General features: G+C 44.8%; 2 protein-coding genes, 1 long non-coding RNA gene and 2 pseudogenes across 3 annotated transcripts; 1 reads left to right on the plus strand and 4 right to left on the minus strand.

The window, feature by feature from the left end:
• Positions 1-3,276: 3,276 nt before the first annotated feature.
• On the minus strand, positions 3,277-4,222 carry LOC121845694 (annotated as a pseudogene).
• A 2,316-nt stretch (positions 4,223-6,538) lies between these two features.
• LOC121845684 lies at positions 6,539-17,658 on the minus strand (annotated as a pseudogene).
• A 10,016-nt stretch (positions 17,659-27,674) lies between these two features.
• Positions 27,675-28,994, plus strand: LOC121845693. The gene is made up of 2 exons (XR_006082691.1): positions 27,675-27,735; positions 28,858-28,994. It is a non-coding gene; the product is annotated as an uncharacterized LOC121845693 (long non-coding RNA).
• Positions 28,937-38,192, minus strand: LOC121845692 (GTPase IMAP family member 7-like). Its single transcript, XM_042317466.1, has 3 exons — positions 38,023-38,192; positions 30,898-30,981; positions 28,937-30,109 (listed from the first exon to the last, which is right to left on the minus strand). Exons 2-3 carry the CDS (start codon positions 30,977-30,979, stop codon positions 29,037-29,039), a joined length of 1,155 nt encoding a protein of 384 aa, XP_042173400.1. The 5' UTR covers positions 30,980-30,981; positions 38,023-38,192; the 3' UTR covers positions 28,937-29,036.
• A 31,819-nt stretch (positions 38,193-70,011) lies between these two features.
• On the minus strand, positions 70,012-71,938 carry si:dkey-27j5.5 (GTP-binding protein Rhes). The gene is made up of 2 exons (XM_024409238.2): positions 71,148-71,938; positions 70,012-70,784 (listed from the first exon to the last, which is right to left on the minus strand). The coding sequence occupies exons 1-2, from the start codon at positions 71,791-71,793 to the stop codon at positions 70,246-70,248; spliced, it is 1,185 nt and encodes a 394-aa protein (XP_024265006.1). The 5' UTR covers positions 71,794-71,938; the 3' UTR covers positions 70,012-70,245.
• Between the last annotated feature and the right edge of the window lie 151 nt (positions 71,939-72,089).

The following is a 72,089-nucleotide window of genomic DNA, read 5'->3' on the forward strand; positions in this document are numbered from 1 at the left end:
AAAGGGAATTTCTTTACTGGCTGCCTGAATGTAGCATTGACATTGTCCGTATGTTGCCTTTCTAGCTCCATGGACCTTATCCGTATATCAGTAAGCTCCGCTGCACGGCATGTCTCCACTGCCAAGACCAGCGTCAGGTCACGTTCTCTCAGCAAACGTCTGCGGGTGCCCTCATCATTTATGCCAAGCACAATCGTATCTCTGATCAATTCATCTCTTAAAGCACCATAGTCACATGTAGCTGCCTTTTCCCTTAACCCTAGTGACAAAGCTGTCAATGGACTCCCCGTCCTCCTGTTTGCAACGACTGAAAACATAACGCTCGTAGATGACGTTCTTTGCTGTAAAGTAATGTTCAAGAGCATCAAGAATAGCTATAGCGTTGCCTTGCTGAGCTGTTATTAGGTTCAGGTTGTGTTTGTATACGTGTCGGCATTCAATTCCCATTATAGTCCTCAAAGTGGCAGCCACTACCTCATCTTCCTTTTCCAGACGTCCCGTTGCTAGCGCATAGTCCTCCCATTCACCTCTAAACGTATCCCAGTTCGTGCTCCAATCCCCGCTGAGCTTCATAACGGCATAACGGCTTCATAACGGCTTCATAACGGCTCATAATGTTTGCTGCCATGTCGAACCGGTGCTAACAACACTGAAGCTAACTACCAAACTCACTCTAGCTAAGGCCAATTCCAGGCGAAATTTTTTCACAAATCAGCATTTGTTTGTAAACCAGAGCAGGTGACTCTAATTTGCGGAAAGCATGGTTAGTTATCCGACTCTGACACCATGTTTGAATGTTAAATGACGAGACAGAGGCATTGATGTGAGTAACCAGTCTTGTTCAGTATATGACAACACATCCGGGTATCTCAAGCACCCCGGTAAAACACAAGAGTTGCAGTAATGAACATTTACCAACAGATGGCATCACTGTGCCATCTTACACCCATAATAATAGAGATCACATTTATTTTGGGAGATTGCAAAATATGACTTTTTTATTCAAGAAATGATAAATATATTGTTTCAGATGATAATAAAACATGTTTTGTACAGTTACTTTTGATTTAACTTGTTTCTCTAACTTTATAGCAAGTCAAGCTATCTTGCAGGGTCAAAGTATGCGAAGTCCGACTCGCAACAAAGCCTTCAACCACAAGGGGGCTTTCCATTCCACTCCTCTGTGGACGTCCCCATTGAAATGCATGACATCCGGCGCAAGATAACGGAGTGGTTACTGGGAATGTGAACAATGCTTGAGTGTATTTAGTGCTGGTGAACGGATTACGCATTCACTGCTTTCCCTGGCGTGGATCAGATTGTGAAGGAAATTAATTATTGAATTTGACCAGATGTGATCCCATCTGTTTATGCAAATGATCCATATCCACATCACCCTGGTCATGTGATCCATATCCACATCACCCTGGTCATGTGATCCATATCCACATCACCCTGGTCATGTGATCCAAATCCACAACACCTTCGTCAGTCAGAGTTGAGAATAGGGGGAAATATTTCAAATGTCTCCATCCACTTGGTATCTCCAGACACCCGTTTTTCTTCAAATCTGCAAATATTGTATATAAAAGAAGTTAGGCTACATTTGAAATGTCTCATCTAATTGAATTGCTAACTAATTTGAAGCACAGGCTCTGTCTAAAACCTAAGATTCAGTATCATCTGCCATATCCTGGATCTGATACAAGACAGTGTCATTGGACAGTGGGATTTCCCCTTTTCCCTTTGCCTGTGGACTTCAATGCACAACACATCAGCTGTATGTGACCAGGAGAAAAAACCTTTCCAAGCCAAACTGCTACACACAGACTACATCGTTGTCACCATATCAGCTAAAGTAACATCATAGTTAACATAGCTAATAGAACTAACGTTTTAGTAAACCTGCTACAATCATGCAGTAATGTTACAGTGTACAGTCAGTAAGCAGTTTAGCACTTACACCATTGGGTCCCGGTGGCAATAGATTAGTAAAAAACAAAAGCTTACCTTAGAAGAGTTGCAGTGTTGAGTTGGTTAAGCATAGCCAGCTAGCTAATATAGCATCCCTCTGTTATAGCCAGCTAGCTAACATAGCACCCCTCTGTTATAGCCAGCTAGCTAACATAGCACCCCTCTGTTATAGCCAGCTAGCTAACATAGCACCCCTCTGTTTGAGCAGGGTGTTTCAGTAGGCTAAACTAGATAGCTGCATTTACAAACTAAGTAAGTGGATTTTTTTGTCTCTCTCTCTTGCTTCTCCTTAATTTTGGAAGAAATTAATTTGTTCAAAACTGTTCAGCTATTAACTTCCTCTCTCTTTGAGTCAACTACTCACCACATGTTATACACATTTTACCTGTAGCTTATGCTTTCAGTACTGGATTCATTCTCTGATCCTTTGATTGGGTGGACCACATGTTAGTTCAGGCTGCAAGAGCTCTGATAGGTTGGAGGATGTTCCCCGGAAGTTGTCATAATTACTGTGTAAGTCTATGGAAGGAGGTGAGAAGCATGAACCTCCTAGGTTTTATATTGAAGTCAATGTAACCAGAGGACGGAAGCTAGCTGTCCTCTGGCTACACCATGGTGCTACCCTGAATCCCACTATAGCACGGATCTTCAGCCGCCCGGATTGAATACAGCCCTTAAGCACATAGACTGAACACACACATTCCACAGAATTTTTTTCTAGACAGAAAGACAGGTGCTGCAATTGTTGTGATTTAAGTTGCGAGTTAACACAAAAGTAAATCCTGCTGTAAAAACGTTTTTTTAAGCTACTATGCAATCTGGAAAATATATTTCAAGGACTGTATCAGGATGTGTAAAAACAACTGGAAACAGGAGTATTCATAACAACAGTTGTGTTTTATATCCCTATACAGCCAGTACCCACTCACCCATAATACATACACCCCACAAAAACATACACTACTATTTAATACATGCTATATATCCCCACTAGATACATACACTACCATTTAATATATGCTATATATCCCCACTAGATACATACATCTCCACTAAAATAAACGGTCTTGATTTGAGTTGAGAAACGTTGTAACTATGGGTCATGAGAGGGGAATTGTGTACAGTGCAGCAGGAGTGTTTTGTTAACATTTTCCACGTTCACACCCTGCTAGGGCCACCCTGCCACACGGCTAGCATATCTATAACATTGCAAATGGTTTTGAAAGAACTGTTATATCATTCAGTAAGTACCGTTGCCATACGTAGCGAAACGTTAAGACCAACTGAACGTACCCCGGTGTTTTAAAAGCCTAGCATCTCCTTAGTGCATTCAAACCCTTGGCTGAAGCCTGCAGCTACACCTGCTGCCACCAATACTGGTGAAGCAAACATCATCCCTAGTCCTGCTGCGGCTAGACTGCCGTACGCTGCCAGTTTACAGTAAAACATATTCTCCTCTCTGATCTTTCTCTGAGCCTCTTCATAGTCAGCACTGGTGTAGTGTTCTCCTCCATTGTCCTCCTCCACCATCTCCTCGATCTTCTCCAGCAGCTCTCTAACCTGAGTGTTGTCTTTTCTCTTGTCATTGATTAGGGAGTGATATCTGCCCCCACACATATTGATGAGTCTCCGTAGTGCTTTGCTCTGAGCAAGAAACCCTTTGACTGTTTTGCCCTCCAGTTGATCTCCATGAGTGAACAGCAAGATGGTGTACATTGAGGCATCTTCTCCAAAGTTCTCCTGGATCCACTTCACAGTGTTCTGCTCCTCCTCTGTGAACCTCCCCAGTCTGATCGCCAGCAGGAACACATGGGGTCCTGGTACTGACATGTAGATGGCCTTTTCTATTTCACTTTTCATCTCTTCTTGAGACATTGTTGTGTCATAGAGCCCCGGGTGTCGATGACATCAATCTTCCTCCCACCCACCTCCCCACTCTGTTTCCCACATGTTGCAGTCACAGACACTGGAGAAGCCCCCACTTTAAACCCCTCCCTCCCCAGGATGGTGTTTCCTGTTGTACTCTTCCCTGATCCAGTCTTCCCCACCAGAACTATCCTCAGGTTAGAAGGCTGCCCTAAAACGGGAAACAGACAAGAAGTTGATCGTTTTCAGTAGCCATTTATCAAGACACTATGTGTGTATTCATGCACAGTATGTGTGTGTGTGTACCTTGGCATTGACCAGTGAAGTCTTGCAGACAGAGTGTCAACAGGAAAAGAATCTTCAGAGTCCTTGCTCGTTCCATTTCTACAACTGCAGCCAATCAAAAACATGGAAACAGACAATGACTTCATTATAAAAAACAAAGTCCACATTTCTTCAGTGACTCATCCAAAGCCAAGTTCCAACGTTCACAGATGAGGAAAGACTAAACAATTTATTTTTTCAGCTATTTAACTTTTAAACAATAAAAACTATAAAACTATAAACAATAAAAACAGTAATGATATGCGGTACAACTGTTGTAAAACACAGTACATTCCCTAAGATAGGGCGTTGTCACGCCCTGGTCTTAGTATTTTGTGTTTTATTTATTTATTTGGTCAGGCCAGGGTGTGACATGGGTTTATTTTTGTGGTGTGTTTTTGTATTGGGGTTTTAGTAGGTATTGGGATTGTGGCTGAGTAGGGTTGTCTAGGAAAGTCTATGGTTGCCTGAGGCGGTTCTCAATCAGAGGCAGGTGATTATCGTTGTCTCTGATTGGGAACCATATTTAGGCAGCCATATTCTTTGGAATCAATCGAAAGAACTGCAATCCGCCCCCGAGTGGCACAGCGGTCTAAAGCCCTTTATCACAGTGCTAGGGGTGTCGCTACAGACCCGGGTTCAATCCCAGGCTGTATCACAACTGGCTGTGATCGGGAGTCCCCATAGGATGGCACACAATAGGCTGGCATCGTCCGGGTGAGGGGAGGGTTTGGCCAGGGGGGCTTTACTTGGCTCATCGCGCTCTAGTGACTCATTGTGGCGTGTCAAGCGCCTGCAGGTTAACCCGGTGGTCAGTTAAATAGTTTTTCCTCCGACACGTTGGTGCGGCTGGCTTCCGGGTGTTAAGAAGCGTGGTTTGGTGGGTCATGTTTCAGAGGATGCATGACTCAACCTTCGCCTCCCGAGCCCATTGGGGAGTTGCAGCGATGAGACGAGATCGAAATTGTGGAGAAAAAAATTGGTAAAATACAACCTTCATTGAAATAATTCAACACCAGAGTCCTAACCTGCACTAGAGGCTCCAGGGAAACAAAATGCAAGGAATGTTGTGCTCAGTGCTCTGTCAAGGTCTAAAAACCTGATTGGTTCACATTAAGAATAGATGGGATTCTAAAACCTGATTGGATCACATTAAGAATAGATGGGATTCTAAAACCTGATTGGTTCACATTAAGAATAGATGGGATTCTAAAACCTGATTTGATCACATTAAGAATAGAGTGGGAAGTTAAAAATGTTCTTAGTTGACAGTTGGCCAGGGATTATAGTACTTTGTGAAGGCAAGATCATTTTCTAATTGTTCGGTAGTTATGTAAGTCAGAAGGATGTCCTCCTTTATGTAGGGGAGGACATGTCCTGCTTTACAGATCATAAGGACACCACCAGAAACAACTGTCAAGTTAAAATGGTTCTGTGATAAGTGGTGCAGAGAGTAAAAAGGGATTATGTGAATCAGCTACGGATATTTTTGTTTTTCTTCAACTCTTTAACTTAGCACTTAGTACATCATAGACATTAAAAGGGGAAATGAAGATAAAGTCTGTGAGTCTGTTAGTATATCGTTCTCTACAAGGTCATGTGACCAGGAGACTCTCTATAGTAGAATGATATGCATTTTCAGAGATGATCCTTTCTAATAATTGTCCAGCTGAATCTAAATGGTAATTAAAAGTACCACACATATAAATGTATTCTAGTATGGGACCAGAGGCTGTGAAACCCTGCTGGGACAACAAGGGAGGGGGGTTGTTTAAAATGTTTTAGCACTTTACAGAAGTCAGCATAGCATGTATGTTATAGAGATCAGTCCTTTCAGAAGTTAGCATATGTAGCACGTATGTTATAGAGATCAGTCCTTTCAGAAGTTAGCATATATAACACGTATGTTATAGAGATCAGTCCTTTCAGAAGTTAGCATATATAACATGTATATTATAGAGATCAGTCCTTTCAGAAGTTAGCATATATAACATGTATATTATAGAGATCAGTCCTTTCAGAAGTTAGCATAGCATGTATGTTATAGAGATCAGTCCTTTCAGAAGTTACCATATGTAGCACGTATGTTATAGAGATCAGTCCTTTCAGAAGTTAGCATATATAGCATGTATATTTTAGAGATCAGTCCTTTCAGAAGTTAACATATATAACACGTATATTATAAAGATCAGTCCTTTCAGAAGTTAACATATATAACACGTATGTTATAGAGATCAGTCCTTTCAGAAGTTAGCATATTGTTCGAGGAATTCTAAATTCCTATATGTTTTGTAGCCAAAACCAAATTCACACTCTATCTATTCCATAATAATTTGTAGGATTATCATTTGCATGAAATAGCGAGAGACCAGTCTTAAAAACAAGTTCAGCATTTATTCTTAATGAGTACTGGCCCAAAATACAAAGAACATTACATTTTAAAGAGAAGATAAAAATGACGTCATCAGTTCTCACACTTTCTCCGATCCATACAATAGCGCAGAGTCTTCAGGTCTGGAGATTGTCTCCAACTCTCCTCATAAAGCAAACATTCCAATCTGTCTAAAAGATATACTCTCCTCTACTAATGGAACATCAAACAAACATTCCAATCTGTCTAAAAGATATACTCTCCTCTACTAATGGAACATCAAACAAACATTCCAATCTGTCTAAAAGATATACTCTTCTCCACTAATGGAACATCAAAGAACATTCTTATCTGTCTAAAGATATATACCCTCCTTCTCCCTTAAACCCGCAAGGTACAGACAATTCATTCGTTTTACCTACATTTTCAGTCCTAGTTTAACCAAAAACCCATACATTTCATACCACAACATAATAGTATTAAAATTAATGGTTCTAATTTAAATGTATACATAATTAATCATTTCAACTATAATTTCCTCCAACACGTATATAACACTTATGTTATAGAGATCAGTCCTTTCAGGAGCCCAGATCATTTATTTATAAATCCCATCATTGGATGGTTTGGTAGTTGGGTTTCCCAAGGGACTCTACAGGCCACCATACCTGACCTGAGTTGTAAATATAAACAAAAAGAGTTGCCTGGTAATGTGAATGTTCTCAAACCATTACAGTCCATGATATCGGCATGGTTACGGATTCCACATTAGGACCATTGGAGAGATGCAAATGGCCGCCCTCCAGATAACAAGTCATTAGTGTGAAATAATACCCAACATCTGATCTGAGGCTTTTGACCATTCTTTGTTCTTAGTCATTGTTGGGGAAAATTGGATCCAGATCAGATGTTGGGTACTATATTTATTGAATAGTATATGAATCCTATCAATTAAAATTTCTCAGAGATCACATTCTATTTATATTATAAAACACCATAATTAATCTTAATTTCAAAACAATCTGAGATGGTGGATGTGGAAATCTTACTTCTTCTGGTCTTCTGAGTTGGAACTACCTGATTTGAAATAGGTGCCCCAGCATTCATAACCTTTAACAGTGGCTAATGCAGCCCCAGCTGTTAACGACCATGGAGAGCTGAACATGGCTCCCAACCCCAATGCAGCCGTACTGGCAAACGCTGACCACTTGCACTCATTCAATTTCTCTTCTCTTCTTCTTCTTTCTTCCTCCTCCTGCATCCTATGGTAGATAAATTACAAGATTATGTTTTAATAATGTTTATGCATCGAATAAGGTTCCTTAGTACTGTCTCATCTGTGTCTGTGGAACTGAGTTGTGCCTCTGAAGCTTGGGCTGGCAATTGATTTGGTGATAAAAACCTAAAGACTGCATTCCATTCCATGATTAGTGTCTGTGTGCCTGTCTACTGGTGCCAGGCAGACCCTCCCTCCAGTTTATTTCTCCAAAATGGCAGATTAATTCTGGACCTCATCATTTGAGGGAAGGACCTGGTGTCTATGTTACATTAGTATTTATGTAAAAACAAGCAGTAAATGACCTAGAGACCTGGTGCAATGTAAATCCTGCTGTCTGTTGCTTGATATCACAATGTACCTTTTTATAATTCTACACATCTGTTGACTGTCATGCACATCCAGGAGGATGAACTACAACATATTGTAGCTCTGTTCTGCTCATGGACTTCAGAGTCTGCGGTCGGCCAGCTTCATTATTGCAATAATGAAACAATATTAAAAAAGATAACTGTTTGAAGAAATTAAAGTCTCTCTCACTTGATTAGAATTTCCTCCACAATCCTCTCTCTCTCTCTCTCTCTCTTGTTCTCTTCCTGCCTCCTCCTCTCCAGGGCTTCTGCTTCGATCTTCCTCTGGGCCTCCTGGTACATTTCAGTGATGTAGTGTTCTCCTCCATTGTTCTTCACCATCTCTTCTATCTTCCTCAACTCCTCCTCTCTCTTTATTTCCTCCTCTCTCCTCACCTCCTCTCTCCTCACCTCCTCTCTCCTCACCTCCTCTTCCCGCTTCCTGCTCTCCTCCTCTTGTTTCTCCATTTCTTCCTCTTTTTCTTCCTCTCCTCCTCCTCTTCGATCTTCCTCTGGACCTCCTGGTACATCTCGTTGGTGTAGTGTTGTCCTCCGTTGCTCTTCACCATCTCCTCGATCTTCTCCAGCAGCTCTCTAACCTGAGTGTTGTCTTCTCTCTTGCCATTGATTAGGGAGTGATATCTGCCCCCACAGATATTGATGAGTTTCCGTAACTCTGGGCTCTTGGCCAGAAACTCTTTGACTGATTTCCCCTCCAGTTGATCTCCATGAGTGAACAGCAAGATGGTGTACATTGAGGCTTCTTCTCCAAAGTTCTCCTGGATCCACTTCACAGTGTTCCTCTCCTCCTTTGTAAACCTCCCCAGTCTGATCACCAGCAGGAAGGCGTGAGGTCCTGGGACTGACATTTCTATACACCTGACTATTTCACTTTTCATCTCTTCTTTAGACATTGTTGTGTCATAGAGTCCCGGGGTGTCGATGACATCAATGTTCCTCCCATCCACCACTCCACTCCGTTTCTCACTCTGTGCAGTCACAGACACTGGAGAAGCCTCCACTTTAAACACCTCTCTCCCCAGGATGGTGTTTCCTGTTGTACTCTTCCCTGATCCAGTCTTCCCCAGCAGAACTATCTTCAGGTTAGAGGGCTGCCCTGAAACTGTGGAAACAGACAAGAAATGATTGATTTTGCAATAAATGCACAACACAGAGGACTAAAGGTCAAGAGGACTAGACGTCAATAGAGTTCCAACGATCAATGGAAATAATGTTTTTCTGTTACCCTTTGGTATTATTTATCAATGGGTCAGAGACATGGGAGGAATTTGTCTCGACATTGAGCCTGAAATAGGCCATTGGCCCAGTTTTATAGCAAGGAATTATAATTGGTCAACTGTAGGCTAGGGTAGGTTTATACAACTACATCCTGTCCCTTTGTTCTGTGGAAAGAATCACGGAGGAGAGAATCACTGAGGAAGGGGAGAGTGAACATCTACCTCTCAGCAAAACATATATGATTTGTCCTCTTTGAATAAACTTATTTTTCTCCCCTCATTTGCTTTGGGGTCTGTGTTATTGAAGAGTAACATCAATTGCTAACACTTGGTGCCGTGACCCAGATGAATTGGTCCAACAACAAGGAAAGACTGAACTGTGTATTGATCCAGGGAAGAGAGAGAGAGAGTTTTGAGCCCATTGGATTCAACTGTTAATTTCCTGATTGACTGCTAACATATTGCTGGGTGAGTCCAGACCGATTTCTTTTTATTCCTTTTATTTTATTTGACCAGGTTGTCAAGTTAACCAAGTTGTCTGAAAACACGTTCTCATTTACAGCAACGACCTGGGGAATCAATGCAGGGGAGAGGAGGGGATGAATGAGCCCACTGTTAGCTGGTAATGATTAGGTGATCATGATGGTATGAGGGACAGCTTGAGAATTTAGCCAGGACACCGGGGTTAACACCCCTACTCCTACGATAAGTGCCAAGGTATCTTTAATGACCTCAGAGAGTCAGGACACCCGTTTAACGTCCCATCCGAAAGACGGCACCCTACACAGGGCAGCGTCCCCAATCACTGCCCTGGGACATTGGGATATTATTTTAGACCAGAGGAAAGAGTGGGACCTATTGGTCCTCCAACACCACTTCAGCAGCGTCTGGTCTCCCATCCAGGGACTGACCAGGACCAACCCTGCTTAGCTTCAGAAGCAAGCCAGCAGTGGGATATCATTTAAAAGAACCAAATCAGGATAAAATAAGTGCATGCAATGAGTGATACGTATCTGTGATGTATAAGGTATAGTCCTTTGTTTGCACTGTTGCAGGTTTGTTAAATCTCTAGTCCTCTATTAAAAGGGTTTGTTAAATCTCTAGTCCTCTATTAAAAAGGTTTGTTAAATCTCTAGTCCTCTATTAAAAAGGTTTGTTAAATCTCTAGTCCTCTATTAAAAAGGTTTGTTAAATCTCTAGTCCTCTATTAAAAAGGTTTGTTAAATCTCTAGTCCTCTATTAAAAAGGTTTGTTAAATCTCTAGTCCTCTATTAAAAAGGTTTGTTAAATCTCTAGTCCTCTATTAAAAAGGTTTGTTAAATCTCTAGTCCTCTATTAAAAAGGTTTGTTAAATCTCTAGTCCTCTATTAAAAAGGTTTGTTAAATCTCTAGTCCTCTATTAAAAGGGTTTGAGTCCTTTTTGTGAAACCTTCTTTTTGCAAAGAAGTGAGTTGCTAGTTGAGTAGCAATTTTTGACACGTGGGTAATGTAAGACTTCAACAAGCTTTTGAAGTGAACACAAGTTTTATGGGTAACCAGGCCCTACAGTTTTGAAAAATAAGAGGTTATAATCCTCAACGGAGGTTCTATATATATATACACTGCTCAAAAAAATAAAGGTAACACTAACATAACACATCCTAGATCTGAATGAATGAAATATTCTTATTAAATACTTTTTTCTTTACATAGTTGAATGTGCTGACAACAAAATCACACAAAAATTATCAATGGAAATCAAATTTATCAACCCATGGAGGTCTGGATTTGGAGTCACACTCAAAACTAAAGTGGAAAACCACACTGCAGGCTGATCCAACTTTGATGTAATGTCCTTAAAACAAGTCAAAATGAGGCTCAGTAGTGTGTGTGGCCTCCACGTGCCTGTATGACCTCCCTACAACGCCTGGGCTCCTGATGAGGTGGCAGATGGTCTCCTGAGGGACCTCCTCCCAGACCTGGACTAAAGCATCTGCCAACTCCTGGACAGTCTGTGGTGCAACGTGGCGTTGGTGGATGGAGCGAGACATGATGTCCCAGATGTGCTCAATTGGATTCAGGTCTGGGGAACGGGCGGGCCAGTCCATAGCATCAATGCCTTCCTCTTGCAGGAACTGATGACACACTCCAGCCACATGAGGTCTAGCATTGTCTTGCATTAGGAGGAACCCAGGGCCAACCGCACCAGCATATGGTCTCACAAGGGGTCTGAGGATCTCCTCCTGGTACCTAATGGCAGTCAGGCTACCTCTGGCGAGCACATGGAGGGCTGTGCGGCCCCCCAAAGAAATGCCACCCCACACCATGACTGACCCACCGCCTAACCGGTCATGCTGGAGGATGTTGCAGGCAGCAGAACGTTCTCCACGGCAACTCCAGACTCTGTCACGTCTGTCACATGTGCTCAGTGTGAACCTGCTTTCATCTGTGAAGAGTAAGGGCAGTCTGCCCTGTAAGGAGTTTGCCCTGTAAGGAGTCTGCCCTGTAAGGAGTCTGCCCTGTAAGGGCAGTCTGCCCTGTAAGGAGTTTGCCCTGTAAGGGCAGTCTGCCCTGTAAGGAGTTTGCCCTGTAAGGGCAGTCTGCCCGTAAGGAGTTTTATCCAAACGTGAATGGCTTGAGAGATGCGGTCACCGATGGAGTGTGTGTAGCTCGCTACCCAGTTTAAATATCAACAGTACCACCACAGCAGCATAACATTTATTTAAACACTTGATAACACTTGATTTAGCCGACATCATCATCCGTATTTAGTCTGATCTGATTGGCTGATAGGAGCAGAGAGGGTGTTATGGTTTTCTAGGTGTGAAGGATAGTCGGACCAAAATGCAGCGTGTAGATTGCGATCCATGTTAAATGGACAACGTGAAACACGAATAAACACAAAACACTACAAAACAAAGAACGTAACGAAAAACCGAAACAGCCTATACTTGTGTAAACTAACAAAAACAGGAACAAGGACACTAAGGACAATCACCCACGACAAACTCAAAGAATATGGCTGCCTAAATATGGTTCCCAATCAGAGACAACGATAAACACCTGCCTCTGATTGAGAACCACTCCATAGACTTTGCTAGATAACCCCACTAGCTACAATCCCAATACATACACACCAAAACCCCAAGACAAAACACACCACAATACAAAAACCCCATGCCACACCCTGGCCTGACCCAATACATGAAGAAAAACACAAAATACTTAGACCAGGGCGTGACAGAACCCCCCTAAGGTGCGGACTCCCGAACGCACCTCAAAACAATAGGGAGGGTCCGGGTGGGCGTCTGTCCATGGTGGCGGCTCCGGCGCGGGGACGTGGACCCCACTCAGTCAATGTCTTAGTCCCCTCTCCTCGCGTCCCTGGATAGTCCACCCTCGCCGCCGACCATGGCCTAGTAGTCCTCACCCAGAACCCCACTGGACTGAGGAGCAGATCGGGACTGAAGGACAGCTCGGGACTGAGGCAGCTCGGGACTGAGGGGAAGCTCGGGAGTGAGAGAAAGCTCGGGAGTGAGAGAAAGCTCGGGAGTGAGAGAAAGCTCGGGAGTGAGAGAAAGCTCGGGAGTGAGAGGAAGCTCGGGAGTGAGAGGAAGCTCGGGAGTGAGAGGAAGCTCGGGAGTGAGAGGAAGCTCAGGCAGGTAGGTAGATCTACCAGATCCTGGCTGGCTGGTGGTTTCAGCAGATCCTGTCTGACTGGCAGATCCTGGCTGACTGGCGGATCTGGCGGATCCTGGCCGACTGGCGGATCCTGATCCTGGCCGACTGGCGGATCCTGGCCGACCGGCAGATCCTGGCCGACCGGCAGATCCTGGCCGACTGGCAGTTCTGGCAGATCCCGGCTGACTGGCGGATCTGGAAGAGTCTGGTTGACTGGCAGATCTGGAAGGGTCTGGTTGACTGGCAGATCTGGAAGAGTCTGGTTGACTGGCAGATCTGGAAGAGTCTGGTTGACTGGCAGATCTGGAAGAGTCTGGTTGACTGGCAGATCTGGAAGAGTCTGGTTGACTGGCAGATCTGGAAGAGTCTGGTTGACTGGCGGATCTGGAAGAGTCTGGCTGACTGGCGGATCTGGAAGAGTCTGGCTGACTGGCGGATCTGGAAGAGTCTGGCTGACTGGCGGATCTGGAAGAGTCTGGCTGACTGGCAGATCTGGAAGAGTCTGGCTGACTGGCAGATCTGGAAGAGTCTGGCTGACTGGCGGATCCTGGCAGACTGACGGATCTGGCTGCTCCATGCTGACTGGCGGCTCTGGCTGCTCCACGCTGACTGGCGGCTCTGGCTGCTCCATATAGGCTGACAGCTCTGGCGGCTCCGTGCAGACTGGCAGCTCCTTGCAGACTGGCAGCTCCTTGCAGACTGGCAGCTCCTTACAGACTGGCAGCTCCTTGCAGACTGACAGCTCCTTGCAGACTGGCAGCTCCGTGCAGACTGGCAGCTCCTTGCAGACTGGCAGCTCCTTGCAGACTGGCTGCTTCATGCAGACTGACAGCTCTGGCTGCTCCATGCAGACTGGCAGCTCTGGCTGCTCCATGCAGACTGACAGCTCTGGCTGCTCCATGCAGACTGACAGCTCTGGCTGCTCCATGCAGACTGACAGCTCTGGCTGCTCCATGCAGACTGACAGCTCTGGCTGCTCCATGCAGACTGACAGCTCTGGCTGCTCCATGCAGGCTGGCAGCTCTGGCTGCTCCATGCAGGCTGGCAGCTCTGGCTGCGCTGAACAGGCGGGAGACTCCGGCAGCGCAGGAGAGGAGAAAGGCTCTGGCTGCGCTGAACAGGCGGGAGACTCCGGCAGCGCAGGAGAGGAGAGAGGCTCTGGCTGCGCTGAACAGGCGGGAGACTCCGGCAGCGCAGGAGAGGAGAGAGGCTCCGGCAGCGCTGAACAGGCGGGAGACTCCAGCAGCGCAGGAGAGGAGAAAGGCTCTGGCAGCGCTGGAGAGGCGAGGCGCACTGTAGGCTTGATGCGTGGTGCTGGTACTGGTGGCACTGAATCGAGAACACGCACAGGAAGCCTGGTGCGGGGAGCTGCTACCGGAGGGCTGGAGTGTGGAGGTGGCACAGGATGGTCTAGACCGTGAAGGCATACTGGAGATCTTGAGAGCAGTGCTGGCACAGGACGTGCAAGGCTAGGGATGTGCACAGGAGGCCTGGTGCGTGAGGCTGGCACCAACTTCACCAGCCGACTAACACGCACCTCAGGACGAGTATGGAGCGCTAACCCAGGTGCCATCAAATCCCCGACACGTTCCGTCGGGCGAATTCCATGCAAAAAGCACCAACACAGCAACTCCCTCATTTCTCTCTCCTCCAATTTCCCCATTAACTCCTTCACAGTCTCTGCTTCGCTCACCTCCAACACCGGCTCTGGTCTCCTCCTTGGCTCCTCACGATAAACAGGGAGAGTTGGCTCAGGTCTGACTCCTGATTCTGCCACACTCTCCCTGAGCCCCCCCAAGAAATTTTTGGGGCTGACTCTCAGCCTTCCATCCGAGTCGCCGTGCTGCCTCCTCATACCGGCGCCTCTCCGCTTTCACCGCCTCCAGTTCTTCTTTGGGGCGGCGATATTCTCCAGGCTGAGCCCAGGGTCCTTCTCCGTTTAGGATTTCCTCCCATGTCCAGAAATCCTTATTGCGCATCTCCTCTTTGGGCTGCTCCTGCCTGTTGACACGCTGCTTGGTCCGTTGGTGGTGGGTGATTCTGTTACGGTTTTCTAGGTGTGAAGGATAGTCGGAGCAAAATGCAGCTTGTAGATTGCGATCCATGTCAAATGAACAACGTGAAACACGAATAAACACAAAACACTACAAAACAAAGAACGTAAAGAAAACCGAAACAGCCTATACTTGTGTAAACTAACACAGAGCGAGGAACAACGACACATAGGACAATCAGCCACGACAAACTCAAAGAATATGGCTGCCTAAATATGGTTCCCAATCAGAGACAACGATAAACACCTGCCTCTGATTGAGAACCACTCCAGACAGCCATAGATTTTGCTAGATAACCCCACTAGCTACAATCCCAATACATACACACCAAAACCCCAAGACAAAACACACCACAATACAAAAACCCCATGCCACACCCTGGCCTGACCCAATACATGAAGAAAAACACAAAATACTTAGACCAGGGCGTGACAGAGGGTAAGAAAATACTTCAGTCTGATTGGCTGATAGGAGCAGAGAGGGTAAGAAAAGACAAAGGTAAATCACAATCAGTAAAATAAATACACTAACTAGCAGATGAACATCTGCCATTAACATCAATGATCAGCTGATAACCCCCTTCTTTTCCCCATGTCTATCATGTCTTTAGGAGGCACTGAACTGAGTGTGTTGTTGCAGAAATACATAGGTCTATGTTCAAAGATGTTAACATGTACAGACTTTTGGTCTTTTCAGAATGTCACCCTTTTTCCATTTTGAGCACCTGCCCACTGAAAGGTCTGTCCACGGCCCTGGTGTGTGTATGTCCACGGCCCTGGTGTGTGTATGTGCATGTGTGTGTGCGCACTGGTGTGTGTACCTTGGCATTGACCAGTGAAGGCTTGTAGACAGAGTGTCAACAGGAACAGAATACTCAGAGTCCTTCCTCTTCCTCGTTCCATCTCTGCTACAGCGGCCATCAAAAACAAAACAGACAATGACCTCATTACAAAAACAAAGTCCACATGAACTAAATTCGATTTTTTCTCATCTATTTGACTTTAAAACAATATGAACTATTAGAAGAGTAATGCTATGTGTTGTAACTATTGTAAAACAAAGTACATTCCCTAACAACGTAGCCTATATAAGGAAAACATAATGTACTCATATAGGGGATGTCAAATTACATCCTAAACATGCTTATCATTCTACAGTGGACATTCTGCTACGTGTTAGGACCAGATACACCAGGGATAGACCAGGGGCTAAAGTATGACCGTGGTTCCCTGCACAGGAGTTTCATTGCATCAACCAATGGTTGCATGCCACATCATCAACTGTGCTGTCAGGCTGTAGCATATGATTAAATAAAGGTTAAATAAATAAATAAATAAATAAAAATGATGTGGAAATCTGATATCAGTGGAGGCTGGTGGGAGAAGATATAGGAGGAGGGGCTCATTGTAACGGCTGGAATGGAATCATTGGAACCGTGTCAAACATGTTGTTTCCATGTGTTTGATGTGTAGGTACCACTAAATGTATTCCATTCCATCCATTACAATAAACCATCCTTCCTATGGCTCCTCCAACCAGCCTCCTCTGTCTGACATGTAAAATACCTATCCAGGCATTACAATACACCATCCCTCCTATGGCTCCTCCCACCAGCCTCCTCTGTCTGACATGTAAAATACCTATCCAGGCATTACAATACACCATCCCTCCTATGGCTCCTCCCACCAGCCTCCTCTGTCTGACATGTAAAATACCTATCCAGGCATTACAATAAACCATCCCTCATATGGCTCCTCCCACCAGCCTCCAGGCATTATAATATCTGTCATACATCATCAATTAGATATATAGCCGGGTTACCCAACTCGCGGCCCACGGGCTGAATTTGGCCGGCAGGTGGTTTAATTTGGCCCACCAATTTTGTTAGCAAAACATTAAGACTGAAACAACACGAGGAAATCAGCCCTTGAACTCTCTTAGGTAAATATCATAGACCCAGACCTGTGCTACACTATCTTGGCCTAGACCCTCTGGTTTCTATTTAATTAAACAAGATAAATGTTTCAGGTAAAAGTGAAAAACCTAATTCTCCTTTCATTGTTATCCAATATTAAACCACATGTATAAATACAAACAGAAGAATGTGATTGTTGACTTTCCAAGAAACTTGTTTATTTTGAATAAATTGTCTTGACATGTCTAGTGATGATCAAACCTGGTATAAATAAAATGTTTACTCCATATTGTGCTACAGTTATCACAATACATTGTTGTACATTTCATTCGTAAGGTAGTTAATTTGAATACTCACTTTTAGTGTAGTTGCACGTGTCTGTTAATTGTCCCCTGTTGTGACTGTGAGAGCTGAAGCTATGTGCTGCAACTTATAGTCGGAGTTAAGTTTCGTTTCACCTGTAACTAGTCATTTCTAGCCAATGAGAGGAGTAATTCACCTCAGGACAGACAGAGGCTGAAATCTGATTGGGTGTCACTATTATCAACCTCCTCTGACAACTCAACCTTGGATTAGCCACAACTCTGGGTAAAATGAAATGTGTTGGACACAGACCTCTTCTTCTGGGAAAAAGGTTCAAATTAAAATAGCAAATAAAACATTTTCAAATGTAACTATGTAGTTGTCTAACCTGGTCCCAGATCTGTTTGTTCTCTTTCCAACTCCATTGATCACTATATACTGTAGTTGTCTAACCTGGTCCCAGATCTGTTTGTTCTCTTCCAAATCCATTGATCACTATATACTGTAGTTGCCAAGCCTGGTCCCAGATCTGTTTGTTCTCTTTCCAACTCCATTGATCACTATATACTGTAGTTGCCTAGCCTGGTCCCAGATCTGTTTGTTCTCTTTCCAACTCCATTGATCACTATCAAGCCATGACAATGAGTGACAAGGAGATGTAATAATACCACAAACAGCCTGCCGCTTAGGCTCATAGTTGCCTAGGTCTTCTAATGTAATCGTTGTACGTCATTTAATTAGTAAGGTAGTTAAGTTGAATACTCGCTGTTAGTGAAGCTATTAGCTGGACCTTACAGGTAACTACCAAAATAAAGGAAACACCAACATAATGTGTGTTAATAGGTGTTGGGCACCACGAAGTGCAAGAACTGCTTCAATGCACATAGACTCTACAAGTGTCTAGAACTCTATTGTTTGGTTGATGGTGGTGGAAACACTCTCTCAGGTGTTGATCCAGAGTCTCCCTTAAGGGTTCAACTGGGTTGAGATCTGGTGACTGAGACAGCCAAGGCATATGGTTTACATAGTTTTCATGCTCATCAAACCATTCAGTGACCTCTCATACCCTGTGGATGGGGACATTATCATCCTGGAAGAGACCACTCCCATCAGGATAGACATTATTCACCACAGGTTGAAGGTGATCACTCAGAATGGCTGAGTATTTACTGGTGTTTACCTTGGTCTCTAAGTGGTTGAGAGCTGACAGAACCCTCAATTACTCAAGTGTTTCTTGTATTTTGGCAGTTATCTGTACATTCCGAGTTAAGTTTCATTTCCCCTGTAACCAGTCATTTATAGCCAATGAGAGAGTGTTACTAGGCAAGAATAATTCAACTCAGAACACGCAGAGTCTGAATTCTGATTGGGTGTCACTATTATCAACCTCCTCCTGACAATTCACAACATTGGCTGTCTGCCCAGAATCAGAGTTGAGAGCAGAAGAAGTGTTGTTTGAAGATGAAAGCGCATCGAGTATCATTAGTGAGAAGGATGGGTGGACAACAGTGAAGTCCAAGAATTGAACAAAAAGGGCAGCAATTGTTGTGGAAAATTAGTCTGTTGAATCGTTGCTTGTTGGAGTATGTTTTTGTTTTGATAAAGATGTTTATTTGGGAAACTCGTTTGAAGTCACAAGGATGGTGAAGAAGCTGTGGGAAAAGTGGATGCAGTCAGTAGATGTTGTCACTTTAATATAGTACCTTGATTTACTCATCTCATATGTATATACAGTATTCTAATCCATCTACACCGAACCCAAACCGGCTGCGCGACATCGTGCATACATTTCTTTCGTCCCCCCACACCACACTCAGGTTAAAATATCAAAACAAACTCTGAACCAATGACATTAATTTGGGGACAGGTTGAAAAGCATTAAACATGTATGGCAACTTAGCTAGCTGGCACATGCTAACTAATTTGTCCTATTTAGCTAGCTGGCACATGCTAACTAATTTGTCCTATTTAGCCAGCTGGCACTTGCTAACTAATTTGTCCTATTTAGCTAGCTGGCACATGCTAACTAATTTGTCCTATTTAGCTAGCTGGCACTTGCTAACTAATTTGTCCTATTTAGCTAGCTGGCACTTGCTAACTAATTTGTCCTATTTAGCTAGCTGGCACTTGCTAACTAATTTGTCCTATTTAGCTAGCTGGCACACGCTAACTAATTTGTCCTATTTAGCTAGCTGGCACTTGCTAACTAATTTGTCCTATTTAGCTAGCTGGCACTTGCTAACTAATTTGTCCTATTTAGCTAGCTGGCACTTGCTAACTAATTTGTCCTATTTAGCTAGCTGGCACTTGCTAACTAATTTGTCCTATTTAGCTAGCTGGCACTTGCTAACTAATTTGTCCTATTTAGCTAACTAATTTGTCCTATTTAGCTTGCTAACTAATTTGTCCTATTTAGCTAGCTGGCACTTGCTAACTAATTTGTCCTATTTAGCTAGCTGGCACTTGCTAACTAATTTGTCCTATTTAGCTAGCTGGCACTTGCTAACTAATTTGTCCTATTTAGCTAGCTGGCACTTGCTAACTAATTTGTCCTATTTAGCTAGCTGGCACTTGCTAACTAATTTGTCCTATTTATGGCACTTGCTAACTAATTTGTCCTATTTAGCTAGCTGGCACTTCGGAACTAACTAGCTGGCATTTGTCTGCTAACCATGTGTAGCTGAGCTGGCACATGCTAACTAATTTGTCCTATTTGAGCTAACATTGCTTAATATTGTATTCCTTTCCTTTACTTAGATTTGTGACCAATAAATTAGGTAATTTGATAGATATTACCTGTTAGATATTGCTGCACTGTCGGAACTAGAAGCATGTGCATTTCGCTAACATGTGTATGTGACCAATAACATCTGCTAACCATGTGTATGTGACCAATAACATCTGCTAACCATGTGTATGTGACCAATAACATCTGCTAACCATGTGTATGTGACCAATAGCATTTGATGTGATTTGATTTGATATAAGATACGCTGTTTATAAATGCTGAATATACAAGAATATATAAAGGTATAAGATACGCTGATGCAACACGATGTAATGCAAGAAATGTACAAGAATTTGCCACGTTTCAAGTGTTTGCAGACGGAAGGAATATGTTATTGAAGAGTCTGTGAATGTCAAATGTTGCAAATCTGGTGTGGATCATATTCCCTAATTCCCAAAGTGCCCTGTTAGGGTGAAAGAGGTTGAGGGGTCAAGGATCAGGGCTGTACAACAAATCTCCTATGTGGAGGCAGTGAAGAGAGTTGAAAGGGCAAGAGGTCACAGTTCTGAAGAAGAGATGGAGGTTGATGCACCGTAAACATTTGCAAATGTTATACAGTGGGGCAAAAAAGTATTTAGTCAGCCACCAATTGTGCAAGTTCTCCCACTTAATGAGATGAGAGAGGCCTGTAATTTTCATCATAGGTACACTTCAACAATGACAGACAAAGTTAGAAGAAAAAATCCAGAAAATCACATTGTAGGATTTTTAATGAATTTATTTGCAAATTATGCTGTAGGGTGCCATTTGTGACTCATGCTACATGTGCCGATGTCTCTTTAGATAAATATCTTATAAATATCTTATATTTAGTAGTGCACAAGGGTCCTGGTTAAAGTAGTGCACTAGGGGCCTGGTAGAAAGTAGTGCACTAGGGTCCTGGTAGAAAGTAGTGCACTAGGGTCCTGGTAGAAAGTAGTGCACTAGGGTCCTGGTAGAAAGTAGTGCACTAGGGTCCTGGTAGAAAGTAGTGCACTAGGGTCCTGGTAGAAAGTAGTGCACTAGGGTCCTGGTAGAAAGTAGTGCAAGTAGTGCACTATTAACGGAATATGATGCCATTTGTGACTCATGCTACATGTGCCGATGTCTCTTTAGATAAATATCTTATAAATATCTTATATTTAGTAGTGCACTAGGGACCTGGTAGAAAGTAGTGCACTAGGGCCCTGGTTAAAGTAGTGCACTAGTGCACTAGGGGCCTGGTAGAAAGTAGTGCACTAGGGGCCTGGTTAAAGTAGTGCACTAGGGGCCTGGTAGAAAGTAGTGCACTAGGGGCCTGGTTAAAGTAGTGCACTAGGGGCCTGGTAGAAAGTAGTGCACTAGGGTCCTGGTTAAAGTAGTGCACTAGGGGCCTGGTAGAAAGTAGTGCACTAGGGGCCTGGTTAAAGTAGTGCACTAGGGGCCTGGTAGAAAGTAGTGCACTAGGGTTCTGGTTAAAGTAGTGCACTAGGGGCCTGGTTAAAGTAGTGCACTAGGGGCCTGGTAGAAAGTAGTGCACTAGGGTCCTGGTTAAAGTAGTGCACTAGGGGCCTGGTAGAAAGTAGTGCACTAGGGTCCTGGTTAAAGTAGTGCACTAGGGGCCTGGTAGAAATTAGTGCACTAGGGTCCTGGTAGAAAGTAGTGCACTAGGGTCCTGGTAGAAAGTAGTGCACTAGGGTCCTGGTAGAAAGTAGTGCACTAGGGTCCTGGTAGAAAGTAGTGCACTAGGGTCCTGGTAGAAAGTAGTGCACTAGGGGCCTGGTAGAAAGTAGTGCACGATTAACGGAATATGGTGCCATTTGTGACTCATGCTACATGTGCCGATGTCTCTTTAGATAAATATCTTATATTTTTACAACATGTCCTTTGTTGTCCAATGGGACGATGATGAACTAGTTCTGCATGTTACCACATGTCCATTATTATCCAATGGAACGATGATGAACTAGTTCTGCATGTTACCACATGTCCATTATTATCCAATGGAACGATGATGAACTAGTTCTGCATGTTACCACATGTCCATTATTATCCAATGGAACGATGATGAACTAGTTCTGCATGTTACCACATGTCCATTATTATCCAATGGGACGATGATGAACTAGTTCTGCATGTTACCACATGTCCATTATTATCCAATGGAACGATGATGAACTAGTTCTGCATGTTACCACATGTCCATTATTATCCAATGGGACGATGATGATCTGGTTCTGCATGTTTCCAAACAGGGAAAGAGAAACTGTAGATAACTGCCATGATTAAAACAGTCATGAGATGTTCAGGGGTTATTTCAGGTCAGACTCACTAGATGGTGACTATAGTAGCTGCTGTTATTTGTCCTGTTTCACACTTGTCCAGGTGTTTCACACATATCCCAACACCCACAGAGAGCTGGGGTCTTTAGACAGGGTCAGACATTATCAACACCCACAGAGAGCTGGGGTCTTTAGACAGGGTCAGACCAGACATTATCCACACCCACAGAGAGCTGGGGTCTTTAGACAGGGTCAGACATTATCAACACCCACAGAGAGCTGGGGTCTTTAGACAGGGTCAGACATTATCAACACCCACAGAGAGCTGGGGCTTTAGACAGGGTCAGACATTATCAACACCCACAGAGAGCTGGGGTCTTTAGACAGGGTCAGACATTATCAACACCCACAGAGAGCTGGGGTCTTTAGACAGGGTCAGACATTATCAACACCCACAGAGAGCTGGGGTCTTTAGACAGGGTCAGACATTATCAACACCCACAGAGAGCTGGGGTCTTTAGACAGGGTCAGACATTATCAACACCCACAGAGAGCTGGGGTCTTTAGACAGGGTCAGACATTATCAACACCCACAGAGAGCTGGGGTCTTTAGACAGGGTCAGACATTATCAACACCCACAGAAAGCTGGGGTCTTTAGACAGGGTCAGACATTATCAACACCCACAGAGAGCTGGAGTCTTTAGAGAGGGTCAGACATTATCAACACCCACAGAGAGCTGGAGTCTTTAGACAGGGTCAGACATTATCAACACCCGCAGAGAGCTGGAGTCTTTAGACAGGGTCAGACATTATCAACACCCACAGAGAGCTGGAGTCTTTAGACAGGGTCAGACATTACCAACACCCACAGAGAGCTGGGGTCTTTAGACAGGGTCAGACATTATCAACACCCACAGAGAGCTGGAGTCTTTAGACAGGGTCAGACATTATCAACACCCACAGAGAGCTGGGGTCTTTAGACAGGGTCAGACATTATCAACACCCGCAGAGAGCTGGGGTCTTTAGACAGGGTCAGACATTATCAACACCCACAGAGAGCTGGGGTCTTTAGACAGGGTCAGACATTATCAACACCCACAGAGAGCTGGGGTCTTTAGACAGGGTCAGACATTATCAACACCCACAGAGAGCTGGGGTCTTTAGACAGGGTCAGACATTATCAACACCCACAGAGAGCTGGGGTCTTTAGACAGGGTCAGACATTATCAACACCCACAGAGAGCTGGCGTCTTTAGACAGGGTCAGACATTATCAACACCCACAGAGAGCTGGGGTCTTTAGACAGGGTCAGACATTATCAACACCCACAGAGAGCTGGGGTCTTTAGACAGGGTCAGACATTATCAACACCCACAGAGAGCTGGGGTCTTTAGACAGGGTCAGACATGATCAATGACATCCCTGGAGCAATTGAGGTTGAGTGCCTTGCTGTATATACTGTGTATACAGTATTGGATTGAAAATCAGCCTGTGTGTGTGTATACAGTATTGGATTGAATCCCAGCCTGTGTGTGTGTATACAGTATTGGATTGAATCTCAGCCTGTGTGTGTCTGTACAGTGTTGGATTGAATCCCAGTCTGTGTGTCGATACAGTATTGGATTAAATCCCAGCCTGTGTGTGTCTATACAGTATTGGATTGAATCCCAGCCTATGTGTCTGTCTGTACAGTATTGGATTGAATCCCAGCCTATGTGTCTGTCTGTACAGTATTGGATTGAATCCCAGCCTGTGTGTCTGTCTATACAGTATTGGTTTGAATCCCAGCCTGTGTGTGTCTATACAGTATTGGATTGAATCCCAGCCTATGTGTCTGTCTGTACAGTATTGGATTGAATCCCAGTCTGTGTGTCTGTCTATACAGTATTGGATTGAATCCCAGCCTGTGTGTGTGTATACAGTATTGGATTGAATCCCAGCCTGTGTGTGTGTATACAGTATTGGATTGAATATCAGCCTGTGTGTGTCTATACAGTATTGGATTGAAAATCAGCCTATGTGTGTGTATACAGTACTGGATTGAATCCCAGGCTGTGTGTATCTATACAGTATTGGATTGAATCCCAGCCTGTGTGTGTCTATACAGTATTGGATTGAATCCCAGCCTATGTAGGTCTATACAGTATTGGATTGAATCCCAGGCTGTGTGTGTCTATACAGTATTGTATTGAATCCCAGGCTGTGTGTGTCTATACAGTATTGGACTGAATCCCAGGCTGTGTGTGTCTATACAGTATTGTATTGAATCCCAGCCTATGTAGGTCTATACAGTATTGGATTGAATCCCAACCTATGTGTGTCTATACAGTATTGGATTGAATCCCAGCCTATGTGTCTGTACAGTAATGGATTGAATCCCAGCCTATGTGTCTATGTCTGTACAGTGTTGGATTGAATCCCAGTCTGTGTGTCTATACAGTATTGGATTAAATCCCAGCCTGTGTGTGTCTATACAGTATTGGATTGAATCCCAGCCTATGTGTCTGTCTGTACAGTATTGGATTGAATCCCAGCCTATGTGTCTGTCTGTACAGTATTGGTTTGAATCCCAGCCTGTGTGTGTCTATACAGTATTGGATTGAATCCCAGCCTATGTGTCTGTCTGTACAGTATTGGATTGAATCCCAGTCTGTGTGTCTGTCTATACAGTATTGGATTGAATCCCAGCCTGTCTGTCTGTCTATACAGTATTGGATTGTATCCCAACCTATGTGTCTATACAGTATTGGATTGAATCCCAGCCTATGTGTCTGTACAGTATTGGATTGAATCCCAGCCTATGTGTCTATACAGTATTGGATTGAATCCCAACCTATGTGTGTCTATACAGTTGACCATCATTTCTCATGTTGATAGTGGAGTCTCTTCTGGTTCTAAAGTACAGTTGTGTTCTAATACAGTATAATGGAACCCTTCTACTTCACAATGGGAGTGTAACAATGGAGCAGAACGTTCTGTTTTCTCTTTTCCAAACTGGTTGAAAGACTATTTAACCCTGTAACCCAGCAACACGTCTGGCTGATACTAACTCACAGTCCTGCTGACTTCAGTCTTGAAAGACTATTTAACCCTGTAACCCAGCAACACGTCTGGCTGATACTAACTCACAGTCCTGCTGACTTCAGTCTTGAAAGACTATTTAACCCTGTAACCCAGCAACACGTCTGGCTGATACTAACTCACAGTCCTGCTGACTTCAGTCTTGAAAGACTATTTAACCCTGTAACCCAGCAACAATTTCTCCCAGCAAACGTCTGGGTCTGGATTTGTTCTATTTAAAGAAACTGAGAAAGATTTTCTATTTCAAGTTTAAATCTGGGGAAATCAAACATGCAACAATTAGTGAACACTGACGACTAAAGGTTGTCCATCAAATGTCCATCAAAGATTGATAAATCATAAAACATTATACAGCACAACACAACATACTAATAATCTAATTAATAGACTTCTATATTTATACAATATATAATCCCTCTATATCCCTTTCAGTAGGTCTACGATACAAAATCCCTCTTTGTAATTGTTAAATGTTCTTGTTCCAAGAACAGTAGAAAACAGTAATGAGGTACAGCAGAAATACAGTAATGAGGTACAGTAGAAATACAGAAATGAGGTACAGTAGAAATACAGTAATGAGGTACAGTAGAAATACAGTAATGAGGTACAGTAGAAATACAGTAATGAGGTACAGTAAAAATACAATTGTGACGTAGAGTAAATTTCAACATTACTCACTGTGTTAATCATGTGGTGTTTAACACTAGAGGGAGAACAAACACCAGGGAGGGAGGGTAGAGAGAGGGTAGAGGGAGAACACACACCAGGGAGGGAGGGTAGAGAGAGGGTAGAGGGAGAACACACACCAGGGAGGGAGGGAGGGAGGGAGAGAACAAACACCAGGGAGGGAGGGTAGATCAGAAAACAAACACACAGGGAGGGGGAGGGTACAAGAGAACAATAACCAGGGAGGGAGGGTAGAGAAGAGACAAACACCAGGGAGGGACAATAGATAACAAACACCAGGGAGGGAGGGTAGATAGAGAACAAACACCAGGGAGGGAGGGTAAAGAACAAACACCAGGGAGGGAGGGTAGAAGAGAACAAACACCAGGGAGGGAGGGTACAGAGAGAACAAACACCAGGGAGGGAGGGTAGACAGAGAGAAAATACAGGGAGGGACAGTAGAGGGTAATGAGGGAGAAAACAGACCAGGGAGGGAGGGATACAGTAAGAGGGAGAACACAGACCAGGGAGGGAGGGTAGATCAGAGAGGGTAGAGGGAGAACACACACCAGGGAGGGAGGGAGGGAGGGTAGAGGGAGAACACACACCAGGGAGGGAGGGAGGGTAGAGAGGGGGAGAACACCAGGGAGGGAGGGACCAGGGAGAGGGAGAGGGAACACAGACCAGGGAGGGAGGGAGAACACACACCAGGGAGGGAGGGTAGAGAGAGGGTAGAGGGAGAACACAGACCAGGGAGGGAGGGTAGAGAGAGGGTAGAGGGAGAACACAGACCAGGGAGGGAGGGTAGAGAGAGGGTAGAGGGAGAACACAGACCAGGGAGGGAGGGTAGAGAGAGGGTAGAGGGAGAACACACAGGGACCAGGGAGGGAGGGTAGAGAGAGGGTAGAGGGAGAACACAGACCAGGGAGGGAGGGTAGAGAGAGGGTAGAGGGAGAACACAGACCAGGGAGGGAGGGTAGAGAGAGGGTAGAGGGAGAACACAGACCAGGGAGGGAGGGTAGAGAGAGGGTAGAGGGAGAACACAGACCAGGGAGGGAGGGAGAGAGAGGGTAGAGGGAGAACACAGACCAGGGAGGGAGGGTAGAGAGAGGGTAGAGGGAGAACACACACCAGGGAGGGAGGGTAGAGAGAGGGTAGAGGGGAACACAGACCAGGGAGGGAGGGTAGAGAGAGGGTAGAGGGAGAACACACACCAGGGAGGGAGGGTAGAGAGAGGGTAGAGGGAGAACACAGACCAGGGAGGGAGGGGAGAGGATAGAGGGAGAACACAGACCAGGGAGGGAGGGTAGAGAGAGGGTAGAGGGAGAACACAGACCAGGGAGGGAGGGTAGAGAGAGGGTAGAGGGAGAACACACAGACCAGGGAGGGAGGGTAGAGAGAGGGTAGAGGGAGAACACAGACCAGGGAGGGAGGGTAGAGAGAGGGTAGAGGGAGAACACAGACCAGGGAGGGAGGGTAGAGAGGATAGAGGGAGAACACAGACCAGGGAGGGAGGGTAGAGAGGAGGGTAGAGGGAGAACACAGACCAGGGAGGGAGGGTAGAGAGAGGGTAGAGGGAGAACACAGACCAGGGAGGGAGGGTAGAGGGAGAACACAGACCAGGGAGGGTAGAGGGAGAACACAGACCAGGGAGGGAGGGTAGAGGAGAGGGTAAGGGAGAACACAGACCAGGGAGGGACACAGACCAGAGGGAGGGGGGAGGGAGAGAGGATAGAGGGAGAACACAGACCAGGGAGGGAGGGTAGAGAGAGGGTAGAGGGAGAACACAGACCAGGGAGGGAGGGTAGAGAGAGGGTAGAGGGAGAACACAGACCAGGGAGGGAGGGTAGAGAGAGGGTAGAGGGAACACAGACCAGGGGTAGGGAGGGTAGAGGGAGAACACAGACCAGGGAGGGAGAGGAGGGTAGAGGGAGAACACACACCAGGGAGGGAGGGTAGAGAGAGGGTAGAGGGAGAACACAGACCAGGGAGGGAGGGTAGAGAGAGGGTAGAGGGAGAACACAGACCAGGGAGGGAGGGAGAGGAGGGTAGAGGGAGAACACAGACCAGGGAGGGAGGGTAGAGAGAGGATAGAGGGAGAACACAGACCAGGGAGGGAGGGTAGAGGGAGAACACAGAGGGTAGAGGGAGAACACAGACCAGGGAGGGAGGGTAGAGAGAGGGTAGAGGGAGAACACAGACCAGGGAGGGAGGGTAGAGAGAGGATAGAGGGAGAACACAGACCAGGGAGGGAGGGTAGAAAGAGGGTAGAGGGAGAACACAGACCAGGGAGGGAGGGTAGAGGGAGAACACAGACCAGGGAGGGAGGGTAGAGAGAGGATAGAGGGAGAACACAGACCAGGGAGGGAGGGTAGAGAGAGGATAGAGGGAGAACACAGACCAGGGAGGGAGGGTAGAGAGAGGGTAGAGGGAGAACACAGACCAGGGAGGGAGGGTAGAGAGAGGGTAGAGGGAGAACACAGACCAGGGAGGGAGGGTAGAGAGAGGGTAGAGGGAGAACACAGACCAGGGAGGGAGGGTAGAGGAGGGTAGAGGGAGAACACAGACCAGGGAGGGAGGGTAGAGAGAGGGTAGAGGGAGAACACAGACCAGGGAGGAAGGATAGAGAGAGGGTAGAGGGAGAACACAGACCAGGGAGGAAGGATAGAGGGAGAACACAGACCAGAGAGGAAGGAAAGGATATCTTTCTGTCTGTTTGTTTTTGTTGAGTTATAAATGTCATCCTACAGTATGTTATTATCCCTAAGCCTCTGAATAATAAACATGGTAAATAACTGATCATATTAGAAAGTGTTGAACAATCAAACAATGATGGTTGTCATTGTACAGTATTAATATATTGTACTGCTACTACTCGACATTAAGATGAGGAAGAGATTGGTACTTCACACTGCCTCCTCTTCCTCATTTAATCAGAATCGTCTAAATGTTCAGCTAATTCATTTGCAAATACAGCAGCTCCAACTGGAATTGCTAATGGTCCTGCTACCACCGCTGTGAAAACAGTTGCTAACAATCCCAATATGCCATCTGACGACGACTTCCTCGTCCTCTGCTGTCTCGTCCTCTGCTGTCTCGTCCTCTCCTCCTCTCTCGCCTTTGCTACCTGTTTTCTGATCTCCTCCTCATGTTTCTTCTTATCCTCCTGTCTCTTCTCCTCCTCCTGTCTCTTCCTCTCCTCCTCTCTCACCTTCTCTAACCGTTTTCTGATCTCCTCCTCCTGTCTCTTCCTCTCCTCCTGTCTCTTCCTCTCCTCCTCTCTCGCCTTCTCTTCCCGTTTCCTGATCTCCTCCTCTTGTTTCTTCTTCGCCTCCTCCTCTCTCTCCTTCTTCTCCTGTTTCTTCCTCTCCTCCTCCTCTTTGATCTTCCTCTGAACCTCCTGGTACATCTCATTGGTGTAGTGTTGTCCTCCATTCTTCATCACCATCTCATCTATCTTCTTCAGCAGCTCTGTGACCTGAGTGTTGTCATTCTTCTTTTTATTATTGAAGACATGATTTCTGCCCTTAAAGACCTTGACGAGTTTCATAAGCTCCTCACTCTCACTTAGAAAGTCCACCATTGATTTGTCCTCCAGCTGGTCTCCTCCGGTGAACAGAATGATGGTGTACATTGATGCCTCTTCTCCAAAGTTCTCCTGGATCCACTTCACAGTGTTCCTCTCCTCCTCTGTGAACCTCCCCAGTCTGATCACCAGCAGGAAGGCGTGAGGTCCTGGGACTGACATGTAGATGGCCTTTTCTATCTCACTTTTCATCTCTTCTTTAGACATTGTTGTGTCATAGAGCCCCGGGGTGTCGATGACATCAATCTTCCTCCCATCCACCTCCCCACTCTGTTTCTCACAGTGAACAGTGACAGACTCAGGGGAGAGGTCTTCTCTAAACACCTTTCTCCCCAGGATGGTGTTTCCTGTTGCACTCTTCCCTGCTCCAGTCTTCCCTATCAGAACTATCCTCAGATCAGAGGGCTGCCCTGAATCTGTGAAAACAGACAAGAAGTGCTTGAGTTGATAGTGATTGTCTTGATGAAAACCTAATGAAATGTGTGTGTCAGGCTCTAACTGTGCAGAGCACAAGCCCCATTGTCCTTCTAGTCTCTAAAGCACCCTTTTGGGTAGTGGTATAATTTCCCCCATAATATTATTTGTTACACTTGTTCTGAACCCACTGCTAGCAAGTTGTCGTCCAGTTCATCACCCCCCACCCCATCCGTTGGTTGAGCCTGTTTCCCAGTCTGGCCTGTAAGGAGACGCCCAGCTTGAAAGACCTTAACATTTATTTAACACTTGATAATACTTGATTTAGCCTACATCATCATCCACATTCAGTCTGATTGGCTGATTGGAGCAGAGAGAGAGAGAGAGGAAGAAAATACTTCAGTCTGATTGGCTGAGAGAGAGAGAGACAGAGAGAGAGACAGAGAGAGAGACAGAGAGACAGAGCGAGACAGAGAGAGAGACAGAGAGACAGAGCGAGACAGAGAGAGAGAGAGAGAGAGAGAGAGAGAGAGAGAGAGACAGAGAGAGAGAGACAGAGACAGAGAGAGAGAGACAGAGAGAGAGAGGGAGAGAGAGAGAGAGAGAGAGAGAGAGAGAGAGAGAGAGAGAGAGAGAGACAGAGAGAGAGAGACAGAGAGACAGAGAGACAGAGACAGTGTGTGTGTGTGTGTGTGTGTGTGTGTGTGTGTGTGTGTGTGTGTGTGTGTGTGTGTGTGTGTGTGTGTGTGTGTGTGTGTGTGTGTGTGCGTGCGTGCGTGCGTGCATGCACCTTGGCATTGACCAGTGAAGGCTTGCAGACAGAGTGTCAACAGTAACAGAATCTTCAGAGTCCCTCCTCTTCTTCGTCCCATATCTGTTACAGTGACATATCAAAAACATGGAATTAGATGATGATCTCATTACAAATAACAAAGTCCACAAACTAAATTAGAATTTCTTCTCAGCTATTTCACTGTCAAACAATGTAAACCAGGGGCGTAAAACTCATGGAGGGCCTAATGTCTGCAGGTTTTTGTTTTTTTCCTTTCAATTAAGACTTAGACAACCAGATGAGGACAATTCCTTACTAATTAAGGACTTTACTTCATCAATCAGGCTAGATCTCCAAGAAGAGGGTTGGACTGGAAACCAACAGGACAGTAGATCTCCAAGAAGAGGGTTGAACTGGAAACCAACAGGACAGTAGATCTCCAGGAAGAGGGTTGGACTGGAAACCAACAGGACAGTAGATCTCCAAGAAGAGGGTTGAACTGGAAACCAACAGGACAGTAGATCTCCAGGAAGAGGGTTGGACTGGAAACCAACAGGACAGTAGATCTCCAGGAAGAGGGTTGAACTGGAAACCAACAGGACAGTAGATCTCCAGGAAGAGGGTTGGACTGGAAACCAACAGGACAGTAGATCTCCAGGAAGAGGGTTGAACTGGAAACCAACAGGACAGTAGATCTCCAGGAAGAGGGTTGAACTGGAAACCAACAGGACAGTAGATCTCCAGGAAGAGGGTTGAACTGGAAACCAACAGGACAGTAGATCTCCAGGAAGAAGGTTGAACTGAAAACCAACAGGACAGTAGATCTCCAGGAAGAGGGTTGAACTGGAAACCAACAGGAAAGTAGATCTCCAGGAAGAGGGTTGAACTGGAAACCAACAGGACAGTAGATCTCCAGGAAGAGGGTTGAACTGGAAACCAACAGGACAGTAGATCTCCAGGAAGAGGGTTGAACTGGAAACCAACAGGACAGTAGATCTCCAGGAAGAAGTTGAACTGGAAACCAACAGGACAGTAGATCTCCAGGAAGAGGGTTGGACTGGAAACCAACAGGACAGTAGATCTCCAGGAAGAGGGTTGAACTGGAAACCAACAGGACAGTAGATCTCCAGGAAGAGGGTTGAACTGGAAACCAACAGGACAGTAGATCTCCAGGAAGAGGGTTGAACTGGAAACCAACAGGACAGTAGATCTCCAGGAAGAGGGTTGAACTGGAAACCAACAGGACAGTAGATCTCCAGGAAGAGGGTTGAACTGGAAACCAACAGGACAGTAGATCTCCAGGAAGAGGGTTGAACTGGAAACCAACAGGACAGTAGATCTCCAGGAAGAGGGTTGAACTGGAAACCAACAGGACAGTAGATCTCCAGGAAGAGGGTTGAACTGGAAACCAACAGGACAGTAGATCTCCAGGAAGAGGGAAACCAACAGGACAGTAGATCTCCAGGAAGAGGGTTGAACTGGAAACCAACAGGACAGTAGATCTCCAGGAAGAGGGTTGAACTGGAAACCAACAGGACAGTAGATCTCCAGGAAGAGGGTTGAACTGGAAACCAACAGGACAGTAGATCTCCAGGAAGAGGGTTGAACTGGAAACCAACAGGACAGTAGATCTCCAGGAAGAGGGTTGAACTGGAAACCAACAGGACAGTAGATCTCCAGGAAGAGGGTTGAACTGGAAACCCAGGACAGGACAGTAGATCTCCAGGAAGAGGGTTGAACTGGAAACCAACAGGACAGTAGATCTCCAGGAAGAGGGTTGAACTGGAAACCAACAGGACAGTAGATCTCCAGGAAGAGGGTTGAACTGGAAACCAACAGGACAGTAGATCTCCAGGAAGAGGGTTGAACTGGAAACCAACAGGACAGTAGATCTCCAGGAAGAGGGTTGAACTGGAAACCAACAGGACAGTAGATCTCCAGGAAGAAGGTTGAACTGGAAACCAACAGGACAGTAGATCTCCAGGAAGAGGGTTGAACTGGAAACCAACAGGACAGTAGATCTCCAGGAAGAGGGTTGAACTGGAAACCAACAGGACAGTAGATCTCCAGGAAGAGGACAGGTTGAACTGGAAACCAACAGGACAGTAGATCTCCAGGAAGAGGGTTGAACTGGAAACCAACAGGACAGTAGATCTCCAGGAAGAGGGTTGAACTGGAAACCAACAGGACAGTAGATCTCCAGGAAGAGGGTTGAACTGGAAACCAACAGGACAGTAGATCTCCAGGAAGAGGGTTGAACTGGAAACCAACAGGACAGTAGATCTCCAGGAAGAGGGTTCAACTGGAAACCAACAGGACAGTAGATCTCCAGGAAGAGGGTTGAACTGGAAACCAACAGGACAGTAGATCTCCAGGAAGAGGGTTGGACTGGAAACCAACAGGACAGTAGATCTCCAGGAAGAGGGTTGGACTGGAAACCAACAGGACAGTAGATCTCCAGGAAGAGGGTTGGACTGGAAACCAACAGGACAGTAGATCTCCAGGAAGAGGGTTGAACTGGAAACCAACAGGACAGTAGATCTCCAGGAAGAGGGTTGAACTGGAAACCAACAGGACAGTAGATCTCCAGGAAGAGGGTTGAACTGGAAACCAACAGGACAGTAGATCTCCAGGAAGAGGGTTGAACTGGAAACCAACAGGACAGTAGATCTCCAGGAAGAGGGTTGAACTGGAAACCAACAGGACAGTAGATCTCCAGGAAGAGGGTTGGACTGGAAACCAACAGGACAGTAGATCTCCAGGAAGAGGGTTGAACTGGAAACCAACAGGACAGTAGATCTCCAGGAAGAGGGTTGAACTGGAAACCAACAGGACAGTAGATCTCCAGGAAGAGGGTTGAACTGGAAACCAACAGGACAGTAGATCTCCAGGAAGAGGGTTGAACTGGAAACCAACAGGACAGTAGATCTCCAGGAAGAGGGTTGGACTGGAAACCAACAGGACAGTAGATCTCCAGGAAGAGGGTTGGACTGGAAACCAACAGGACAGTAGATCTCCAGAGTGAACTGGAAACCAACAGGACAGTAGATCTCCAGGAAGAGGGTTGAACTGGAAACCAACAGGACAGTAGATCTCCAGGAAGAGGGTTGAACTGGAAACCAACAGGACAGTAGATCTCCAGGAAGAGGGTTCAACTGGAAACCAACAGGACAGTAGATCTCCAGGAAGAAGGTTGAACTGAAAACCAACAGGACAGTAGATCTCCAGGAAGAGGGTTGAACTGGAAACCAACAGGACAGTAGATCTCCAGGAAGAGGGTTCAACTGGAAACCAACAGGACAGTAGATCTCCAGGAAGAGGGTTGAACTGGAAACCAACAGGACAGTAGATCTCCAGGAAGAGGGTTGGACTGGAAACCAACAGGACAGTAGATCTCCAGGAAAGGGTTCAACTGGAAACCAACAGGACAGTAGATCTCCAGGAAGAGGGTTGAACTGGAAACCAACAGGACAGTAGATCTCCAGGAAGAGGGTTGGACTGGAAACCAACAGGACAGTAGATCTCCAGGAAGAGGGTTGAACTGGAAACCAACAGGACAGTAGATCTCCAGGAAGAGGGTTGAACTGGAAACCAACAGGACAGTAGATCTCCAGGAAGAAGGTTGAACTGAAAACCAACAGGACAGTAGATCTCCAGGAAGAGGGTTGAACTGGAAACCAACAGGAAAGTAGATCTCCAGGAAGAGGGTTGAACTGGAAACCAACAGGACAGTAGGTCTCCAGGAAGAGGGTTGAACTGGAAACCAACAGGACAGTAGATCTCCAGGAAGAGGGTTGGACTGGAAACCAACAGGACAGTAGATCTCCAGGAAGAGGGTTGAACTGGAAACCAACAGGACAGTAGATCTCCAGGAAGAAGTTGAACTGGAAACCAACAGGACAGTAGATCTCCAGGAAGAGAGTTGGACTGGAAACCAACAGGACAGTAGATCTCCAGGAAGAGGGTTGAACTGGAAACCAACAGGACAGTAGATCTCCAGGAAGAGGGTTGGACTGGAAACCAACAGGACAGTAGATCTCCAGGAAGAGGGTTGAACTGGAAACCAACAGGACAGTTGATCTCCAGGAAGAGGGTTGAACTGGAAACCAATAGGACAGTAGATCTCCAGGAAGAGGGTTGAACTGGAAACCAACAGGACAGTAGATCTCCAGGAAGAGGGTTCAACTGGAAACCAACAGGACAGTAGATCTCCAGGAAGAAGGTTGAACTGAAAACCAACAGGACAGTAGATCTCCAGGAAGAGGGTTGAACTGGAAACCAACAGGACAGTAGATCTCCAGGAAGAGGGTTCAACTGGAAACCAACAGGACAGTAGATCTCCAGGAAGAGGGTTGAACTGGAAACCAACAGGACAGTAGATCTCCAGGAAGAGGGTTGGACTGGAAACCAACAGGACAGTAGATCTCCAGGAAGAGGGTTCAACTGGAAACCAACAGGACAGTAGATCTCCAGGAAGAAGGTTGAACTGAAAACCAACAGGACAGTAGATCTCCAGGAAGAGGGTTGAACTGGAAACCAACAGGACAGTAGATCTCCAGGAAGAGGGTTCAACTGGAAACCAACAGGACAGTAGATCTCCAGGAAGAGGGTTGAACTGGAAACCAACAGGACAGTAGATCTCCAGGAAGAAGGGTTGGACTGGAAACCAACAGGAAACCAACAGGACAGTAGATCTCCAGGAAGAGGGTTGAACTGGAAACCAACAGGACAGTAGATCTCCAGGAAGAGGGTTGAACTGGAAACTAACAGGACAGTAGATCTCCAGGAAGAAGTTGAACTGGAAACCAACAGGACAGTAGATCTCCAGGAAGAGGGTTCGACTGGAAACCAACAGGACAGTAGATCTCCAGGAAGAGGGTTGGACTGGAAACCAACAGGACAGTAGATCTCCAGGAAGAGGGTTGGACTGGAAACCAACAGGACAGTAGATCTCCAGGAAGAGGGTTCGACTGGAAACCAACAGGACAGTAGATCTCCAGGAAGAGAGTGGAATCTCGAGCATCTTGCCTATTATAAACGGGTTACCAATGTAATTAGTACAGAACAAATATTTTTGGAATCATACCCATGTTTTGTGGTCTGATATACCACCAATCAGCATTCAGGGCTCGAACCACCTAGTTTATAATAGTTTATATAGTTTGAAAGGACACACACAGGTGTCTATGGATGGTTCATGGAAGGGAGGATGGATGGTTGTGGTTTGATTTGGATGGTTGTGGTTTGATTTCATTGGTCGATTTACAAAAATAAATGGTACAAATAAAAATTATCTCTCTACTGGTACCATGAGGACAACTGCCTCCCTCATCTCTCTCTACTGGTACCATGAGGACAACTGCCTCCCTCATCTCTCTCTACTGGTACCATGAGGACAACTGCCTCCCTCATCTCTCTCTACTGGTACCATGAGGACAACTGCCTCCCTCATCTCTCTCTACTGGTACCATAAGGACAACTGCCTCCCTCATCTCTCTCTACTGGTACCATGAGGACAGCTGCCTCCCTCATCTCTCTACTGGTACCATGAGGACAGCTGTCTCCCTCATCATTCTCTACTGGTACCATGAGGACAGCTGTCTCCCTCATCATTCTCTACTGGTACCATGAGGACAGCTGTCTCCCTCATCATTCTCTACTGGTACCATGAGGACAGCTGTCTCCCTCAACCCTCTCTACTGGTACCATGAGGACAGCTGTCTCCCTCATCATTCTCTACTGGTACCATGAGGACAGCTGTCTCCCTCATCTCTCTACTGGTACCCTGAGTACAGCTGTCTCCCTCGTCATTCTCTACTGGTACCATGAGGACAGCTGTCTCCCTCATCTCTCTACTGGTACCATGAGCACAGCTGTCTCCCTCATCTCTCTCTACTGGTACCATGAGGACAGCTGTCTCCCTCGTCATACTCTACTGGTACCATGAGGACAGCTCAAATTGAAACTTAATCCCTTAGTAATCTTATAGTAGACCAGTCAACCTGGAAAAAGTGCTGGGATTTATTTCTGCTTATTACGACTGTCATCAATGCTAGATAAAACATGTTTGCTGTGATACAAGGTCATTTTGGATTTCTAATACCATTTTCAACAGGTCAGAGGTCAAATGTGGTGAAAATTGTTAAATGTATGTAGATTTAGGTGGAATGTTCAATAAAAACGGAGTGGATTATCAAACAACACTTAGACTATAGAGTTTCTGCATTAGTAGTTGCTTTACATCCAGCTACTCTGCTTTCAGACATGCACATCCAGCTCATCAAATGCTTTACAAATGGGGTATTTGTGTGTCATAAGGAACATTAAGGGTATTTTAGTCTTTTTATAAAGGCCTTTTTCAATACATTTGTAAATGCCCTCATACCTGCAACAGCTGGAACTGGATCAGCTGCCATTTAGTAAATACTGTCTGACTGGACCACTGAGACCTGCTTCCCTTATGTTAATACAACAACTACAGGGTGGCAGGTAGCCTGGTGGTTAGAGTGTTGGGACAGTAACCTGAAGTTTGATACACTCTTAGAAAGAAAGGTGCAATCTAGAACCTTAAAGGGTTCTTAGGCTGTCCCCATAGGAGAACCCTTTGAAGAACTCTTTTAGGTTTCAGGTAGAACCCTTTCCACATATGGTTCTGTATGGAACCCAAAAGGGTTCTATCTGGAACCAAAAAGGGTTCTGCTACGTGGACAACCAAAAAAACCTTATGGAACCCTTATTTCTTAGAGTGTAGTCCTAATCCCCGAGCCGACAATGTGAAGCAAGGCAGTTAACCCCACCATAACAACTGCTCCCCAGGTGCCCAACGTGGCACGTGCTCAGAGGGGTCAGGTTAAAAGGGTTTCGGTTCGACCTTGTGTGTAATTTATGATTAAAATACATATTTTTTTTAATCAGTGATAGAGGGAAGTTGTATCATTAATGCCATATTGTGGTCTAGTCATTTAATCTCAGTAAGGACAGACAGACTTTTACAGTTATCCTTTATTTTCTTTACAGTAAAAGTTGTGTTTTTGTAAAAGTCCCTTTTGTTATTGTTTCCGTGGCGATGCTATGACATCTTTATGGTGTTGCTGCTGGAAATGTGTTCATTTGTAAAATACATTTGTGAATAAAAGTTCTTACCGTCTTTCTTCTCTTCTTCCTGGATGTTCTTAGAAAAGCTGTTCTGTAGTTCATCAGCTCCAGTCCTCAATGAAACTCTGGTTAGTTGGAGGAGAAGACAAAGAATGATCTCAGATCCAACTCTTCTGTTGGCTTCAAACTAGTGACTACACCCTCTACTGCTGTTTTACCAGAACAGAGTCGTTTCCAGGAAACGTGTGTGTGTGTGTGTGTGTGTGTGTGTGTGTGTGTGTGTGTGTTGTTTAAGGCTTTCAGCTTAGTCATAGGGTCTCAAAAAACAGGATATGGTACTATCAGAACAGGCATTCTGTGGGCATTTCAGAGAAACATGTGTATGTGCAATTGTGTAGGTGTGCCTGTTACTATAGAGGCAAAGTATGTGCCAAAAGGACACATTTTAAATGAAAAGTGGACACGTGTCATAAACCAGTAGGCTGCTTTTCTGTTAAGAGTTTGGTTGGCCCGCCTTACCCTTGAGATTTCACTCTCTATCGCTGGTCAGTGTTTTTCCTCATAAAACCTGACTTGAACCCTAACTCTAACCTTGATGCAACCTTAACCAAACTCCTAAGGCCTTTTTTGTTTGTTTTCATGAATTTTTACAATGTAGCCACATTTGGAATTTGCAGCTGGCCCTATCTAGCAGAAATTCAACACCTCTCCCTCCCTCTTTCCCTCCTCCCACTCTCTCCTGTCCTGTCCTCTCCTCTTCTCATCTCATATTTTATTCTTTCTCCTCCTTTTCTCCATTTCCCCTCCTTCTCCTATACATATCATCTCACCATCTCTCCTCTCTTTAGTGTGTACTGTGGGTATCTCTCCTCCATATCCATCCTCTCTCCATCTCTCCTCTCTTTAGTGTGTACTGTGGGTATCTCTCCTCTATATCCATCCTCTCTCCATCTCTCCTCTCTTTAGTGTGTACTGTGGGTATCTCTCCTCTATATCCATCCTCTCTCCATCTCTACTCCTGTCCTTATCTCAGTTCTAATCTGTTCACTGCCCATGTGAACCACTGCCCTGATTGCAATGTTGAGTAACATACACCTACCTACCTTACTTTCACTCTCAACACCTTGCCTTGCGTGCCAGCAAGGCTTTTGTCCATACACACATGCACCTACACACAAACACACATGCACGCACACGAACACAGACTCATACAAACACATACACTCACAAAGAAAGGGCTATGTACCAGGTCAGGGTTAGGTCCCTGTAATGGTAGTCTGTCAGTATCAGAGTCATGAGGGTCAGAGGCATGAGGGTCAGAGATATGAGGGTCAGAGTCATGAGGGTCAGAGATATGAGGGTCAGAGGTATGAGGGTCAGAGTCATGAGGGTCAGAGTCATGAGGGTCAGAGATATGAGGGTCAGAGGCATGAGGGTCAGAGGCATGAGGGTCAGAGATCTGAGTATCAGAGTCATGAGGGTCAGAGATATGAGGGTCAGAGTTATGAGGGTCAGAGGCATGAGGGTCAGAGGCACGAGGGTCAGAGATATGAGGGTCAGAGTCATGAGGGTCAGAGATATGAGGATCAGAGAGGGTGAATGTATTGAGAGGGCAAAGAGATTACAGCGAATATACCATACATTTACTGTTGAGTATGTTCAGTTAGCCCCACAAAGTGAAAGTTGAAAAACGAACCTACTCTGAGCTAACTTTGCCCCTTCCCCCTCTTCCTCTTCAAAGTATCACAAAGACAAACAGGAAACTCAGTGAGTCACAAGGCTGTGCTAAAAACATCACAATAACAAATCATGTGGTTTAATGTAGATTGTTTATTTAGCTTGTTTTCTATGTAGAATGTGGGCTTGTTGTCCATAGTTGTCTATATCATGAATGTGGGCTAGTTGTCCATAGTTGTCTATATCATTAATGTGGGCTAGTTGTCTAGTTGTCTATATCATGAATGTGGGCTAGTTGTCCATAGTTGTCTATATCATAATGTGGGCTAGTTGTCTATATCATGAATGTGGGCTAGTTGTCTAGTTGTCTATATCATGAATGTGGGCTAGTTGTCCGTAGTTGTCTATATCATGAATGTGGGCTAGTTGTCTATATCATGAATGTGGGCTAGTTGTCTAGTTGGCTATATCATTAATGTGGGCTAGTTGTCTATATCATGAATCTGGGCTTGTTGTCCATAGTTGTCTATATCATGAATGTGGGCTAGTTGTCTAGTTGTCTATATATTGAATGTGGGCTAGTTGTCCGTAGTTGTCTATATCATCAATGTGGGCTAATTGTCCATAGTTGGCTATATCATGAATGTGGGCTAGTTGTCTAGTTGTCTATATCATGAATGTGGGCTAGTTGTCTATATCATGAATGTGGGCAAGTTGTCTAGTTGTCTATATCATGAATGTGGGCTAGTTGTCTATATCATGAATGTGGGCTAGTTGTCCATAGTTGTCTATATCATTAATGTGGGCTAGTTGTCTATATCATGAATGTGGGCTAGTTGTCTAGTTGGCTATAGCATTAATGTGGGCTAGTTGTCTATATCATGAATCTGGGCTTGTTGTCCATAGTTGTCTATATCATGAATGTGGGCTAGTTGTCTAGTTGTCTATATATTGAATGTGGGCTAGTTGTCCGTAGTTGTCTATATCATCAATGTGGGCTAATTGTCCATAGTTGGCTATATCATGAATGTGGGCTAGTTGTCTAGTTGTCTATATCATGAATGTGGGCTAGTTGTCTAGTTGTCTATATCATGAATGTGGGCTAGTTGTCCATAGTTGTCTATATCATGAATGTGGGCTAGTTGTCTATATCATGAATGTGGGCAAGTTGTCTAGTTGTCTATATCATGAATGTGGGCTAGTTGTCTATATCATTAATGTGGGCTAGTTGTCCGTAGTTGTCTATATCATTAATGTGGGCTAGTTGTCTATATCATGAATGTGGGCTAGTTGTCCGTAGTTGTCTATATCATTAATGTGGGCTAGTTGTCTATATCATGAATGTGGGCTAGTTGTCTAGTTGTCTATATCATGAATGTGGGCTAATTGTCTATATCATGAATGTGGGCTAGTTGTCTATATCATTAATGTGGGGTAGTTGTCTAGTTGTCTATATCATGAATGTGGGCTAATTGTCTATATCATGAATGTGGGCTAGTTGTCTATATCATTAATGTGGGCTAGTTGTCGAGTTGTCTATATCATGAATGTGGGCTAATTGTCTATATCATGAATGTGGGCTAGTTGTCTATATCATTAATGTGGGCTAGTTGTCTAGTTGTCTATATCATGAATGTGGGCTAGTTGTCTAGTTGTCTATATCATGAATGTGGGCTAGTTGTCCATAGTTGTCTATATCATTAATGTGGGCTAGTTGTCTAGTTGTCTATATCATGAATGTGGGCTAGTTGTCCATAGTTGTCTATATCATTAATGTGGGCTAGTTGTCTAGTTGTCTATATCATTAATGTGGGCTAGTTGTCCATAGTTGTCTATATCATGAATGTGGCCTAGTTGTCCATAGTTGTCTATATCATGAATGTGGGCTAGTTGTCCATAGTTGTCTATATCATGAATGTGGGCTAGTTGTCCATAGTTGTCTATATCATGAATGTGGGCTAGTTGTCTAGTTGTCTATATCATGAATGTGGGCTAGTTGTCTAGTTGTCTATATCATAATGTGGGCTAGTTGTCTAGTTGTCTAGTTGTCTATATCATGAATGTGGGCTAGTTGTCCATAGTTGTCTATATCATCAATGTGGGCTAGTTGTCTAGTTGTCTATATCATAATGTGGGCTAGTTGTCCATAGTTGTCTATATCATGAATGTGGGCTAGTTGCCTATATCATGAATGTGGGCTAGTTGTCTAGTTGTCTATATCATGAATGTGGGCTAGTTGTCCATAGTTGTCTATATCATGAATGTGGGCTAGTTGTCCGTAGTTGTCTAAATCATGAATGTGGGCTAGTTGTCTAGTTGTCTATATCATTAATGTGGGCTAGTTGTCTAGTTGTCTATATCATAATGTGGGCTAGTTGTCTATATCATGAATGTGGGCTAGTTGTCTATATCATTAATGTGGGCTAGTTGTCTAGTTGTCTATATCATTAATGTGGGCTAGTTGTCTAGTTGTCTATATCATAATGTGGGCTAGTTGTCTAGTTGTCTATATCATGAATGTGGGCTAGTTGTCCATAGTTGTCTATATCATGAATGTGGGCTTGTTGTCTAGTTGTCTATATCATGAATGTGGGCTAGTTGTCTATATCATGAATGTGGGCTAGTTATCCATAGTTGTCTATATCATTAGTGTGGGCTAGTTGTCTAGTTGTCTATATCATTAATGTGGGCTAGTTGTCTACTTGTCTATATCATGAATGTGGGCTAGTTGTCTATATCATGAATGTGGGCTAGTTGTCTATATCATGAATGTGGGCTAGTTGTCTATATCATGAATGTGGGCTAGTTGTCTATATCATTAATGTGGGCTAGTTGTCTATATCATGAATGTGGGCTAGCTGTCTATATCATTAATGTGGGCTAGTTGTCTAGTTGTCTATATCATTAATATGGGCTAGTTGTCTACTTGTCTATATCATGAATGTGGGCTAGTTGTCTATATCATGAATGTGGGCTAGTTGTCTATATCATGAATGTGGGCTAGTTGTCTATATCATTAATGTGGGCTAGTTGTCTATATCATTAATGTGGGCTAGTTGTCTATATCATGAATGTGGGCTAGCTGTCTATATCATTAATGTGGGCTAGTTGTCTATATCATGAATGTGGGCTAGTTGTCTAGTTGTCTACATCATGAATGTGGGCTAGTTGTCTAGTTGTCTATATCATGAATGTGGGCTAGTTGTCCATAGTTGTCTATATCATGAATGTGGGCTAGTTGTCTATATCATGAATGTGGGTAAGTTGTCTAGTTGTCTATATCATGAATGTGGGCTAGTTGTCTATATCATTAATGTGGGCTAGTTGTCCGTAGTTGTCTATATCATTAATGTGGGCTAGTTGTCCATATCATGAATGTGGGCTAGTTGTCCGTAGTTGTCTATATCATTAATGTGGGCTAGTTGTCTATATCATGAATGTGGGCTAGTTGTCTAGTTGTCTATATCATGAATGTGGGCTAATTGTCTATATCATGAATTTGGGCTAGTTGTCTATATCATTAATGTGGGCTAGTTGTCTATATCATGAATGTGGGCTAATTGTCTATATCATGAATGTGGGCTAGTTGTCTATATCATTAATGTGGGCTAGTTGTCTAGTTGTCTATATCATGAATGTGGGCTAGTTGTCTAGTTGTCTATATCATGAATGTGGGCTAGTTGTCCATAGTTGTCTATATCATTAATGTGGGCTAGTTGTCTAGTTGTCTATATCATTAATGTGGGCTAGTTGTCCATGGTTGTCTATATCATGAATGTGGCCAAGTTGTCCATAGTTGTCTATATCATGAATGTGGGCTAGTTGTCCATAGTTGTCTATATCATTAATGTGGGCTAGTTGTCCATAGTTATCTATATCATGAATGTGGGCTAGTTGTCTAGTTGTCTATATCATGAATGTGGGCTAGTTGTCTAGTTGTCTATATCATAATGTGGGCTAGTTGTCTAGTTGTCTATATCATGAATGTGGGCTAGTTGTCCATAGTTGTCTATATCATCAATGTGGGCTAGTTGTCTAGTTGTCTATATCATAATGTGGGCTAGTTGTCCATAGTTGTCTATATCATCAATGTGGGCTAGTTGTCTAGTTGTCTATATCATGAATGTGGGCTAGTTGCCTATATCATGAATGTGGGCTAGTTGTCTAGTTGTCTATATCATGAATGTGGGCTAGTTGTCCATAGTTGTCTATATCATGAATGTGGGCTAGTTGTCTAGTTGTCTATATCATTAATGTGGGCTAGTTGTCTAGTTGTCTATATCATAATGTGGGCTAGTTGTCTATATCATGAATGTGGGCTAGTTGTCTATATCATTAATGTGGGCTAGTTGTCTAGTTGTCTATATCATTAATGTGGGCTAGTTGTCTAGTTGTCTATATCATAATGTGGGCTAGTTGTCTAGTTGTCTATATCATGAATGTGGGCTAGTTGTCCATAGTTGTCTATATCATGAATGTGGGCTTGTTGTCTAGTTGTCTATATTATGAATGTGGGCTAGTTGTCTATATCATGAATGTGGGCTAGTTGTCCATAGTTGTCTATATCATTAATGTGGGCTAGTTGTCTAGTTGTCTATATCATTAATGTGGGCTAGTTGTCTACTTGTCTATATCATGAATGTGGGCTAGTTGTCTATATCATGAATGTGGGCTAGTTGTCTATATCATGAATGTGGGCTAGTTGTCTATATCATGAATGTGGGCTAGTTGTCTATATCATTAATGTGGGCTAGTTGTCTATATCATTAATGTGGGCTAGTTGTCTATATCATGAATGTGGGCTAGCTGTCTATATCATTAATGTGGGCTAGTTGTCTAGTTGTCTATATCATTAATGTGGGCTAGTTGTCTACTTGTCTATATCATGAATGTGGGCTAGTTGTCTATATCATGAATGTGGGCTAGTTGTCTATATCATGAATGTGGGCTAGTTGTCTATATCATGAATGTGGGCTAGTTGTCTATATCATGAATGTGGGCTAGTTGTCTATATCATTAATGTGGGCTAGTTGTCTATATCATGAATGTGGGCTAGCTGTCTATATCATTAATGTGGGCTAGTTGTCTAGTTGTCTATATCATTAATGTGGGCTAGTTGTCTACTTGTCTATATCATGCAAAATGAGCAGGGACATACAGTCAAATATAACATGAAAAGTAACCCAGGATAGTATGGTTGTTATCAAGGACAGGTTAGTATGGTTGTTATCAAGGACAGGTTAGTATGGTTGTTATGAAGGACAGGTTAGTATGGTTGTTATCAAGGACAGGTTAGTATGGTTGTTATGAAGGACAGGATAGTATGGTTGTTATCAAGGACAGGATAGTATGGTTGTTATGAATGACAGGTTTGTATGCTTGTTATCAAGGACAGGTTAGTATGGTTGTTATCAAGGAAAGGTTTGTATGGTTGTTATCAAGGACAGGATAGTATGGTTGTTATCAAGAACAGGTTTGTATGGTTGTTATCAAGGACAGGTTAGTATGGTTGTTATGAAGGACAGGATAGTATGGTTGTTATCAAGGACAGGATAGTATGGTTGTTATCAAGGACAGGTTAGTATGGTTGTTATCAAGGACAGGTTAGTATGGTTGTTATGAAGGACAGGATAGTATGGTTGTTATCAAGGACAGGATAGTATGGTTGTTATCAAGGACAGGTTAGTATGGTTGTTATCAAGGACAGGTTTGTATGGTTGTTATCAAGGACAGGATAGTATGGTTGTTATCAAGGACAGGTTTGTATGGTTGTTATCAAGGACAGGTTAGTATGGTTGTTATGAAGGACAGGATAGTATGGTTGTTATCAAGGACAGGATAGTATGGTTGTTATCAAGGACAGGTTAGTATGGTTGTTATCAAGGACAGGTTAGTATGGTTGTTATGAAGGACAGGATAGTATGGTTGTTATCAAGGACAGGTTAGTATGGTTGTTATCAAGGACAGGTTAGTATGGTTGTTATCAAGGACAGGATAGTATGGTTGTTATCAAGGACAGGTTAGTATGGTTGTTATCAAGGACAGGATAGTATGGTTGTTATCAAGGACAGGTTAGTATGGTTGTTATGAAGGACAGGTTAGTATGGTTGTTATTAAGGACAGGATAGTATGGTTGTTATCAAGGACAGGTTAGTACGGTTGTTATCAAGGACAGGATAGTATGGTTGTTATCAAGGACAGGATAGTATGGTTGTTATCAAGGACAGGATAGTATGGTTGTTATCAAGGACAGGATAGTATGGTTGTTATCAAGGACAGGATAGTATGGTTGTTATCAAGGACAGGATAGTATGGTTGTTATCAAGGACAGGATAGTATGGTTGTTATCAAGGACAGGTTAGTATGGTTGTTATCAAGGACAGGTTAGTATGGTTGTTATCAAGGACAGGTTAGTATGGTTGTTATCCAGGAGAGGATAGTATGGTTGTTATCAAGGACAGGTTAGTATGGTTGTTATCCAGGATAGGTTAGTATGGTTGTTATCAAGGACAGGATAGTATGGTTGTTATCAAGGACAGGATAGTATGGTTGTTATCAAGGACAGGATAGTATGGTTGTTATCAAGGACAGGTTAGTATGGTTGTTATCAAGGACAGGATAGTATGGTTGTTATCAAGGACAGGATAGTATGGTTGTTATCAAGGACAGGTTAGTATGGTTGTTATCAAGGACAGGTTAGTATGGTTGTTATCAAGGACAGGATAGTATGGTTGTTATCAAGGACAGGTTAGTATGGTTGTTATCAAGGACAGGTTAGTATGGTTGTTATCAAGGACAGGTTAGTATGGTTGTTATCAAGGACAGGATAGTATGGTTGTTATCAAGGACAGGATAGTATGGTTGTTATCAAGGACAGGTTTGCATGGTTGTTATCAAGGACAGGTTTGTATGGTTGTTATCAAGGACAGGATACCAATAATGGTTCTGAACGCTTAGGACCTCACATTTCTGTGTGTGTGTGTGTGTGTGTGTGTGTGTGTGTGTGTGTGTGTGTGTGTGTGTGTGTGTGTGTGTGTGTGTGTGTGTGTGTGTGTGTGTGTGTGTGTGTGTGTGTGTGTGTGTGTGTGTGTGTGTGTGCATGTGTGTGTGTGTGTGTGTGTGTGTGTGTGTGTGTGTGTGCGCTCGCTCGCGTTTCCATGCTCACTCGTGTGTGTCATATATGTGTGTGAATGCCTGCCATTCAATCCCACAGTGTGTAGTTGTGCATTGTTCCACAGTGTGTAGTTGTACATTGTCCCACAGTGTGTAGTTGTGCATTGTTCCACAGTGTGTAGTTGTACATTGTCCCACAGCGTGTAGTTCTGCATTGTCCCACAGTGTGTAGTTGTACATTGTCCCACAGTGTGTAGTTGTGCATTGTTCCACAGTGTGTAGTTGTGCATTGTTCCACAGTGTGTAGTTGTGCATTGTTCCACAGTGTGTAGTTGTACATTGTTCCACAGTGTGTAGTTGTACATTGTTCCACAGTGTGTAGTTCTGCATTGTCCCACAGTGTGTAGTTGTGCATTGTTCCACAGTGTGTAGTTGTGCATTGTTCCACAGTGTGTAGTTGTACATTGTTCCACAGTGTGTAGTTGTATATTGTTCCACATTGTGTAGTTCTGCATTGTCCCACAGTGTGTAGTTGTACATTGTTCCACAGTGTGTAGTTGTATATTGTTCCACATTGTGTAGTTCTGCATTGTTCCACAGTGTGTAGTTGTGCATTGTCCCACAGTGTGTAGTTGTGCATTGTTCCACAGTGTGTAGTTGTACATTGTTCCACAGTGTGTAGTTGTACATTGTTCCACAGTGTGTAGTTGTGCATTGTTCCACAGTGTGTAGTTGTACATTGTTCCACAGTGTGTAGTTGTATATTGTTCCACATTGTGTAGTTGTGCATTGTTCCACAGTGTGTAGTTGTACATTGTTCCACAGTGTGTAGTTGTATATTGTTCCACATTGTGTAGTTGTGCATTGTCCCACAGTGTGTAGTTGAACATTGTCCCACATTGTGTAGTTCTGCATTGTCCCACATTGTGTAGTTGTACATTGTCCCACAGTGTGTAGTTGTGCATTGTCCCACAGTGTGTAGTTGTACATTGTCCCACATTGTGTAGTTCTGCATTGTCCCACAGTGTGTAGTTCTGCATTGTCCCACATTGTGTAGTTGTGCATTGTCCCACAGTGTGTAGTTGTGCATTGTCCCACAGTGTGTAGTTGTGCATTGTCCCACAGTGTGTAGTTCTGCATTGTCCCACATTGTGTAGTTGTGCATTGTCCCACATTGTGTAGTTGTGCATTGTCCCACAGTGTGTAGTTGTACATTGTTCCACATTGTGTAGTTGTACATTGTTCCACAGTGTGTAGTTCTGCATTGTCCCACATTGTGTAGTTGTGCATTGTCCCACATTGTGTAGTTGTGCATTGTCCCACAGTGTGTAGTTCTGCATTGTCCCACATTGTGTAGTTGTACATTGTTCCACAGTGTGTAGTTCTGCATTGTCCCACATTGTGTAGTTGTATATTGTCCCACATTGTGTAGTTCTGCATTGTCCCACAGTGTGTAGTTGTGCATTGTCCCACAGTGTGTAGTTGTACATTGTTCCACAGTGTGTAGTTGTACATTGTTCCACAGTGTGTAGTTGTGCATTGTCCCACAGTGTGTAGTTGTACATTGTTCCACAGTGTGTAGTTGTGCATTGTCCCACAGTGTGAAGTTGTGCATTGTCCCACAGTGTGTAGTTGTATATTGTCCCACATTGTGAAGTTGTACATTGTCCCACATTGTGTAGTTGTGCATTGTCCCACAGTGTGTAGTTGTACATTGTCCCACAGTGTGTAGTTGTATATTGTCCCACATTGTGAAGTTGTACATTGTCCCACATTGTGTAGTTCTGCATTGTCCCACATTGTGTAGTTGTACATTGTCCCACATTGTGTAGTTGTATATTGTCCCACGTAACGAGTCAGTCAGTCTGTCTATACCAGAGAAGCTGTGTGTCCGAGTGATTGTGCCGTTTCTAAAGCCGACCTCTGTGAGAGGGGTCACAGGCAGACAAACATTCCAACAAAACAACCCAGCAGTCACGTGCCTTCATGTGGCAGACTGTTTCATGCAATATGAACCTTCCAGCACGTGACTGACTGCACAGTGGTGGGGGCCAAAATGGAGGGTGGTTTCCTGCAATATGAACCTTCCAGCACGTGACTGACTGCACAATGGTGGGGACCTAAATGGAGGGTGGTTTCCTGCATTGTGAAACCCACAGCAGGGAACTGTAAAGCGGTTGGGGCCAAAATGGAGGGTGGTTTCCTGCATTGTGAAGCCCACAGCAGGGAACTGTAAAGCGGTTGGGGCCAAAATGGAGGGTGGTTTCCTGCATTGTGAAGCCCACAGCAGGGAACTGTAAAGCGGTTGGGGCGGTGTTGAGGAGGAGACAGCCACAGAAACCGACAGGGAAATAAAGAGAGAGAGAGGACAGGATAGTACGGTTTTAACTCAATGGTTGAGAGAGAGACCTCCCTTTTACTGGATGGGTGCTTAGAGGCTCAATCTGCAGTGGGGGTTTTAGCAGGAAAATCTTGGTGGGGAAAACTCACCCATTTTTTGAGATGCATGCCAGCAAACCCACTATACAACACAACACAGCACTATACCAGTGACAAACTGTGCCCACAAACTGTTAGGGCCAGTAAAGCTGTCCCAACAGACTACATAAAGCTGTCCCAACAGACTACATAAAGCTGTCCCAACAGACTACATAAAGCTGTCCCAACAGACTGTCCCAACAGACTACATAAAGCTGTCCCAACAGACTGTCCCAACAGACTACATAAAGCTGTCCCAACAGACTGCCCCAACAGACCACATAAAGCTGTCCCAACAGACTACATAAAGCTGTCCCAACAGACTACATAAAGCTGTCCCAACAGACTGTCCCAACAGACTACATAAAGCTGTCCCAACAGACTGTCCCAACAGACTACATGACCCAACAGACTGTCCCAACAGACTACATAAAGCTGTCCCAACAGACTGTCCCAACAGACTACATAAAGCTGTCCCAACAGACTGTCCCAACAGACTACATAAAGCTGTCCCAACAGACTACATAAAGCTGTCCCAACAGACGACATAAAGCTGTCCCAACAGACTGTCCCATCAGACTACATAAAGCTGTCCAACAGACTGTCCCATCAGACAACAAAAAGCTGTCCCATCAGACTGTCCCAACAGACTACATAAAGTTGTCCCATCAGACTGTCCCGACAGACTACATAAAGCTGTCCCAACATACTACATGAAGCTGTCCCAACAGACTGTCCCAACAGACGACATAAAGCTGTCCCAACAGACTACATAAAGCTGTCCCATCAGACTACATAAAGCTGTCCCAACAGACTGTCCCAACATACGACATAAAGCTGTTCCAACCGACTGTCCCAACAGACTACATAAAGCTGTCCTAACAGACTGTCCCAGTAGACTACATGAAGCTGTCCCAACAGACTGTCCCATCATACTACATAAAGCTGTCCCAACAAACTGTCCCAACAGACTACATAAAGATGTCCCATCAGACTACATAAAGCTGTCCCAACAGACTACATAAAGCTGTCCCAACAGACTACATAAAGCTGTCCCAACAGACTGTCCCATCAGACTACATAAAGCTGTCCCAACAGACTACATGAAGCTGTCCCAACAGACTACATAAAGCTGTCCCAACAGACTACAAAAAGCTGTCCCAACAGACTACATAAAGCTGTCCCATCAGACTACATAAAGCTGTCCCAACAGACTACATGAAGCTGTCCCAACAGACTGTCCCATCAGACTACAGCTAAAGCTGTCCCATCAGAGCTGTCCCATCAGACTACATAAAGCTGTCCCAACAGACTGTCCCATCAGACTACATAAAGCTGTCCCAACAGACATAAAGCTGTCCCAACACTGTCCCAACAGACTACATAAAGCTGTCCCAACAGACTACATAAAGCTGTCCCAACAGACTGTCCCAACAGACTACATAAAGCTGTCCCATCAGACTGTCCCCAGACTGACAGACTACATAAAGCTGTCCCAACAGACTACATGAAGCTGTCCCAACAGACTGTCCCATCAGACTACAAAAAGCTGTCCCAACAGACTGTCCCATCAGACTACATAAAGCTGTCCCAACAGACTACATAAATCTGTCCCAACAGACTACATAAAACTGTCCCAACAGACTACATAAAGCTGTGCCAACAGACTACATGAAGCTGTCCCAACAGACAACATAAAGCTGTCCCAACAGACTACATAAAGCTGTCCCATCAGACTACATAAATCTGGCCCAACAGACTGTCCCATAAGACTGCATAAAGCTGTCCCGACAGACTACATGAAGCTGTCCCAACAGACTGTCCCATCAGACAACAAAAAGCTGTCCCATCAGACTGTCCCAACAGACTACATAAAGTTGTCCCATCAGACTGTCCCGACAGACTACATAAAGCTGTCCCAACAGACTACATGAAGCTGTCCCAACAGACTACATGAAGCTGTCCCAACAGACTGTCCCATCAGACTACATATAGCTGTCCCAACAGACTGTCCCATCAGACTCCATAAAGCTGTCCCATCAGACTACATAAAGCTGTCCCAACAGACTGTCCCAACATACGACATAAAGCTGTTCCAACCGACTGTCCCAACAGACTACATAAAGCTGTCCTAACAGACTGTCCCAGTAGACTACATGAAGCTGTCCCAACAGACTGTCCCAACATACGACATAAAGCTGTTCCAACCGACTGTCCCAACAGACTACATAAAGCTGTCCTAACAGACTGTCCCAGTAGACTACATAAAGCTGTCCCAACAGACTACATGAAGCTGTCCCAACAGACTGTCCCATCAGACTACAAAAAGCTGTCCCATCAGACTACATAAAGCTGTCCAAACAGACTGTCCCAACAGACTACATAAAGCTGTCCCAACAGACTACATAAAGCTGTCCCAACAGACTGTCCCGACAGACTACATAAAGCTGTCCCAACAGACTACATGAAGCTGTCCCAACAGACTGTCCCATCAGACTACAAAAAGCTGTCCCAACAGACTGTCCCATCAGACTACATAAAGCTGTCCCATCAGACTACATAAAGCTGTCCAAACAGACTGTCCCAACAGACTACATAAAGCTGTCCCAACAGACTACATAAAGCTGTCCCAACAGACTGTCCCAACAGACTACATAAAGCTGTCCCATCAGACTACATAACGCTGTCCCAACAGACTGTCCCAACAGACTACATAAAGCTGTCCTAACAGACTGTCCCAATAGACTACATAAAGCTGTCCCAACAGACTACATAAAGCTGTCCCAACAGACTGTCCCATCAGACTACATAAAGCTGTCCCAACAGACTACATAACGCTGTCCCAACAGACTGTCCCAACAGACGACATAAAGCTGTCCCAACAGACTACATAAAGCTATCCCAACAGACTGTCCCAACAGACTACATAAAGCTGTCCCAACAGACTACATAAAGCTGTCCCAACAGACTACATAAAGCTGTCCCAACAGACTACATAAAGCTGTCCCAACAGACTACATAAAGCTGTCCCAACAGACTACATAACACTGTCCCAACAGACTGTCCCAACAGACTACATAAAGCTGTCCCAACAGACTGTCCCAACAGACTACATAAAGCTGTCCCAACAGACTACATAAAGCTATCCCAACAGACTGTCCCAACAGACTACATAAAGCTGTCCCAACAGACTACATAAAGCTGTCCCAACAGACTACATAAAGCTGTCCCAACAGACTACATAAAGCTGTCCCAACAGACTGTCCCAACAGACTACATAAAGCTGTCCCAACAGACTGTCCCAACAGACTAAATAAAGCTGTCCCAACAGACTACATAAACCTGTCCTGACAGACTACATAAAGCTGTCCCAACAGACTACATAAAGCTGTCCCAACAGACTACATTAAGCTGTCCCAACAGACTGTCCCAACAGACTACATAAAATTGTCACAACAGACTGTCCCAACAGACTACATAAAGCTGTCCCAACAGACTGTCCCAACAGACCACATAAAGCTGTCCCAACAGACTACATAAAGCTGTCCCAACAGACTACATAAAGCTGTCCCAACAGACTACATAAAGCTGTCCCAACAGACTACATAAAGCTGTCCCAACAGACTGTCCTACAGACTACATAAAGCTGTCCCAACAGACTACATAAAGCTGTCCCAACAGACTGTCCCAACAGACTACATAAAGCTGTCCCAACAGACTGTCCCAACAGACTGTCCCAACAGACTACATAAAGCTGTCCCAACAGACTACATAAAGCTGTCCCAACAGACTGTCCCAACAGACTACATAAAGCTGTCCCAACAGACTACATAAAGCTGTCCCAACAGACTGTCCTGACAGACTACATAAAGCTGTCCCAACAGACAACATAAAGCTGTCCCAACAGACTACATAAAGCTGTCCCAACAGACTGTCCCAACAGACTGTCCCATCAGACTACATAAAGCTGTCCCAACAGACTACATCAATGTGTCCCAACAGACTACATAAAACTGTCCCAACAGACTACATAAAGCTGTGCCAACAGACTACATGAAGCTGTCCCAACAGACTACATAAAGCTGTCCCAACAGACTACATAAAGCTGGCCCAAAAGACTACATAAAGCTGTCCCATCAGACTACATAAATCTGGCCCAACAGACTGTCCCATAAGACTACATAAAGCTGTCCCGACAGACTACATGAAGCTGTCCCAACAGACTGTCCCATCAGACTACAAAAAGCTGTCCCATCAGACTGTCCCAACAGACTACATAAAGTTGTCCCATCAGACTGTCCCGACAGACTACATAAAGCTGTCCCAACAGACGACATGAAGCTGTCCCAACAGACTGTCCCATCAGACAACAAAAAGCTGTCCCAACAGACTGTCCCATCAGACTACATAAAGCTGTCCAAACAGACTGTCCCAACAGACTACATAAAGCTGTCCCAACAGACTACATAATGCTGTCCCATCAGACTACATAAAGCTGTCCCAACAGACTGTCCCAACATACTACATAAAGCTGTCCCAACAGACTACATAAAGCTGTCCCATCAGACTACATGAAACTGTCCCAACAGACTACATGAAGCTGTCCCAACAGACTACATAAAGCTGTCCCATCAGACTACATAAAGCTGGCCCAACAGACTACATAAAGCTGGCCCAACAGACTACATAAAGCTGGCCCAACAGACTGTCCCATCAGACTACATAAAGCTGTCCCGACAGACTACATGAAGCTGTCCCAACAGACTACATAACGCTGTCCCAACAGACTGTCCCAACAGACGACATAAAGCTGTCCCAACAGACTACATCCCAACAGACTACATAAAGCTGTCCCAACAGACTGTCCCAACAGACTACATAAAGCTGTCCCAACAGACTACATAAAGCTGTCCCAACAGACTGTCCCAACAGACTACATAAAGCTGTCCCAACAGACTGTCCCAACAGACTACATAAAGCTGTCCCAACAGACTGTCCCAACAGACATAAAGCTGTCCCAACAGACTACATAAAGCTGTCAGACCAACAGACTGTCCCAACAGACTACATAAAGCTGTCCCAACAGACTACATTAAGCTGTCCCAACAGACTGTCCCAACAGACTACATAAAGCTGTCCCAACAGACTGTCAGACTACATAAAGCTGTCCCAACACTACATAAAGCTGTCCCAACAGACTACATAAAGCTGTCCCAACAGACTACATAAAGCTGTCCCAACAGACTACATAAAGCTGTCCCAACAGACTACATAAAGCTGTCCCAACAGACTGTCCCAACAGACTACATAAAGCTGTCCCAACAGACTGTCCCAACAGACTACATAAAGCTGTCCCAACAGACTGCTGTCCCAACAGACTACATAAAGCTGTCCCAACAGACTACATAAAGCTGTCCCAACAGACTACATAAAGCTGTCCCCAACAGACTGTCCCAACAGACTACATAAAGCTGTCCCAACAGACATAAAGCTGTCCCAGACTGTCCCAACAGACTGTCCCAACAGACTGTCCCATCAGACTACATAAAGCTGTCCCAACTGTCTACATAAATCTGTCCCAACAGACTACATAAAACTGTCCCAACAGACTACATAAAGCTGTGCCAACAGACTACATGAAGCTGTCCCAACAGACTACATAAATCTGTCCCAACAGACTACATAAAGCTGTCCCATCAGACTACATAAATCTGGCCCAACAGACTGTCCCATAAGACTTCATAAAGCTGTCCCAACAGACTGTCCCATCAGACTACAAAAAGCTGTCCCATCAGACTGTCCCAACAGACTACATAAAGTTGTCCCATCAGACTGTCCCGACAGACTACATAAAGCTGTCCCAACAGACTCCCAAGACTACAAGCTGTCCCAACAGACTGTCCCATCAGACTACATAAAGCTGTCCCAACAGACTGTCCCATCAGACTCCATAAAGCTGTCCCATCAGACTACATAAAGCTGTCCCAACAGACTGTCCCAACAGACTACATAAAGCTGTCCTAACAGACTGTCCCAGTAGACTACATGAAGCTGTCCCAACAGACTGTCCCATCATACTACATAAAGCTGTCCCAACAAACTGTCCCAACAGACTGTCCCATCAGACTACAAAAAGCTGTCCCATCAGACTGTCCCAACAGACTACATAAAGTTGTCCCATCAGACTGTCCCGACAGACTACATAAAGCTGTCCCAACAGACTACATGAAGCTGTCCCAACAGACTGTCCCATCAGACTACATATAGCTGTCCCAACAGACTGTCCCATCAGACTCCATAAAGCTGTCCCATCAGACTACATAAAGCTGTCCCAACAGACTGTCCCAACAGACTACATAAAGCTGTCCTAACAGACTGTCCCAACAGACTACATAAAGCTGTCCCAACAGACGACATAAAGCTGGCCCAACAGACTGTCCCATCAGACTACATAAAGCTGTCCCGACAGACTACATGAAGCTGTCCCAACAGACTACATAAAGCTGTCCCAACAGACTACATAAAGCTGTCCCAACAGACTACAAAAAGCTGTCCCAACAGACTACATAAAGCTGTCCCATCAGAGTACATAAAGCTGTCCCAACAGACTACATGAAGCTGTCCCAACAGACTGTCCCATCAGACTACAAAAAGCTGTCCCAACAGACTGTCCCATCAGACTACATAAAGCTGTCCCATCAGACTACATAAAGCTGTCCAAACAGACTGTCCCAACAGACTACATAAAGCTGTCCCAACAGACTACATAAAGCTGTCCCAACAGACTGTCCCAACAGACTACATAAAGCTGTCCCATCAGACTACATAACGCTGTCCCAACAGACTGTCCCAACAGACTACATAAAGCTGACCCATCAGACTGTCCCGACAGACTACATAAAGCTGTCCCAACAGACTACATGAAGCTGTCCCAACAGACTGTCCCATCAGACTACAAAAAGCTGTCCCAACAGACTGTCCCATCAGACTACATAAAGCTGTCCCAACAGACTACATAAATCTGTCCCAACAGACTACATAAAACTGTCCCAACAGACTACATAAAGCTGTGCCAACAGACTACATGAAGCTGTCCCAACAGACTACATAAAGCTGTCCCATCAGACTACATAAATCTGGCCCAACAGACTGTCCCATAAGACTACATAAAGCTGTCCCGACAGACTACATGAAGCTGTCCCAACATACTGTCCCAACAGACTACATAAAGTTGTCCCATCAGACTGTCCTGACAGACTACATAAAGCTGTCCCGACAGACTACATAAAGCTGTCCCAACAGACTACATAAAGCTGTCCCAACAGACTGTCCTGACAGACTACATAAAGCTGTCCCAACAGACTACATAAAGCTGTCCCAACAGACTGTCCCAACAGACTGTCCCATCAGACTACATAAAGCTGTCCCAACTGTCTACATAAATCTGTCCCAACAGACTACATAAAACTGTCCCAACAGACTACATAAAGCTGTGCCAACAGACTACATGAAGCTGTCCCAACAGACTACATAAAGCTGTCCCAACAGACTACATAAAGCTGTCCCAACAGACTACATAAAGCTGTCCCATCAGACTACATAAATCTGGCCCAACAGACTGTCCCATAAGACTTCATAAAGCTGTCCCAACAGACTGTCCCATCAGACTACAAAAAGCTGTCCCATCAGACTGTCCCAACAGACTACATAAAGTTGTCCCATCAGACTGTCCCGACAGACTACATAAAGCTGTCCCAACAGACTACATGAAGCTGTCCCAACAGACTGTCCCATCAGACTACAAAAAGCTGTCCCAACAGACTGTCCCATCAGACTACATATAGCTGTCCCAACAGACTGTCCCATCAGACTCCATAAAGCTGTCCCATCAGACTACATAAAGCTGTCCCAACAGACTGTCCCAACAGACTACATAAAGCTGTCCTAACAGACTGTCCCAGTAGACTACATGAAGCTGTCCCAACAGACTGTCCCATCATACTACATAAAGCTGTCCCAACAAACTGTCCCAACAGACTACATAAAGATGTCCCATCAGACTACATAAAGCTGTCCCAACAGACTACATAAAGCTGTCCCAACAGACTACATAAAGCTGTCCCAACAGACTACATAAAGCTGTCCCAACAGACGACATAAAGCTGGCCCAACAGACTGTCCCATCAGACTACATAAAGCTGTCCCGACAGACTACATGAAGCTGTCCCAACAGACTACATAAAGCTGTCCCAACAGACTACATAAAGCTGTCCCAACAGACTACAAAAAGCTGTCCCAACAGACTACATAAAGCTGTCCCAACAGACTACATAAAGCTGTCCCAACAGACTACATGAAGCTGTCCCAACAGACTGTCCCATCAGACTACAAAAAGCTGTCCCAACAGACTGTCCCAACAGACTACATAAAGCTGTCCAACAGACTACATAAAGCTGTCCCAACAGACTGTCCCAACAGACTACATAAAGCTGTCCCAACAGACTACATAAAGCTGTCCCAACGGACTGTCCCAACAGACTACATAAAGCTGTCCCATCAGACTACATAAAGCTGTCCCAACAGACTGTCCCAACAGACTACATAAAGCTGTCCCATCAGACTACATAAATCTGGCCCAACAGACTGTCCCATAAGACTACATAAAGCTGTCCCGACAGACTACATGAAGCTGTCCCAACATACTGTCCCAACAGACTACATAAAGTTGTCCCATCAGACTGTCCCGACAGACTACATAAAGCTGTCCCAACAGACTACATGAAGCTGTCCCAACAGACTACATGAAGCTGTCCCAACAGACTGTCCCATCAGACTACAAAAAGCTGTCCCAACAGACTGTCCCATCAGACTACATATAGCTGTCCCAACAGACTGTCCCATCAGACTCCATAAAGCTGTCCAACAGACTACATAAAGCTGTCCCAACAGACTGTCCCAACAGACGACATAAAGCTGTCCCAACAGACTACATAAAGCTGTCCCATCAGACTACATATAGCTGTCCCAACAGACTGTCCCAACATACGACATAAAGCTGTTCCAACCGACTGTCCCAACAGACTACATAAAGCTGTCCTAACAGACTGTCCCAGTAGACTACATGAAGCTGTCCCAACAGACTGTCCCATCATACTACATAAAGCTGTCCCAACAAACTGTCCCAACAGACTACATAAAGATGTCCCATCAGACTACATAAAGCTGTCCCAACAGACTACATAAAGCTGTCCCAACAGACTACATAAAGCTGTCCCAACAGACTACATAAAGCTGTCCCAACAGACGACATAAAGCTGGCCCAACAGACTGTCCCATCAGACTACATAAAGCTGTCCTAACAGACTACATGAAGCTGTCCCAACAGACTACATAAAGCTGTCCCAACAGACTACATAAAGCTGTCCCAACAGACTACAAAAGCTGTCCCAACAGACTACATAAAGCTGTCCCATCAGACTACATAAAGCTGTCCCAACAGACTACATGAAGCTGTCCCAACAGACTGTCCCATCAGACTACAAAAAGCTGTCCCAACAGACTGTCCCAACAGACTACATAAAGCTGTCCCATCAGACTACATGAAGCTGTCCCAACAGACTGTCCCAACAGACTACAAAAAGCTGTCCCAACAGACTGTCCCATCAGACTACATAAAGCTGTCCCAACAGACTACATAAAGCTGTCCCAACAGACTACATAAAGCTGTCCCAACAGACTGTCCCAGTAGACTACATGAAGCTGTCCCAACAGACTGTCCCATCATACTACATAAAGCTGTCCCAACAAACTGTCCCAACAGACTACATAAAGATGTCCCATCAGACTACATAAAGCTGTCCCAACAGACTACATAAAGCTGTCCCAACAGACTACATAAAGCTGTCCCAACAGACGACATAAAGCTGGCCCAACAGACTGTCCCATCAGACTACATAAAGCTGTCCCAGACAGACTACAGAAGCTGTCCCAACAGACTACATAAAGCTGTCCCAACAGACTACATAAAGCTGTCCCAACAGACTACATAAAGCTGTCCCAACAGACTACATAAAGCTGTCCTGTCCCAGCAGACTACATAAAGCTGTCCCAACAGACTACATGAAGCTGTCCCAACAGACTGTCCCATCAGACTACAAAAAGCTGTCCCAACAGACTGTCCCATCAGACTACATAAAGCTGTCCCATCAGACTACATAAAGCTGTCCAAACAGACTGTCCCAACAGACTACATAAAGCTGTCCCAACAGACTACATAAAGCTGTCCCAACAGACTACATAAAGCTGTCCCATCAGACTACATAACGCTGTCCCAACAGACTGTCCCAACAGACTACATAAAGCTGACCCATCAGACTGTCCCGACAGACTACATAAAGCTGTCCCAACAGACTACATGAAGCTGTCCCAACAGACTGTCCCATCAGACTACAAAAAGCTGTCCCAACAGACTGTCCCATCAGACTACATAAAGCTGTCCCATCAGACTACATAAAGCTGTCCAAACAGACTGTCCCAACAGACTACATAAAGCTGTCCCATCAGACTACATAACGCTGTCCCAACAGACTGTCCCAACAGACTACATAAAGCTGTCCTAACAGACTGTCCCAATAGACTACATAAAGCTTTCCCAACAGACTACATAAAGCTGTCCCAACAGACTGTCCCATCAGACTACATAAAGCTGTCCCAACAGACTACATAAAGCTGTCCCAACAGACTGTCCCATCAGACTACATAAAGCTGTCCCAACAGACTGTCCCATCAGACTACATAAAGCTGTCCCAACAGACTGTCCCAACAGACTACATAAAGCTGTCCCAACAGACTACATAAAGCTGTCCCAACAGACTACATAAAGCTGTCCCAACAGACTACATAAAGCTGTCCCATCAGACTACATAAAGCTGTCCCAACAGACTACATAACGCTGTCCCAACAGACTGTCCCAACAGACTACATAAAGCTGTCCCAACAGACTGTCCAAACAGACTACATAAAGCTGTCCCAACAGACTACATAAAGCTGTCCCAACAGACTGTCCCAACAGACTACATAAAGCTGTCCCAACAGACTACATAAAGCTGTCCCAACAGACTACATAAAGCTGTCCCAACAGACTACATAAAGCTGTCCCAACAGACTACATAAAGCTGGCCCAACAGACTACATAAAGCTGGCCCAACAGACTGTCCCATCAGACTACATGAAGCTGTCCCAACAGACTACATAACGCTGTCCCAACAGACTGTCCCAACAGACTCCCAACAGAAATAAAGCTGTCCCAACAGACTACATAAACCTGTCCTGACAGACTACATAAACTGTCCCAACAGACTACATAAAGCTGTCCCAACAGACTACATTAAGCTGTCCCAACAGACTGTCCCAATAGACTACATAAAGCTGTCCCAACAGACTGTCCCAACAGACCACATAAAGCTGTCCCAACAGACTACATAAAGCTGTCCCAACAGACTACATAAAGCTGTCCCAACAGACTACATAAAGCTGTCCCAACAGACTACATTAAGCTGTCCCAACAGACTACATAAATCTGTCCCAACAGACTGTCCCAACAGACTACATAAAGCTGTCCCAACAGACTGTCCCAACAGACGACATAAAGCTGTCCCAATAGACTGCCCCAACAGACTACATAAAGCTGTCCCAACAGACTACATAAAGCTGTCCCAACAGACTACATAAAGCAGGCCCATCAGACTGTCCCATCAGACTACATAAAGCTGTCCCGACAGACTACATGAAGCTGTCCCAACAGACTACATAAAGCTGTCCCAACAGACTACATAAAGCTGTCCCAACAGACTACAAAAAGCTGTCCCAACAGACTACATAAAGCTGTCCCATCAGACTACATAAAGCTTGCCCAACAGACTGTCCCATCAGACTACATAAAGCTGTCCCGAGAGACTACATGAAGCTGTCCCAACAGACTACATGAAGCTGTCCCAACAGACTACATAAAGCTGTCCCATCAGACTGTCCCAACAGACTACATAAAGCTGTCCCATCAGACTGTCTCGACAGACTACATAAAGCTGTCCCAACAGACTACATGAAGCTGTCCCAACAGACTGTCCCATCAGACTACAAAAAGCTGTCCCAACAGACTGTTCCATCAGACTACATAAAGCTGTCCCATCAGAGTACATAAAGCTGTCCAAACAGACTGTCCCAACAGACTACATAAAGCTGTCCCAACAGACTGTCCCAACAGACTACATATAGCTGTCCTAACAGACTGTCCCAATAGACTACATAAAGCTTTCCCAACAGACTACATAAAGCTGTCCCAACAGACTGTTCCATCAGACTACATAAAGCTGTCCCATCAGAGTACATAAAGCTGTCCAAACAGACTGTCCCATCAGACTACATAACGCTGTCCCAACAGACTGTCCCAACAGACTACATAAAGCTGTCCTAACAGACTGTCCCAATAGACTACATAAAGCTTTCCCAACAGACTACATAAAGCTGTCCCAACAGACAACAGACTACAACAGACTGTCCCAACAGACTACATAAAGCTGTCCCAACAGACTGTCCCAACAGACTACATAAAGCTGTCCCAACAGACTGTCCCATCAGACTACATAAAGCTGTCCCAACAGACTGTCCCAACAGACTACATAAAGCTGTCCCAACAGACTACATAAAGCTGTCCCAACAGACTACATAAAGCTGTCCCAACAGACTACATAAAGCTGTCCCAACAGACTACATAAAGCTGTCCCAACAGCAGATATTTTCCTTTCAGTAACATGGAGTGAATCCTCCACCTGTCTATCATCTGAGCCTCGTCTGACGAAACAGTTAATTCAGCTTCATTTACTGCCTTTAAAATAAACACAGCTGATATGGCTGACTTGCTTAAACAAATGTGGTTTCTACTGACTCCTTGTGGATTTGTGTAAGTCGATAAAGAACCGCATTGTCTTTCAATAATAGCGAACGCCAACATGAGTTGTGACTTTTGAACCGTACACAAACATTAGTGTCCCGATCGTCGTATGAAGGGGACCAAAGTGCAGCGTGGGTAGAATACATTCTTCTTTATTTCAGGAAGAACACAAAGAACACTTAAAACAAAAGTGCCGCTATGATAACGAGTACAGACACAGGCAACTACAGACAATCGACAATAACCCACGAAATACCCAAAGAAGATGGCTGCCTAAATATGGTTCCCAATCAGAGACAACGATAAACACCTGCCTCTAATTGAGAACCAATCTAGGCAACCATAGACCAACATAAACACCTAGATGAAAACAACCCCATGAATCTACAAAAACCCCTAGACAGTACAAACACCCTAGAATAAGACAAAAACACACATATCACCCATGTCACACCCTGACCTAACCAAAAGAAAGAAAGAAAACAAAGAATCCTAAGGTCAGGGCGTGACAATTAGGCTGTTACGTTTATGTTCAGTGAATTTCTAAATGTTTGTTTTTATATCATTGTCACTTAGCTCTAAGTATAAGCAAGTACAAGCAAACGAGCTGCGACGAGGTAGGCCTATTTGTTCAGCACTTTCAATATGGACACCGACAGAAATTCAGACAGATGTTAGTTCAGATAAATTCAGCAAGATTTGGTGGCCTTAACTTTAGTCTTCTTTAAGTCACCATAAAGACAGAGAGAGAGGCCTACCATTTTTGGATTGTATTAGACCTATGTGGTCGAAAAAGGAAGAAAAATACAAAACCACTTATATAGACAATATAGCGACGTACAGACAAGACATTGCGTAAACAAAAACAACCTCTCGGAAAAATCAACAGGAATTACATGGTTCAATTAGTGAACTTTTTGCTGAAAAAAATACTGTATATTTCAATGGGAAGAGACTGTCGCTAGCAAACATGGTTCCAGACCCAACAACATTATATAGTATCCCCTCCTCATGGTTCCAGACCCAACAACATTATATAGTATCCCCTCCTCATGGTTCCAGACCCAACAACATTATATAGTATCCCCTCCACATGGTTCCAGACCCTCCTCATGGTTCCAGACCCAACAACATTATATAGTATCCCCTCCTCATGGTTCCAGACCCAACAACATTATATAGTATCCCCTCCTCATGGTTCCAGACCCAACAACATTATATAGTATCCCCTCCTCATGGTTCCAGACCCAACAACATTATATAGTATCCCCTCCTCATGGTTCCAGACCCAACAACATTATATAGTATCCAGACCCAACAACATTATATAGTATCCCCTCCTCATGGTTCCAGACCCAACAACATTATATAGTATCCCCTCCTCATGGTTCCAGACCCCAGACCCATGGTTCCAGACCCAACAACATTATATAGTATCCCCTCCTCATGGTTCCAGACCCAACAACATTATATAGTATCCCCTCCCATGGTTCCAGACCCAACAACATTATATAGTATCCCCTCCTCATGGTTCCAGACCCAACAAATTATAACATTATGGTTATAGTATCCCCTCCCATGGTTCCAGACCCCAACATCATGGTTCCAGACCCAACAACATTATATAGTATCCCTCCTCATGGTTCCAGACCCAACAACATTATATAGTATCCCCTCCTCATGGTTCCAGACCCAACAACATTATATAGTATCCCCTCCTCATGGTTCCAGACCCAACAACATTATATAGTATCCCCTCCTCATGGTTCCAGACCCAACAACATTATATAGTATCCCCTCCTCATGGTTCCAGACCCAACAACATTATATAGTATCCCCTCCTCATGGTTCCAGACCCAACAACATTATATAGTATCCCCTCCTCATGGTTCCAGACCCAACAACATTATATAGTATCCCCTCCACATGGTTCCAGACCCAACAACATTATATAGTATCCCCTCCTCATGGTTCCAGACCCAACAACATTATAAGTATCCCCTCCTCATGGTTCCAGACCCAACAACATTATATAGTATCCCCTCCTCATGGTTCCAGACCCAACAACATTATATAGTATCCCCCCCATGGTTCCAGACCCAACAACATTATATAGTATCCCCCTCATGGTTCCAGACCCAACAACATTATATAGTATCCCCTCCTCATGGTTCCAGACCCAACAACATTATATAGTATCCCCTCCTCATGGTTCCAGACCCAACAACATTATATAGTATCCCCTCCTCATGGTTCCAGACCCAACAACATTATATAGTATCCAGACCCCCTCCTCATGGTTCCAGACCCAACAACATTATATAGTATCCCCTCCTCATGGTTCCAGACCCAACAACATTATATAGTCATGGTTCCAGACCCAACAACCCCTCCTCATGGTTCCAGACCCAACAACATTATATAGTATCCCCTCCTCATGGTTCCAGACCCAACAACATTATATAGTATCCCCTCCTCATGGTTCCAGACCCAACAACCCTCCTCATGGTTCCAGACCCAACAACATTATATAGTATCCCCTCCTCATGGTTCCAGACCCAACAACATTATATAGTATCCCCTCCTCATGGTTCCAGACCCAACAACATTATATAGTATCCCCTCCTCATGGTTCCAGTATCCCCTCCTCATGGTTCCAGACCCAACAACATTATATAGTATCCCCCAACATGGTTCCTCATGGTTCCAGACCCAACAACATTATATAGTAACATGGTTCCAGACCCAACAACATTATATAGTATCCCCTCCTCATGGTTCCAGACCCAACAACATTATATAGTATCCCCTCCTCATGGTTCCAGACCCAACAACATTATATAGTATCCCCTCCTCATGGTTCCAGACCCAACAACATTATATAGTATCCCCTCCTCATGGTTCCAGACCCAACAACATTATATAGTATCCCCTCCTCATGGTTCCAGACCCTCAACATTATATAGGTTCCATGGTTCCAGACCCAACAACATTATATAGTATCCCCTCCTCATGGTTCCAGACCCTCCTCATGGTTCCAGACCCAACAACATTATATAGTATCCCCTCCTCATGGTTCCATTATATAGTATCCCCTCCTCATGGTTCCAGACCCAACAACATTATATAGTATCCCCATGGTTCCTATCCCCTCCTTCCAGACCCTCCTCATGGTTCCAGACCCAACAACATTATATAGTATCCCCTCCTCATGGTTCCAGACCCAACAACATTATATAGTATCCCCTCCTCATGGTTCCAGAACCAACAACAGTATATAGTATCCCCTCCTCATGGTTCCAGACCCAACAACAGTATATAGTATCCCCTCCTCATGGTTCCAGAACCAACAACAGTATATAGTATCCCCTCCTCGTGGAGAAAAGCACATGACCTAATTCTAATACACAAAGTAAGCAAAACAATGAAATCATTCTAACCTTGCCTAAAAGGATGAATAAGATACTAATGAGATAGACCTATGTAAGCAATACAACAATTGAGATGTACAACCTATGGCATCAGGGAACGATGAGCAAATAAGAGGCCAGCCATAACAAGACATTAATGAGCGAGCTAGGACGGACGTTGTCAATATAACTATTTGTTCAGTACTATTGAAATGTACAGCGACATGATTCAGCACATGGGCTGTGCTTACAGTATTCTCCCTGTACACCAAGTCAGAACCGTATGATAAATACCGGGGGCATATAAGCAGACAATGAAAGCTTTTACAATTGTCAATGATTACATTTCTCTAAAACAGGCTATAGGCTACATGTGCACCACCAAGTCAGAACAGTAGGCTAAGTTCTGAGGGGGAAAGGGACCAAATGATTAGGGTGAGACACATGAGCTACTAACAGCTTACTACACAACATACACTTAGTATTAATTTCTTAGCTACAGTATACATATCTCCCTGGCATATTACATAATTTATGCAGCAGTATACAAGACATATTTTTGGACTAACTGTTGTTGTGCTGTGCTCACTTGAACAGGAAGGTGGAGCAGCGGTCCTTCTTGTTGGTAAACTTACTCAGGTCACACCCTGATCTGTTTCACCTGTCTTTGTGCTTGTCTCCACCCCCCTCCAGGTGTCGCCCATCATCCCCATTATCCCCTGTGTATTTATACCTGTGTTCTCTGTTTGTCTGCTGCCAGTTCGTTTTGTTCGTCAAGCCTACCAGCGGTTTTCCCCTTGCTCCTGTCTGTTTCTAGTTTCTGTTTTCTAGTTTTCCTGGTTTTGACCATTCTGGCTGCCCTGACCCTGCCTGCCGTTCTGTACCTTGTCACACCACCCTGGATTATTGACCTTTTCCTGCCCTGACCTTGAGACTGCCTGCCGTTCCGTCCCTTGTCACACCACCCTGGATTATTGACCTCTTCCTGCGCTGACCCTGAGCCTGCCTGCCGTTGTGTACCTTTTGGACTCTGACCTGGATTATTGACCTCTTCCTGCCCTGACCCTGAGCCTGCCTGCAGTTCTGTACCTTTTGGACTCTGACCTGGATTACTGACCTCTGCCTGCCCTGACCCTGAGCCTGCCTGCAGTTCTGTACCTTCTGGACTCTGACCTGGATTACTGACCTCTGCCTGCCCTGACCCTGAGCCTGCCTGCAGTTCTGTACCTTTTGGACTCTGACCTGGATTACTGACCTCTTCCTGCCCTGACCCTGACCCTGCCTGCCGTTCTGTACCTTTTGGACTCTGACCTGGATTACTGACCTCTTCCTGCCCTGACCCTGAGCCTGCCTGCCGTTCTGTACCTTTTGGACTCTGACCTGGATAACTGACCTCTGCCTGCCCTGACCCTGAGCCTGCCTGCAGTTCTGTACCTTTTGGACTCTGACCTGGATTACTGACCTCTGCCTGTGCTGACCCTGAGCCTGCCTGCAGTTCTGTACCTTTTGGACTCTGACCTGGATTATTGACCTCTTCCTGCGCTGACCCTGAGCCTGCCTGCAGTTCTGTACCTTTTGGACTCTGACCTGGATTACTGACCTCTGCCTGCCCCCCGTTCTAGTAATAAACATTTGTTACTTCGACACAAAAACAACTTTTGCACCACACAGAACGCACAGCAACTGCCTCGCAATGCTGCAAGGCAAATGCAGCGCTCCATTGGAAATGGATGTACTTCTGGTGTACCAAAACATAAAGAGGTTGTCGAGGTGATCGACGGTGATCATGCCCAATGTCCTCCAGATGCATATAGGTTTCGTTTTGCCAGATGCCTAGCCCGCATTTTCCGTACTTGACGCACAGGTGCTTCGCTTTTCAACTAGCTAAACTCTATCTAGTTGCTGTGTGTGTGTGTGTGTACTTCTGTTTGTACCACTACATGGTAAAGCAACACAAAAGCTTAAAATATTGAACGCATGTGGTACATAGAATGCACCGCAGCCTACTGCAGCACCCCTTAGTGTTGCGGACTGCTCCATTGACAATGAATGACTTCCGCTGGAACACAAAGTGTTCTATGCATTTGGCGGACATGAGACATAACGCTTCAAACACACCAAATGTATTAAGGCGGAAAATAGTATGCAGCATCATCTAGATATGTGTGCAACATTCACCTTCTGCTACCATTTCTGTCAACCTGTTTGACGCATACAGTTTGACGCATATGTTCGATAAATCCACTGCCTCTGCAACGCAATGCTGCACGGCAAACGGAGCGTTCCATTGGAAATGAATATACTTCTGGTGTGCCAAAATGCAATGACACAGTCGGTGTGTTCAAAGCGTTGGGTGAGTGAGAGCAGCGTCGGTCCCTCCCGCTCTCCCTCCCTCCACTGAGAAAAGGGGAGATATTCTTCCAGCTGATGTCATAATACAAGTCACACTGCATTATTTCATGCGCCAATTCGTGTTGTTACTCCTATGACCGGAGAAAGTGAAATATTCCTCCATATTAAAAAAGACTCAGGCCACAAATAACAACGCGAGATTATCAGAGTACTTTGCGATTGTCATTCAATTATCAGAGTACTTTGCTATTGTCATTCATTGCAGCTGCAGTGCTGGTTGAGTGAACGGACCGGAGAAGACATATTTTATCTCTTACAAAAGTGTGGAACAAAGTGACAGTGCTGAATAACAACTTAAACATTAATTTACTCATAAAAACAGCAACTATTTGCTGTATTCCTTGGGTCTCTCTCTAGTGATGGTTTTAAAAGTTTTGCTATTTCACGGTATCCGCTTTGCTGTTTATTCAATGTTTTTTTTTTCAGTCTACGGCTCGAGAAAGCTGTTCAGACACGTGATATGAGATATCTGATTGGCCAGCGGTAGACCTATGGGTGCACTTGATTTGCTCTCTGGGCCTTCCGGGTAGGCGGAGTTTTACCGTCAGACACATGAAATGGTTCAAAATGGGAAAACTTTGCCTTCCAGGTTGTAGTTCCTCATTAATTATAATTCCTAATTCTATGGTTATAACTATCTCATGGATGGTAAATCCTGGCATCCATAGCTTTGTGAAGTGGTTACACTGCTCCAGACCCATCCGTTTTTCAAATCACAGGTTGCCCCTTTAAGCATGTGAAACAGCCAGAAGACTCATTCATACAGGTTATGAGAAAAGAGGTTATGATGTTTTTACTAGGGGATAAAGAATCCCATTTACACTACACAATAGCCATAATAACACCTAGTTTGGACACACACACACACACCTATTCTCACACGCACACACACACACACACACACACACACACATTCTCACACACACACACACACACACACACACCTATTCTCACACGCACACACACACACACACACACACACACACCTATTTGCACACACACACACACACACACACACACACACACACACACACACACACACACACACACACCTACACACACACACACACACACACACACACACACACACCTATTCTCACACGCACACACACACACACACACACACACACACACACACACACACACACACACACACACACACACACACACACACACACAGGTAAAGGGAAATATCCAGGCTATGAGATTATACGAGTGGAAATCTAACAGCAGAAAAACAAGTAGCTGTTGTTTTATGGAAACTCAGAAACTCCCAGCAGCCTCTGTTGTGTTGAAAGGCTTTCACCGGCCCTGCAAGTAGGCACACACTCTCACAAAGGACACACGCACGCACCCTAATTCATGGAACAATGGTGCACTGATTGCGGTTGAAAAAATATCCTACGACTCTTTTGTCAGTGTCATTACGCCTATTCATCATCATAAACAACAACGTAATCGTCACCTTCATCATCATCATCACCATCATCATCATTACCATCATCATCATTACCGTCATCATCATCACCACCATCATCATCATCCTCATTATCATCATCATCATGCTGAATATATAGAACAGGGCTCTATAGTATGGAGTTACAGATGTATGTGTGTGAAAAAATCTGACTCATAGACGGAATGTAAAGAGGATTTAGCAACCAGAAACGGCCCAGTCTACTGCAGACAGTGAGTTGTGTTGTGCTAGGTAGTACAGTACAACCCTCTGGTTGATCACGACTCTGCTGCAGTCAATACTGCTCTGCCTTTCTGTCTGACGCACACACACACAAGCACACACACACACACACACACACACACATTCACTCTCTTTCTCCACTATTCACTCTCTCTCTCTTTCTCTCGCTCTCTATTTCTGTCTGTAGGACTCATGAAATGTGTTATGCAATAAAGTCAATGAAGTCAAGTCCCTGACTCAATGTCCTCTTACTCCCACTCTCTCCTCTTCCGCCCCTAAAGGAGACGCACACTATAATACATGATCAAAAATGTTTTTTTATTCATTTCAAAAATATATATTTCACATTAGATTGAGACCCACAATTGCACAAATTCTGCACATTTGGTAGGCTATTAATAGTGTTCAAGTCCCTGGTGCAAATACTATTCACAGTCATATCTACATTTAGCAGAATGCATTTGTGGAAATCAAACATGTTTTTCCTCGCTCCACACACCCTTATAAACCAGTCCAGTCTGTCTTTGGCTCCTTCACTGAATCTGACACTTCTCCAGCGGCTTGCCTGGCTTCCGTGCGGAGTCGGGGCCGAGGACTTGACGGAGATCAGTGCTGAAACTCGGCCGTCGAGCGAGCGGATACAGCGCCCCACACGGAGCCTTACAAACGGTGGCCTGGCTCCCTCTCCCGGCCGCTCTGCACTCTTTCAGCGCCTGGTACGACCGAATCGAAACTTTGCGGTGCTGCGACGGACTAGTTTCCGTTGGCAACCCGCCCCGTTTAGCCAGAGCCTCGAATACCTCCTCCAGATTAGTGCGGTCTTTGGCGGAGGTCTCGAAGTAGGCGCAGTCCTCACCGAGGGCTCGGAGCACCTCTGCCCGGGAAAGTACTCTCTCCGCTGGGGACAAGTCCACCTTGTTAGCGCAGACTACCGTGGGGACCCGTGCGCTCTGGCCCGGCCTGGTGGGCTTGAGGAGCTTGGTTTTGGCCACGAGGATCTCAGTGCGCAGGGCACACACCTCCTCGAACGAGCTCCGGTCGTCCAGGGTGAAGACCAGAAGGAATATGTCACCTATACAAAACACAGGAGGAGACCGAAATATTATAGCCTATATTTTCATTATAGCCTACATTGTCATATTCTCATTAGCAATTTGAACTGAAGTTCCTTCTGGGATAAAGTCTATATTATATTATGTTTTATTCTATTCTATATGCTATTCTATCATAATTTATATGTCCATATACACATATTTATATTCTCTCTCATCGTTTATAAAGCAAGCATGTCTACTTTTACGCACAGACTTATTCATTTGTAAGCATTTACATCTTTAACACTGCGATAACAACAACTGTTGAGGCACCTCCAGCACGCTCCAACATAGAGACCATGATAAGGACTCCCGTTATTGCCTACATTCCCGTTATGCACCGGTTAGTATGGAGAGCCTGCGTTTCGCCGGGAAGCTCCTCTCTCCGGAGGCGTCAAGTACGTCGATCTGATACGTCTCCCCGCGGATGTGGAACATTTTCCGGAGGAAATCCTCGGAGGTGGGCTGGTACTCCTCCACGAAGCCGTCCCAGAGGTACCGTCGCAAGATTGAAGTCTTGCCCACCCGGGGCGCACCCAGAACCACGATGCGCCTGCAGTTCTGCGGCTTGGTGGAGCTCAGCGGGTCCTGCGGAGAGTCCTGGGCGAGCCTTGGGTCGTCCTCGCCTAACCGAATCTGCCCCTGGAGAACCAGAGCAGATAGCTGGTCCAGTGGCGACCTCTTGCAAGAGTGGCCATCGGAGGGAGGTGGAAGCCAGCTAGCTGTGCTTTGGGACCGCACCACCCTCCCCTTCTTTTCCTGGTGCTTCCACTGAGACGTGACCATTTTAAGGAAACCCATGCTGGCTTTGAGCCCCGGTGAGTTCAGGTGCTGAGTTACGTTTTTGTATGCCAGCAGGACCTTGGAGGAGCCGGGGCTCAGGGCTCTGGTCCCGGGGAACTGAGAAGGTTCAGCCCGCTGATGGGCGACGGGCATGTTGGTTGTGGTGGTCGGTGAGCAAGTGGATGGGTTACCTTTTACCTCCATAATGTTGTCTCACTTAAGTGGCATGTGAAATGTAGCCTATACTAGCCTGTAGGGCAGTGTGGATCCTGTAATATTCCAACCGTTGAGGTTTATACACTAAATGTGGTCCTCGTGACACCTGTGTGTTTGCGCACATCTAGTCTGGGTGGTACAGAAACAGACGTCTTTTGGTGTTGTTTTTATACCCATGCACGCGCCTGGCTCGTCCGCGTCACACGGCATGGGTCATCTGCTCGTCTCTCCCAACAGCTAGCTGCCAGAACTGCTGATTGACAGAAGCGGAGAGATTGTTATGT

The sequence above is a fragment of the Oncorhynchus tshawytscha genome, unplaced genomic scaffold (genome assembly GCF_018296145.1).
Source record: "Oncorhynchus tshawytscha isolate Ot180627B unplaced genomic scaffold, Otsh_v2.0 Un_scaffold_5493_pilon_pilon, whole genome shotgun sequence".
Taxonomy (NCBI): domain Eukaryota; kingdom Metazoa; phylum Chordata; class Actinopteri; order Salmoniformes; family Salmonidae; genus Oncorhynchus; species Oncorhynchus tshawytscha.

Coding starts and splice junctions, on each gene's coding strand:
- LOC121845692 (XM_042317466.1), bottom strand. CDS start 30,979: ATGGGACGAAGAAGAGGAGGGACTCTGAAGATTCTGTTACTGTTGACA. Junction 30,110..30,897: donor CTTCACTGGTCAATGCCAAG/GTGCATGCACGC, acceptor CTGTTTTCACAG/ATTCAGGGCAGCCCTCTGAT.
- si:dkey-27j5.5 (XM_024409238.2), bottom strand. CDS start 71,793: ATGGAGGTAAAAGGTAACCCATCCACTTGCTCACCGACCACCACAACC. Junction 70,785..71,147: donor CAGGCTCTCCATACTAACCG/GTGCATAACGGG, acceptor TGTTTTGTATAG/GTGACATATTCCTTCTGGTC.